This window comes from Brachyistius frenatus, unplaced genomic scaffold (assembly GCF_029030835.1).
Source record: "Brachyistius frenatus isolate BFR_SWC_R1_liver_20210118 unplaced genomic scaffold, ASM2903083v1 Contig_374, whole genome shotgun sequence".
In the NCBI taxonomy this organism is placed as follows: Eukaryota; Metazoa; Chordata; class Actinopteri; family Embiotocidae; genus Brachyistius; species Brachyistius frenatus.
In genome coordinates, this window is record NW_027210973.1 from 88,580 (window position 1) to 160,425 (window position 71,846).

Consider the following 71,846-nt stretch of genomic DNA (forward strand, 5'->3'; position numbering starts at 1 on the left):
AAACACACGGGGGATAATAATATTTCGGTGCCCGCTCGGATGGCGGAGTACAGTAATCGGAGGCGCGGTTGCTCCGAGCTGCCGGGTTGCGATTAACGCGAAGGAATGCGCATCGGAGGGGGGCATCGCTGCGGAGATGGCGCGTTTGTGGTGGGCGGCAGAATGCAGAAATCGGTGCGCAATCGACGTGCAAACAAGTGCGAGCAGGAGAAAGTTCAGATCCAAATTAGCCTCTTTGAGTGGAACGTTAAACAATCGGGATCCTCCCTACAGTACTTTACAAAATAACATTTGACTTCCCTGGAGAAAAGCCTCGGTGTGTGTTCGATGTTGTGCTCGCGTTGGTAAACAGCAGCATCATATCTGACACATCAGGTGTGTGTGTGTGTGTGTGTGTGTGTGTGTGTGTGTGGACTTCAGCAGCGCTCTTGTTTAGTCTTTGTTCCGCATTAGAGGCCTCAGCAATGCGAGATGACTCTTTATCTCCTGCAGAATTTCTTAATCCTTCAAAAACGTTGTACCCTGAATATGAAAACAGTTTTTTTTGTTTTGTTTTTTTTGGAGGGAGGGAGGGATTGTATTCTTCCATCTAGAAATCAACATGTGCGGTAGGTCTGCACGTACCGTACAGCAAATGGAGGGATAACCCTTTTCTCAAGGGAATTCGTACATATATATATATATATATATTTTCCATTTTAGCTTCTTGTTGAAGAGTCTGTGTTGATTTTACGTGAGACTGGCATTGTTTAAACTAGACGGTACCTTTTCAATTGTAGATCCATTTAAAGCAGATCTGTTCTCCTCCATCTGAAGCTCTCGGCTACGCTTAGCAGTTTTATTAGCAAGTATTAAGCAGTTTGGGATGCTACTTTTTTTTTTTTTTCTTTAAGAACCAGCTGAAAATGTAAAATATAAGTTCAAAATTCTAATACATGATAAGCTTAACGAACCCCCGCCGATGTTCAAGCGGTGTTTTTATATGCTTTGGCATATCATGAGCAAAATAAGCAGTCGACACAACGGCTGAGCATTTCCACTTGAAACGGAAAAGGCACAGATTCGTACGGCCTGGATTTCATACATCACAAACCTGAAGGACCAATCAAACTATGAAGCGGGGAGTGTGGGGGGAGGGGGGCTTCAAATATTACGGCGCTGCAGAGGCGGAGACTATTTGCATATTCATAGATCTGCATGGATCGAATGAAGGGAGAGCTCTACAGTTGCATCCAAGTCCCTTTAAGGCATTGGGGAATTTTTTTTTTTGCGCGCAAATATGAAACCAAATATTAATCTGCAAGCCAATATTTGTTCTGCAAAGTCGCTTCGCCTGTCAGTGGAGTAAACGAAACACTCCCACCTGAAACGTCCCTAACACCGTTACTTATACGGCTCTGCAGGTCGGTCTAACCGAACCGTGCGACGCGCAACAAAAAGTCCAGTAAGTTTTATGCCGGTCATTAACCTGCTTAACGTCCTCAGTCCGTCCGTCTGAGCAGCAGTTCACGCAGTTCCTTATCACTGCTGATAGGAGATGTTGTAAAGAGATGAACACAAGACTTCGGTGTCTGCGTGCGGGCATGTGAATGACTCGTATGTGCAAATGACAAAGTGTGTGTGGGTGTGTGTGTGTGTGTGTGTGTGTGGGTGTGTTTTGCACCTGCCTCCCTGGGAGGAAACATCTGCTGCAGGGTGTCCGAGGCCACCTGTCCGACTCCATCCTGCAGCTGATCCGCCGTCCGCAGGAGCTCGAGCTGCAGCAGGAAGATGCGCGTGAGGAGGAGCAGCTGTCCGATTCCGCTCTGACTTGGAATGTTGAATGCAACTTCGCAATCTGGGAAAAGCCTGAATCGCGCCAAAAAATGTCATTTTCCGTTTTTTTTTTTTAACATTCAGCTCGGTTTAAAGCCCTGCTAGCAGCCACCCGTAGCCGTGTAGATATTAGTTGACCCCTTTTGTCCAGACTATAATATCTCAACAACAGTCAAATGTATTGTCACCATTGTCATTGTAGAGATGCATCATGACTATAGGCCAAAAATATGTCTCTGTAAATGAAATCTGCATCATTTATATTTCTGTTTAAATGTTTTTTTTCTTGAATAATGGCAATAAAAAGCCGAATTTAAATCCATCAGTTTGGAAGGGAAACTTAAAACTTCAGAATAAATACATTCAGTTTCACAATATCATATTCAGTTTCCAGTTTATTCGATTAAGTTGCAAACTTAATTCATGCTCCTTAGATTCATTTTTGTAATGCAATTATCCAATTAGAGTAAGTCAAAGACAAATATACACGATTCAAATTCAGTTTCTAGTGAGACATATTTCTGCCCAAACATGGCTCCCAGAAGATGGCTCATACTAACATTGACCTTTTTCTCTCACGCTATCATCAGGTCACAATTAGTGAAATATCCCTTTATGTCTTTTGGTTGTTAGTTTAGGACGAGGCAGACATCAGGCGGGTCTACAACTTCACTTAATGTTAAAAAACAACAACAGTGGACTTGTGTGTGTGTGTGTGTTGATTATGTTTTGCTGAAACATGCTATGTCAGCTGACATGTTTGGGATTGTGATATTGTGTTAAAACAGCAGTGTTACCGCATTAAACCCAGGTGTGTAAATAAAAAAGCGAGGCTCCAGGCTGTGGGTGTACAGAGCACCATTGTGCTGAGCTGCTTTACAGGTGTCTTCCAGATTGGTTTCAAAATTTCTCTTCCACAATTTGGATTTGCCAGTGTGCTACCATTTCCAAAAATCATAACATGTATATCTTTAACCCCCCCCCCCCCCCAAACCTCGCAGACTTTGGTTTGCAGACATTTTTTACTAATAAGTTTGATACTTGTGTTTTCAGATGTAGATGGACTGAGAGCTCAGCTTTAAGGCTTCAAGGTGGGTTTTCCTGAAAGTTTAAATCTCCTCCAGTCTCTTTCATCGTTTGCTTTTCGTCGTGCACACCGACAGCTGCAAAGACGCGGAAGAATCCATGAAGACACGGAGGAGGAAAAGGCGTCCTCAGCGTGCAAGTAACACTTGGAGGGAGCAGTGAATGATTTCGGTATTCTGAATCCAACATGAAGATAGTCTGTTTTGGATTGCATTAAATCTCAAGATTAGAAAAAAAAAAGTTTCGGAGCGGTCAGTAGAGGGCGCTCACAGCCTTGTTTCCTCTGCCTGCAGGTCAGTGAGGAGCAGCTCAGGTGTCCTTCACTGAACACATGAACAACACTGCATGTACTCAGGGATTATTTATGGCCCTCGTTTATAGCCCGAACTTCTGTTTTTGTTGTTTTAATTTTGGTCTTTTTTTTTTCAGTTAAAGTGAAGAATGAAACTTGAAGCAGAATTAGATTTAGATTTATTAGGGAAAAAAAACTGAATACAGAAATACTTTTTATTTTTTTTTTTTTTTTTTAAAATAAATAAATAAATTGCCAGTTGACGTTGTGACCGTCGTAAAAACAAAAATACGAGCTCCTGTGTGAGCAAACTTCAGTAATGAATCCATCAGCCGTCCTCCCTTGTAGTGCTTCTCCCGCCCCTCTCTTGTGGTTGGCTCTTAGCCGCGAACGTTCCCGCCTTCGCGGCCCGTGATTGGTCCGCCGATTCGTCCATCGCGGGGGAGCGCCCGGCTCTGGCTTTGGGCAGCAAGAGACGCACCGCTGCTCCTCTCCTCTGCTGTTTAGTGCGTCGAGCGGCGGAGGGAAGTGGAGTTTGCACGTCTTGTTGTGCGTCCGTGGACCAAACAGCAGCAGCAGCGGTGCGCTTTTTCCTCCTCCAGAGCCGCAGGCATCCCGGGGAGACCAGCAGCAGCAGCAGCAGCAGCAGCGCCGTGCATGACTCGGACAGCATCAGCAGGAGGAGGAGGATACTGATTATTTTTCTCCTTCTTCATTATCATTTTGACTGATTGAGACAGACATATTTTGGTTCTCCCTCATGGTAGCCAACACTGAGCAGCCGGAGACATGTGGACTAATTTGGGGAAACTGCAGCGCTTCTCTCTAGTGTGTCTTCTCCTGACTCTGTGGGCTGAGGTGAGAACTTTCATTGATTCGCCTCACCAGCAGATTATTTATTTTTTAATTTTTTTTTTTTTTTAATGGTGGTTTAATTTATATATTGGAATGGAAGTCTTTTTGGGGGAGTGGGGGAGGGGGTGGTGGGTGCTGAGTTCCAGCTTTAATTGAATTGCCTGTTCCAAAATTGAATCATGTGATCTGGAATTTGTAAATTCGCGCTTCCTTGGGTAGAAAAATTAGGTTTGCAGTTTACAAATGTGCAGTCTGCCGTGTCATGAGCTGCAAGCCCATGTTGCGTATTTATAATGAGACGGTCATCAGTTGTGTTTTAGCGGTATAAAACGGAAGTTTCCAGGATTTTTAACACCAGAGGCTCGACGCTGAGTGCGTTAATAAGCGCAGATTCTTAAAAGTTTGGCGAGTCTACGCGCAGTATAGTTGAACGAAATAGCTTCGCACGTTTTCCACTGCAGCTTAACCTGCTTAGAAAATGTCAGATCGCCAAGAAGCCCTTTGATATTCGGGCGCTTTTGGGTGATTGTTTTCTGTCAGAAAAGCAGTTTGCTTGGAGAGAAATGATTCCAACTGAGACGCAGACTGCAGGGTTTGGATATCTTTTGAAGTGTACAGCTGCAGCCTGATCTGCAGAGTGAGCTGAATTGGAGTACTAGGTCTCGTTATCCAGCCCCTGAAGTTCAACTGTGCCAAAATGTACAGTAGCGTGTGGGCTGCATAGTTACTGTACGCTGCAAAAAAAAAAAAAAAAGAAAGGAGTTCAAGTCGCACTTTTCCTTCACATCTGCTCAATTCCACTGGCTTCCAACCGCAGTGTGTTTATTTGAGAGACTTTTAATTGAATAAGTGCCATTTCTTGTAAATGCGGCAATTGTCATTTGACACCCACCTGTGAAAACACTTTGAATATTCTCCAGTAGTCTCGAATAAAGCTGAATAACATCCCTTTGTGGCATGAAATGTCGCTTTTTCAGTACAATGACAATTTACTTAGGGAATCTCCCTTAAATTAAAAAAAAAAAAGGGAGACGACGACATTTGTAAGCGCACCATCTCAAGCTGCTTCAGCCTAATTCACCTTCTCGTGTCCCCCTCAAGGTGTCTCAGTCCACGGGATATTTCGAGCTGCAGTTGACTTCGGTGGACAACCCCAAAGGTCAGCTGCTGAACGGCGACTGCTGCGACGCGGAGAAGAGCGCGGCGGAGGGCCACTGCGGCGCCGACGAGTGCGACACCTACTTCCGAGTGTGTTTAAAGGAATACCAAACGGAGGTCAACACTAACGGACCGTGCACCTACGGCTCGGAAACTACTAAGGTTATCGGTGGAAATACTTTTCAGTTCAAGGGCGGCCAGAAAACCGGCCAGAACCGGAACAATGACGCCGGAAAGATCATCATTCCTTTCCAGTTCGCGTGGCCGGTGAGTAGATTCATGGCGGAGATTCGCCCGTTTTATGTGGAAATGGTGTGAAATGTCTTGTTTTCCGATTTGTGAAAGTTGGATTTCAGATGAAAGATTGCGTAAAAGTTGCAAAAAAAAAAAAAAAACACCTCTCCGGGATCAGATGTTCTGTGAGGGTGGCATTTACCAAACGCGATTCCGTTGACAATCTTTGTGTTTTAAGTGGGATTAGTTTGGATGTATTGGTGATGGTGCAGCCTTAAATCAGTAGTCCTGTAGTGCCAAGTGTAATCTGGCACAAGAAGGCGCTTGTTGTTGTCTGAGTCTCCGCGTGCCACTCGTTCTTTCCATCCGCCTGTTTGTTTGGTAACTTTTGGCATCCCCGCATCATCAATCAGCTCGTTGTGGACACCATGTCATTCTCTGGGAGCTCTTCGGTGAATACCTGTGCGTTTCTGCCTGAAGCCAAAGCCCCCTGAGCGCGCATGACGCATGCCTTTTACGCACAGCTGTGGTGCAGTTGTGTCTCGGTTTGATGAGTTACCCAACAACTCGCTGTTTTGTGTGCCTTCAGTGTTTGAGAGAAGTTGGAGGGGGTGTCATGTCAGTGTTCGGAGAAGGGGGGGGAGGGCAAGTCAGTGCTGATCAAGAAGTGGCAGGTAATTTATTGTTTAATCCAAACAGGGAGCCAATCAAAACCTGCTCCTTGCTCCTTATTTGGAGGCCCAGCGTGGGAACCTGCATCAGGGCTGGCAGTCAGAGCTTTATGAAAACTGCTGTTACACCCACAGATCTGGATCAGGGAGGTTTTTAATGGTCAGAGTGGAGCGTCACAGGCTTGATTCCCACAACAGCTGAGTGAGCTGTCAAAATATTCCTCATAGTCATAGTGCCTCAAACTGTTGTGGGAAGTGAAAGTAGATCATAGTGACAAACACATTTCATAATTTGCTCAAATCATTTATGCTGAAGATCTCTCAGCTCATCTCATTTTTAGATTTGTTTCAAGATACTGACAGGAATTTTTTTTGAAATATGTTGATTTTTTTCCCTGTGGAATTTTTTTTGGGGGGGGGATTTGTTTAAGAAAATGAGACATTTAGGATTAAATGATCATAGAAAATGATTTCATGACTTGGAAGTCTTTGCGGTTTATTTTTGTAAAAAAATTCGGAATATTTCCCAGAATCACCTTCAAACGTGAGGATTTGTTGTTTTTCGGTGTTTTATTAAACCTGAGTATGAAAAAATGGTTGGAGTATGCCGCAAATCTGTAGAGTTCATTGGAAAAAATCTTTCAGCCATTGAACTGCTCGGATCATTACAGCTATATTTACTTGAAAGCCCCGAGAGCCCGTCCGTGTGTTCATGTCACAACGTACATATCGGGTGCTTTGTGTGCTCGGCTGGCTACGTGACCTCTCCATTCATCACTCCCCATGGTCAGCTGTCAGCGGAGGGGAAGATGGAAGTAGTAAGTCGGGGCCCTGCGGGCGGATACGGTTACCACTAAGTTGTGTGTGACACAGGCGGTGGATATCGGTGTCACCAACTACTCAAACAAGTGAAGATCCCCGGTCAATCTGGGCAGGGGGATGCCTTTACCTCGCCGCCTCTCAGGTTCACGCTCTGTCCGTTATTGGGTCATTGTCTCAACTCGACTTGTGTGTGTGTGTGTGTGTGTGTGTGTGTGTGGGGGGGTCAGTATTTTCCACTATATCTGCCCGGGGAGGGGGGTGGAGGAGTGTGGGTGTGGGTGTGCGCATAAAGGAAGGAGAGTATCAGCATTCAGCAGCTTCTTCTTCTTCTTCTGAAGAAGAAGGCGAAGCAGTTGAAGGCTTTAAAATTAAAAAAAAAAAAAAGACATTACGCACGCCAGTGACGACAGAGCGGCCGTGCAAAGTACACGTCTGCCATGGGGGGGGGGTTGTCGTCTTGCCCAAGGACACTTCTGCGTGTGGAAGGAGGAACCAGGGATTGAACTGCCAACCCTGCAATTAGCAGACAGCCTGCTTGACCATCGGAGCCGTCGAACTGTTGTTGATCGTTTTTGATGAATGAATTCATCGTTCCGTCTTTAAATTGTCCAAAATGTAGTGAAAAAAGGTTTTTTTCCTGGATTCCAGATGATTTCTTTGAAAGTTTCCTTTTTTCCCCTCACCGACTACACGAATATTTCAATTTGCAACAGAGAAAAGCCAAACAAACAAACAAACAAACAAACAAACAAAAATCCTCCCATTTGAAAAGCTGTAGGCCGTGAAATGTTTTAAGCATTTTTGTTTGATGAGTGACCTCAGTTTGGAGGGATAAAACAAAAACAAAAAAACAAATAAAACTGACTTTTAATCAGCTGATCATTCCAACAGTTGCAGTCAGCTTGCGTAAGAGTGAGGTTTATAAGGTCAGCGTTTATGAGTAACCTTGCTTTTGGAGGAGAAGTGAAGTTCTTCAGTGCAGCGACGTGGCCGCATGCTCAGGTGGAACAGCCTCGTCCATCTTATTCGGAAATCTATCGTCACTCGTCGAACCACTTAACTGTGCTGCGGTGACCAGATGACATCAGTTTCAAAATGTAAATCTTTGTCCCACTTGGTTGGTTTTAATTGGAACGAACCCGAGGAGCTCGGTATTTTCTTTACAAAGCCATTGTTCCCTTTTCACCAGTGAGTTTCGGTTCATTGAGCTAAAGTCCTCCTGTTGAAAACTGTTTCTAAAACATCATTAATGGAGTCGAGGTCCAACTTATAAGCTGTTAATCAGACTTCCTCAGACAGTTTTCTCAGTTGCCGTAGAAACCGAGGAGGTCAACTTTTGAGTGCGGATGTCTTTTTGGCGCCTGCTTCCGCTATCAAAACGGGGTTTTTAAAACTCCTGAACGTGTGCCGAGTGTTTGTGAAATCCGAATTTCATTTCAACGTCGCCGTTTTATAAATCGATGACTCATTTTAAAAAAAAAAAAATTTATGAGTAAAACTCGTCCTCCTCCCACCGCACGCTGAAGTTTTGCACTCCGGCTGGGCAACAGACAGACTGTTCGCCAATCGCTAACAGAGCGTGTTTTGTCTGAGGCCGTGGCCTGCAGCCTCTGGTGCTGCTACAGTGGACTCCCTCGGTCGGCCCCGCTATCTGGGCCGCTGGTCCTGACACGAATTAGCTGCACACAAAAAAAGGACTTTGTTCTGGCCCTCTCCGATCATTTCCCCTTCATGTTAACCCCCCCCCCCCACACCCTTCTGGCTGTTTGGGTCTTTAGTGGCGTGCTTTTTCATGACAGACAAGGAGGTGGAGGGAGGGGGGGGGGTCTGGACTGGCTGATGGAACGAGGGGAAGGAGTGATGATGGGACAGAGAGAGGACACAGCCCCTCTTTCAAAATAAAAATAAATAAATAAAACAACTCCACCCAGTTTCCTTGTGAGGTTTCTGTCACGAGGAAAGTGTATTTTTAGGACTCTTAAGATACCGCTCTTTTCTTGTCTTTTTTTTTTTTTTTTTTTTTTTTTTTTACAGCAGTGCAAAAACAAGCATTTACTCCTTCTCCTCTTCCTCCTCTCTTACCCCCCCTCCCCGCCCCCCCCCCCACCCTCCACACACACCTCCCTGGCCCTCCATCTCCTTCTCCCTCTCTCCTTATGGGGGTATTTTTAGAGCTGCTGTCCTCCCCTCACCCCTCTCTGTGAGTGAATCAAGGATCAAGGGTGCGTACTCCTTCAGTTTCATAGCTCCCCCCTCCCCATCTCCCCACCCCTCCCCTCCAGCCTGGCAGAGCTGTGAGGACAGAGGTGGAACAGCTGTTGTTCGGAGACCTCCTCCTCCTCCTCCTCCTCCTCCCCCCCCTCCTGCTCCTGGAATTAATGTTTTATTGAAATAGCATTAGGGAAAACAGGCTATGATTACAGCATGCCGAGCGTAAAGATCAGCTCTCTCGGAGGGAGTATCAGTGAGCAATCGCAAAGTGCAATGTTGGATGACAGCGAGTTGCCCCCCCCCCCACCCCCACCCTCCACCCCACCCCCTCTCCCCGTCACTGCCGGTTGGCTCGTTTTTTTTTTTTTTTTTTTTTGTTTTTTTTTTGGGGCTTCATTTTGCCGAGTGCGTCCCTGGCGCGGTCGCCCGCTCCTCCCGTCAGGAGCTCCTCTCGGTTTTGGTGACGCTTTCACGGCTGATTAGTTTTAGGCTTAGGACGATGTGACGAAGGCGCAGGGGTCGGTGCGGTCGGGTGCGTGAAGGAGAGCCGAGTGACGGAGGTGGATGTCACTCGGAAAGAGATGCGAAGAAACACTCGATGCTACCAAACGCCAATGAATCTCCTCCTTCCGTTTTGGCGCTCCTGGACACGAGCCCGTTTCTCGGGGGGGGGGGGGGGGGGGGGGGGGGGGGGGGGGGGGGGGGGGGGGGGGGGGGGGGGGGGGGGGGGGGGGGGGGGGGGGGGGGGGGGGGGGGGGGGGGGGGGGGGGGGGGGGGGGGGGGGGGGGGGGGGGGGGGGGGGGGGGGGGGGGGGGGGGGGGGGGGGGGGGGGGGGGGGGGGGGGGGGGGGGGGGGGGGGGGGGGGGGGGGGGGGGGGGGGGGGGGGGGGGGGGGGGGGGGGGGGGGGGGGGGGGGGGGGGGGGGGGGGGGGGGGGGGGGGGGGGGGGGGGGGGGGGGGGGGGGGGGGGGGGGGGGGGGGGGGGGGGGGGGGGGGGGGGGGGGGGGGGGCGCATCGGTCGGCATCAACCTGCCTCACCCCGCAGCAGCGACTTGGTACCAAAGTGTCGCCCCCCCGTGACATCTTTACTCAATCCTGTAACAGATTCTAGAACCGTCTTGGCTCGAGAGGAGAAATGTACTTTTTGACCTTTTTTTTTTTTTTTTTCCCCCTCACCTTTTTTGTGCACATTTTACTTCCGTACTTTTTACAGCGTAGTCGCGAAAACATGCCTAATTTGACCAGATCATGAAGCCGCACCTGCCAAGGTGTCACCGATAAGAGGATTCATTTTGCCGGGTTATCTTGCGTCATGTGCAACGCGCGGGGGAGATACTGTACTTCGGACATATTTCTGAGCTGCAACCCCAGAAATGTGTTCGCAATCAAATTTATTGCGCAGCCAAAGATTCATCTTTCAGGAACACAAGACGGTTGAACTCTGCGACTCGACTCCAATCATCGTGCAGTGATTGAAGAGGCTTGCCGACTTCTCGGAGCCGCTGAGATCCGTCGCTCGGTGTGCGTCTGTGGCGAGAACGGCTTGAAACTGCGTTGGAGCTCCGACACGCATCGAGCATCAGGAGTCTCAACCCCGGCGTCTTTGAACAACCGCGTGACATCTTTCGTAATCGGTTGCTTCCTTTATTAGCTTCCAGAAAGTTGGAGAATTCCTCCGCAGAGCTGAACGCGGTTTTCCTTTTCTTCATGCGTGCAAGAGTTTAAAACATCAACACTCCCCCACGCGCTCTTGTGCCTCACGAAGCCGAATCTGTATTTTTAGGAAAATAGCTTCCCCTCTTCCTCCTCCTCCTCCTCCTGCACCTTCTCTCCGTGTGTCTCTAATAAGCCTGCCGCCCGACCGCGCCGAGGCTCCGCTACGTGCCGTAACCTCGGTTAGCTGCGGCCCTGCTCATCTTTCCCACGCTCGGTCCCCGTGTCAGATGACCCCGGTCTGCTCGCAAGGCGTGCAAATGTGCGATTAGCCGCTCCGCCCGCTCCGCCCTGATCGATTGTCGATGCCGCCGATGCTATGCTACGCGTGACTTGGCGTGTTCATAGAAAGGCGGCTTTGTGCCGCGCGCTGCGGTCGCGTCGGCAAAAACATCGGGGGGGGGGCCAACTCGGCTGCCGCACGGGGGGGAGGGGGACGGACGCAGAATCCAATGTCACAAAGGTGCATTCGAGCCGAGCAACTCGCCGATGTTATATCCGCCCCGTGAGATATTGTTCTACATTTTGGCGTCGTTGTTGTCTTTTCCCGATTTCAAAAGCGCCATTGCGGTAAAATAATGCAACCTTCCGAATTTACCAGCTGTTCCATCATTTGCCTTTACCTACCCAGTCATTAAAACCACATTACCGATGATTAATTTATCACAAAATCTCACTAATTATTCACCCGCGGTGCCTTTAAACCGCAGAAGAAGCCGAGGGGACGAGACGGAGGCGTTAAAAAGAGCAACGGTCTCAAACGGGTGAAAAACGACGCGAGGAAAACACAAACTATTGTGCAAAAATGATCGCGGTGAGCTGATTTAAGATATCTGACGGCGGGTTTAATTTACACGCAAAATATCCTCTTTTGCAAATTTGAAAGCTCTGAAGCTGTTTTTGTGGAGTTAAAAAAAAAAAAAAAAAAAAAAAGGGGGCAATGTTTGACTCTGTGACGTAGCGGAGTAGAAGTTAAGTGGCATAAAATGGAAATAATCCAAGTACAAGTATCTCAAAAATGTACTTGAAAATTGTGTTTAGTGACGTCCTGCTTCCGCGAGTGTGTTGTGAGCCTGCGTCTCTTGTGTGTGTGTGTGTGTGTGTGTGTGTGTGTGTGTGTGTGTGTGTGTGTGTGTGTACAGTAAATTCATAATGCGAGGCGAGGTAATGAAATGCATGTGTTGTGAGCAATGAGCTGAGCAGTGGTGATTAAAGCCTGTTCACACGCACACACACACACACACACACACACACACACACACACACACACACACACACACACACACACACACACACACACACACACATACTCTCGCACACGCAACACGCACTCACACACACACACACACACACACACACACACGCAACACACACACACACACACTCACACACACACATACTCTCGCACACGCAACACGCACTCACACACACACACACACACACACACACACACACACACACACACACACACACACACACACACACACACAGCAGCAGCTTAATTTCCCTATCGACTCCCAGCCGCTGTCCGCCCGGCTAAGAGCCCGAACGGACCCGAACCACCGAGGGGAGACGTTACGAAAGGCGGGATGGGAACGAGAGAGAAGGAGGTGGTGTTCGACCAAACCCACCATTGTTCCTGTATTTATTTATCCGCCGCACTGTCTCACGTCCATCTCGTGTTTATCTTGCCCATCTCTCCGAGCGCCGACCGACGGAGAAAACACCCCGTAGCTACATATTTTGCGCGTTAAGAGATCTTCTTTGGCTTTGGTTAGCTTGTTTTGCGAGCTTTGAGGGTGCGTTCACACCTACGGTTTGCTTGTTTTGGGTCCGAAACACCCCGGGAAGAAAAACAAAATAAAAATCTGTGTCGTATTTTGGTATTTGGCTCATTCAGGCCCACACTGTTAACCAGCAGAGCTACCAGGAGTTTTGGATCCCCATCTGGTTAGAAAGGTTTGTAGGCCACGACCTGATTTTTTTTCTTTCTTTTTTTTTAATTTTTTTTATAAAAGTTTCAAGAAATGAGAGGTTTGCTTCGAGCTAGCTTTGACGGGGTTTTTTTTGTTTGTTTGTTGGTAATTCTTCTTCTTTGGTGTTTCTAGTTAAGGGCACACGAAGACGGGCCTCGCAACATGACTGTCATTTTGTGGACAAACAACCAAGCCAATGTGAACACGAATGCACCGTGACTCATCATTTTGGCTCCCCCAAAAGTACGCTGAAGAAACCTTCTTCTTCTTGTTCTCCTTGTTCTCCTTGTTCTTCTTCTTGTTCTTCTTGTTCTTGTTCTTCTTCTTGTTCTTGTTCTTGTTCTTCTTGTTCTTGTTCTTCTTCTTCTTCTTCTTCTTGTTCTTCTTCTCCTTCTTCTTGTTCTTCTTCTCCTTCTTCTTCTTGTTCTTCTTCTTCTTGTTCTTGTTCTTCTTCTTGTTCTTGCTCTTCTTCTTCTTGTTCTTGTTCTTGTTCTTCTTCTTCTTCTTCTTCTTCTTCTTCTTCTTCTTCTTCTTCTTCTTCTTGTTGTTCTTCTTCTTCTTCTTCTTCTTCTTCTTCTTCTTCTTCTTCTTCTTGTTCTTCTTCTTCTTCTTGTTCTTGTTCTTCTTGTTCTTCTTCTTCTTCTTCTGGTTCTTGTTCTTCTTCTTGTTCTTCTCCTTCTTCTTGTTCTTGTTCTTCCTCTTCTTCTTGTTCTTCTTGTTGTTGTTGTTGTTGTTCTTCTTCTTCTTCTTCACCGCGGCCTGTCGTAACCGTCCCCTCCGGAGGGATTGGGCGAAGGTTCAGCCGGGTTTCTCAACTCGTGTGGGGCCGAAAAAAACCCTCTCAGTCAGTAATCTCTGTTACCCAACGTTCCCCGTCATGGAGAAACCCCACGTAGCACTCTCACACACTTCTGGTATTGCTGCTGCTATTTCGGTGCGCAAGAAAGTGAAAGTTCTGGACTTACACATTCAGTCTCGAAGGGATGTTTCGGGGTTTGTCACAACTTGGGTGTGTTTTGTCGAAACTGAAGTGAACTCGGTTGAGGCAAAACCACCTCTGCTCAAGCTCCACCTCTCCCGGAGCTTTCAGCAGCACGGCGAGGTCTTCATCAGCTGGCGCAGTTCGTTTTTAGTTGTCGTGTAATTGTCGATTTTAAAACTGCTCTTTTAAAAAAACAAAAAACAACAAAAAAAAAACTTTTTTTATTTGTTTTGTTATTTTACAACTTCCCGTCAAAGTTTGCTTAAAAATAGCTCATTCTTTACTTGGGAGAGAGAGCAGTTGATACAATTTCTGCCGATGAAAGCCATGTGATGGCAGTTAAAAGCTCCAGAGTAAGTGAGTAATTTAGTACGTCAACAAAACCACCCTTTACTGAAGTTTCCTTTTCCATTTTAAACTTGGTTTGCTGCGGTCTTTGTCCCCGATGCGTCTGCGCGTCCTTGTCTGTTGCGTTGACGGCGGACGCGCAGGTTTGCGCAGCGCTTCGGCTGAAACGACGGTCGGAGGTTGCGTTGCGTGCGGCCTCCTCGTCGCTCTGCTTCCCCTCCGTGAGGTGCAGGCGCGTCGTCGATGGAGTCGATTTGTTTTGTTTTGTTTTGTTTTGTTCCCACGGCATGAATATCACTTTCCCGCCGGCGCTCTGGAAACGAGGGCTGCCCTTAACCCCTTTGTCCCCCGCACCTTTCAGCGGGAACAATGACTTTTATACCTCCGCTTTTGTGCCCAGATATTGAGTTATCGGGAGGGGGAGGAGGGGGAGGAGGGGGAGGAGGAAGCGGAGACGGAGGAGGGCAGCTGCGTCGGGCAAAATGTCCGCAGCGGATTTGAGCGGCGTTTGCGTAAGGCCTCTCTCGCGCTGCTCGGAGAGGATGACCGAAAGAAGGCCGGAGAAGGATCCATCCCGGAGGTCGTTCCGGCCGTCTCGGATCTTCCGCGTCCAGAATCCGGGACTCGAGTTCCAAACCCGGTTTAGATATCTCAAATTGTTTAAAGACCGCGATTTTTAAAGTCTCCGCTCATTTAAAAAAAAAAATAATAATAATATTTGAAAAGTGCGTCCTTCAAATACAAATACAACACTTATGTGCAGAAAGAAATCATTCTTCAGTTGAAGTGTCCACACAGACACCCTGACCTTCGATTATCGGGGTTCTGAAATGGACGATGTTGCGCCGGGAGGCGGTGATGTAGGGCAACTCGTAATACATTTTCCACTGGCAGGGATTAAATCCCAGTCCACATGCTCCCTATTCAGAGCGGGGCACCGACTAATCATCTTCACTATCAAATCATTCCAGTCAGGATTACAGTTGGGTATTAAACTTATTGATTTATATCGATATCAGCACAAATCAGCATTTAAGTTCTGTAAATCCTCATGTTGGAGAAGCTCCACATTAACATTTGACATTTTCATTTTCTAAATTATGTAAAAACGGTGAATCGCTCGTAATAATATGAAGACATTTTTCTGTCTATCAACTCGTCTTTTAGACTTTAGTTCTGTGGCATTTTTGCATCAAGCAAGAAATTCTGCTGATATCAGGTGTCTGAGGTGGAGTTGAAGTTTCTGTTGTCGTCCCATTTGACTCCTTCTGTTGCCCTGAAAGCTTCCTTGCCGCCTCTTCTCACACCTCTGGAGCTGCATGGGACTCGAACAAACACCTTTTTTTTTTTTTTGACCAATGAAATGTCTCTCTGGCAACGTCTCGAAGTTGGTCGGTGGTGGAAAAACCTCCAGTGAGTCACTGCGGACTTTTACGGTCCCGGTCGGTCTGGATTTGGCTCTTCGTCCCACATTTCCAGCAAAACACTGCACATAGGTGCCTAACATAGGCACAATGATAATAAATACTTTATTTATGTTCAAAACTAAAGTGCTTCTTCACAAACAAGGACAACAGAAGAGAATCTGAGTTCAAACTCGGCGTCGACGAGTTAAATTACAAATGCCGCAGTTAAAAATAAAGATCGGATAATAAATTAAAGCAAACGCATGAAGGAACCAATAAAATATTTACAAATATTTGTTCTTTTTCATTTTTTTTACGGGTTTTTGAGGATTTCACTGCTGCTGACATCGCTATTTTGCACCAATAAAGATAATAAAACGAATTGTGGTTTTGTACCCACATTCATATACAGTGTGTGCAGCAGCTGTGTGAGTGAATGCTGCAGATTCCCAGTTGCAGCACCTCATTGCGTTTGATGAGGAGGTCATACAAAAAACAAACAAAAACAAAAACGCGATGATTGCCGCACTCGCCCTGCCTGCTGCGACGCTCGGCTTCGACGTCTTAAGGGACAAACGAAAATCACAGAAACGAGCCCGACGTTAAAAGAAAGTTGCTCCCTGAACGAGCTGAAAAATGGACCGTGGGCATATTTCAACTTGCAATATTGAGAGGAAACATTTTGCCGCAGATGAAGGATTTTCAAGAAGTCCCGCTTCTTTATCGGTTCCGTCCTCACCGATGGATTTGGAGGCGGTGTTTCCCCCCCCCCTCGTATGCCATCGATTGAACCGCGGAAGACCGATTCACAGAATTCCTGCCCCGTCGCTGGAGGAGCCTGCGTGACCCGGAGCGACAGAAATAGCTTTTCTGCGCGTTTGGTGTGGGAAAAGTGAATTGGGTCATTTCACCGTTCCGCAGCTCCGTATAAAAGACCTGATTAGATTAGCTTTGATTAGCTTTGCCGTCTGAACGAGGGCCTCCTCTGGGGAGGGGCTGGCGCAGCGAGGCCTCCTTAGAGAGACGACGGTGGTGGTGGTGGTGGGAGGGGGTTGGAGTTTGGGGAAGGGGGGGGGGGCTCCTCCTCGTTAATAACGTGCTAAATTAACCATCCGAGCAGCTCTCTGCCGGGAGCGACATGTTTTATTCATGTCAATAGACTAACAGGTGTGACGTGACAGGTGTTGTCGCCGCTTCCACCCCAATCCCTCCCCCTCCCCCTCTCATCACAACTCTGGTAAAGTTGTTAATTGGGTCTCGGGATTTTATTATTCTTTTTTTTTTCATTAAGAATTCCCTGCTGCTGCTGCTGCTGGGGCTTTTCAATTAAAGGAACATTCCACTTGATTTTTAATCCACCTTCGACTATAAAACGTATGATTACGTTTCACATGTTTGTGATGCAACGCTCTTGGATGTGGTTTTACACTGAACATCCTGTTAATTAAAAAAAAAAACAAAAAAAAAACGGCGGCTTTAATATTGAAACAACCTCTTGCAGCTAAATTCTTATTTCTTTGTCTCTTCAGACATGGAGGCTTTTGTTGCCGCCATTAGCTCGCTAATTCGGATTGTTTAAAGGACATCAGAAAGAGCTGTCAATCATCCTATCCAGATATAATAACCAAGTTTTATTTATCAATGACGACGACTCCCGAAGCTGATGAAAAATAATTGTATTTTTATACTTCTATATATATATTTTGTTGTCGGTTTAATATCATTGGCTCTGCTTCGGCTTTTATTGACGTTTGATTTGTCGGCTCGATCTAAAATCATCACACCCACTGTAATCCAGAGGTTCTCCAGATGACTGAAATCGAGACTCTGCGGTTGAAGGCGGGTTTTTTTTAGTGTTTTTTTTTTTTTTTATACAGGAAGTCATGAATACATCGAGAAATCAAGTGAAGGTGACTCTGATTATACGTGCTGCAGCCGCCGCACTTCTGTGTGGAAGAAAAGCTTCATTAGCATGTATAATCAACAACACTCGGAGGGCGTGGGGCGGCTCCAGACTGTACAGCGTATTCTCGGCAGAGCCGTGTGTCGCTGGCGGCTGTTCCTGCCGAAGCAGTAATTTATTCATTGAACAGGTGAAGGCGGCGAGAGGTGGGCTGGTTTCTCCTCGCCTAATGAAAACTCAAATCCCTCTGACTCCTGTAAATTGGTTAGGAGGTGTCAAGTGTCTCCCAACACACCCTCACGCTCCCCCTCGCTCCCACTGCGAAACCCCATATCACACGCACACGCACACACACACACACACACACACACACTTGCACACTCGTAAAGAGTCGACTCATAAGGTCGTCTGACTGCAGACAGCGGGGACGTGACACTTTGATCCTCCAGCTCCTGTCCTTCAAGGACACGTATGCTGCACGCAAAGACACACTTCATCTCGGTCACACACACACACACACACACACACACACACACACACACACACACACACACACACACACACACACACACACACACACACACACACACACACACAGAGACTTAGATATCTGTATACGCAGACACACAACCCACGGTGGTGTCGGGCTGCTCCGAGGCCGTGGGACAGCCCCCATCTGTCCGGGAGCCGGTGGCGGTGACATTTAAAATTGATTACAAAGGGGGAAGATTGATTATGATGACGTCCACTCGCGTTCACTCGTCGCAGAGTTACGGCGGCTCGCCGGGCTCATAAATCACTGCTGCGTCGTGGGGAGCTGTCGGAGGGGAGGCGGGTCGGGATCGGGGGGGGGGGGGGGCTGCGGTTGGCCTCGGGTTTGGGATTATCAGAACGTTCAAACTGCAGACTTTCTCAAATCAGATGTTTAGGACGGACTCGCTCGCGAGCGGGCAGATCGGGTTCGCCGTCCGGACATCGCCAACCTGTCCGCGTTTGGTTGCCGTGGCAACGCCGCACCCGCCGCTAACGCTTCCGACGCGGAAGCTGCCGGCACGGGAAGTGTCAGCAGACGGTTTATTTTCGGCTTCCGTCGGCGGCGCGTCGGTCGCCGTTGTCCTCCGCGGCCACACAATCTGCGCTCTCCGTCGGCGCTCCGCTCGCGGCAGCGTCGGTTCCGCTGGCTCCGTCTCTTCTGCCGTCGATGGCGTCGCAACGCGAGAAATCCGAGGTTCGAATCCAGGAGGCGACAACATTTTTCTCAAGGTGTTTATTGTTTCCAAACCTCAACCACGTGATTTTGCTAAAGGTTTCATTTTCCTGTAAGTCACACGGCTCTAAGCATGCCGTAGGTTTCAATTTCGTCCACGACAGGAAAACGTGTAACTTTCACACCTAGACGGGGCGAAGCAGAACCATCCCACGTTTTGCTGCCGTGGACCTGCGTGTCTATTTCACGTTTTGCTGTGATACCGTTTTTTTTTTTTTTTTTTTCCTGTTCAGACTTTCAAAAATCAATCTGAATATGGCAAAAATCTGATTTGGGCTGGCAGTCTGAACATTGGTGATTTACACTCGTTCAAGGTTGTCAAATGTGAGCTTTCGTTGCTCCTGTTGGTATTACATTCATGTAAATGTCATATTTTAGGGTTCTACTATTATCTGGAGATATCTTCCTGGACTGTGGCCGCTTTCCGGTGTTCTACTTTCCACATTATTGTGAAAATAATCAGCACATTCATCAAAAACGATTATTAGTTGCAGCCCCAGTTGACTAATCGGGACTGACAACCCTTTCGGAAGTGCCTGAAGAAACGCAGCTCCATCCTTGTAATTTTGGATGATGATGGCTGATCGTAAATTGTACAGCTGTAAGCCTACAGTCTGCCTGTAGTGAACCAGGTGGTTCATTTAATTGTTGCGTTTACAGTCTGAGGAGTGAAATTTGAGACCGCAGCCCGTCCCCGTGTCGTCCTCATGTCGTCTCAGCTGCGTCTCCCGCCGCATCCCGGCCCGGCTGGGCCTCGCGGTGATGCTGTAACACATCTTTACGCTCTCCTGGAGGGAGGGGGACGGGTGGGGGGGGGGGGGTGGTGGTGTTGAAATGCTGCTGTGAGTGCATCTGGCTTTCTCTCTCTCACTGTGGAAGCTCATTACAAAGACACTTCGAGGCTCAGAGAAACCTGCCCGAAGAATCTGCTGGGTTCATTTTCACACATTTGATTTCATTTTGGATTCAGTCCGAGAGCCAGAAAGTGGCTCAAAACTCGGTCTATTTCAAATTCAAGATAGTGGAAACCAGATGCATTAATTGGGTTTGGAGGAGAGGAGAAGAAAGGAATGGATGACAGGGGCTTTAAACTTTTATGTACCCATATACACATTAATTAAGTTCCTCTTCCTGGTACTTGCTCGACTCTATTCGACTCTACTCGCTTTCGGCATCAGGTTATTTTCTGGATTTCCTCTTCCACTGCAGATATACTCGTGTTCCTCCGAAACACAACTTCTGAGCAAACACCTGAGGACCAAAGAAAAAAAAAACCTAAAAAAACAGCAGATCCGTCTGAACATGAGCAGCTTTTAACCCTCGTTAGTGCTGAAATTATACCAAATTAATTCCATAGAAAAAGTATTTGCCCACACTTTTGAAATTGGCTTAATCCTGTAAGCCTATTATCGGGCAGACCTGTGAGCATGTATCGGTTTTGGATGTTTTCTTTATTCTATAATTAACTGGAAATGAAAATACCTATTAGTCGGAGCCATAATAACCGTATAACATTCAATTCGTTTGCCCTGGGGACCAACCTGCTTGAACGCACGCTACAGCAACTACAAGCATCAACAACATGGCACCACCACCAAAAAAAAGTACCCTGAAATTTCCTTTAAAGCACATAAAGCCCTTCACCTTTGTGTTTCATGTTTGCGTCTCCTCTGTGTCTCTAATCTCTCCCAGCGGCACTTTGTAACCTCCCCTGTAATCTTCCCTGCGAAGCCCCCTCCGTCACACCGAGTCACACTTGGGTCATGGGAACTCGCAGCTGCTCGTCCGGCCCCATGCAGTTGACGGACAGCGAGCTCCGTCTCCGTTTGTTTGCTGATGCCCGTGAAAAAAGAAAGGGGGGGGCAAAAAAAGGAAAGAAAGGCAAGCGCACCTGAAACAATCCGGAGTTTGAGTTTGTTGCTGTGGGACGGCGGCGTTCCTCTCCGCTGGAAAGTAGGACATAGTGTGCAGGCATGCTGGGCCTTTTTTTTTTTTTTTTTTTTTGCACACAAAACACACGTAACACCACATCTTAGGTCTCAGTGCTGTGTGACAATCAGTGTAGCTGCGAGTGTTATTGAACACAGCTCTCCAGTAATCCGGCAGTGTTAACGCCAGGAAGTGCGTGAAGGTTTTATTAGGGGTCCAACTTTAAACTACATCTGGATGCTTTATGTAGAACTTGTGTGTAGTCTGTTTTTTTTTTTTCTTGACCAACAGCTCTGCTTGTATTCAAAGTTAAGCACCGTTCATAGTTTTGTGGTTTTATTCCTCAGAAGCCTTCCCTTAATCAGGGGGCTTTGCAACTACACTGTGATTTATTCAGTCTTAACATTCACGCAATGCATCATTTGCGATATTTTCTAACTGAGGTTAAACGTGCTTATATTCCTTTCGGCGGTATTTCAGATTTAACTCTATTATCCAAAAATCTGTTGAGACGAGCTGCTACTCGGTGGTCCAGTATACAGTTTAGGCCCACTCGTTAAAACACGTGGCCTTTTCTGGAGCATCTCTGGTCGCATCATTTACATAACTAGAAGGATATTCAAGAGGAGATGGGGTCAGATCATCCCTGGACTGCCTCGAAGTCCTTCCTTGAGAGCTTGAGCTGCGAAAAGAACTGAAAAAATACATGCTGCGGATAAAAAGATGCAAACACTGGGAGGACGACTGAGAGGATGAATCCCTGCCTGAGCCGGAGATGACGCTGGAAAACTAGATTTTTTTTTTTTTTTTAATTTTTTTTACTCTAAAACCCTAATTATCATAATAAAAGTTACGTCGGGTGAAATGTGAAAAGGATGTACGTTGTCGGTGTTTTGTATTTTTTTTTTTTGCCGGGTGAATGTTTTGTTCTTGGACAGAACAGCGGCTTACACTTGTTAACCAGCCTCGGGCACACGGAGGATAATCAGTGACAGCAGTGTGGGAACGAGACGCATTTTCCCATCGTTGCAGTGTGTGTGTGTGTGTGTGTGTGTGTGTGTGTGTGTGTGTGTGTGTGTGTGTGTGCGCGTGCGCGCGCAGCACTCATGTGAGTCTGTTTATGAGTGACGGAGGCTCATAACTGTGCATGTCTACGTCTTGCAGTGTCCAAGTTTCAGCAGGAGTGTGTGTGTGTGTGTGTGTGTGTGTGTGTGTGTGTGTGTGTGTGTGTGTGTGTGTGTGTGTGTGTGTGTGTGTGTGTGTGTGTGTGTTTCTGTATTACTATGGCCCTGAGATAACCTTTGACCCCCCCCACCCTCCTCCTGTCTGTGTTTCAGCGGGCGTACACTGTGATGGTGGAGGCGTGGGACAGGGACAACGGCACGCACAGCAACGGTAAGACAAGAGTTGTGTCCTTTTCTACCTGCCCTAGCTCTACGTTTGGCCACAGTATTTTTTTTTTTTTTTTTTTTTTTTTTTTTGCCATGCAGGTTTTTCTTTGACACAAAATCCAGATCGGTTTGCTCGAGATCTCGGGTCGAGTTTATGATCTTCCACCCTCGTTGTAAATGTGTAGTAGATGAGGGGGCATGTCGCAGCACCCGAATGTGCTTGGCATCATAACTTATTCAACAGTTCGGAGCACGCCAGTTTCTCCACGAGAACACATACCTGAGAAGTCGTCAGGGTTGACCGTGTGAACCGGGAGCGATGGATCTACCTGTAAATTTGGTTCTAACCTGCCGGTTGCCTGTACACGCTCTTTTTCTTTTTTTGGGTGTACAGCTGTATCCTGTTTACACATGCTCCTCTGATCTCAGTGATTTTTTTTTTTTTTTTTTGGCTTTGTTTTCCAACACCGCTGGGAGGAAGAAAGGTTAATTGAGGAATGTTGGGAATAGCTGCTCTTCCTCCGCACGGTACGACTTGAATATATCTGCCTCACCTCACATTTTTCTTTGGTGTCGCAATGGGCCAAAATTGTGGCTAGCACTCGGTACTTTTTTTTTTTTTGTGGCTAAAACCACAATTGTTTTTTTTTTCTTTATTCGCCGGACTACTTGATAAATTCCAACCCTCAAAATCCCAATCTTGGTCAGTTGAGGAGGTTCTTCTGTTTGGTTGTTTTTGAGAGGATCCAGCAGGTGCTTGTACCACCCAGCTCCACTGAGAGAGGTGTGTCAGCAATGGAAAATAAAATCCAGAAAAGTGCCGAAAGCGAATCGAGTTGAGCCTCCAGATTTGTCTAACGTTGTATTACATGCAACATGGACAGTAAATATCTCCAAACAGCTGTTAAAGTCAGATGCTTTAAAGCTGACTTAAATCTAATCATCGGTTGGGAATCCCGTCAAGCCACGTCTATTTTTTTATATATCAATTTCCTTCTGCCGAGCCAGTCTTCAATGAAACGTCATCCAAAAGGGGTGCACCGTTATCACCGTTTCCCCCATTACTCATTGATGTCTTGCACGCGTTTATCTTGGCGGTAAATGTTTCCACAATCTAATTTCGTTTCAAACATCCCGACACCTTCGAGCGTGATCTCGAAGGAGGCCAGACGGCGAGCGCCGCTCCCGTTGCGAAAGTGGATGACTGAAATGAAAGGAATGGGAGGTGTGTGCCATTTTTTTTCGGAGGTTATCGCTGCGTCTGAGCGTGTCTGTTTCATAATGACATTATAGAAAATGAGCAGCCATCCCAAAATCAAAAAAAAAAACGTCCTGTGAGGAGATCCGAACTGTAATTGACACATAGCTTCACCGAGCTCCTCTGCCACCGCCTCGCCCTCTTCAGGTTCACTCGGGCTGCTTTTCGGGCTCTCCTCTATATTAAGCCTGTGAGAGCATTGCCTTGTTAAGCCATTAATTACAGTCCCTCATTCCCCCCCCCCCTCCTTCCCCACCACTCTGATGCCTGTCTCCTAATTAGCATCCCCGGCAGCTGTCCGGCTACCGCACATTATCCCGAAACGCACCGTGACAGGCCCGGCATTACAGGCCCGACATGCCGCAGCCTGGACGGACGGTGGCGGGACGCTTTAGTCGTTTAACCTGTAGACGTGAGGGTGGGATGGCTGGAAAGGATGCTTTATTTATCCTCGCGGGGGAGGGGGTGGGGGGGGGGGGAATCAGAGGCACTGACAGGCGGGAGGTGCTGACATCTCGATCACTACGTCCCGTCTTGAAGGCTTCTGGACGGCGCGTTTGAGCTCCGAATCTGTCAGTAGGTCTCTCAGCAGCCAAGAGAAACGCTTACCCGTCTTCATCGTGAGTCACTCTGGGCAAGCTGTAAATATACATTTCATTATTTAATAAGCAGACAGCCTCCACGAATGTATTTCCAGAGTGTCCTTTGTGTTTTTCTGCCTCACTTTGGGATTTCCAAAATGTTTTTGTTTTGGGGGAATTACTTTTGGACGCACGTCAGAGAGCAGGCAAGAACCTGTTAGCATCCAGCTGTGACTGTTACCTGCAAGGTGGAGCAAACATTAGTGATACTGTCAGATAATTAGAGAGAGAGAAAGAGAGAGTTGTCACCTATCCAGGTGTGCATCGGAAAAACAAAATCCCAAAGAAATCGAGCAATGTCCCAGTCATGTATTGTTTTGCCCGAGAGCCCGACCCGAGTCCTCTGATTGCCTGCCAACACAAGTGATTACAGTGCAGCGTAGTTTCGGTGCCTACAGTATGTCAAAGTTGCTTTTAAAGAAACAGCGTTAACAAACTACGATGCAGTTCAAGCGCAGCAAACGACAGCAGGACTTACAGAAATAGTGCAGAAACATTTAGTCAATGAATAAAAAAACAACAAAAAAAACATCTGTTTGTGGATAGAAAATGACAGATTTAGCATTATAGGTTATTTTCATGATCATTTAATCTGCTGGATTTGATTCAGATTCGGTCTTCAGAATGTCAGAAAACAGTGAAGTGGCGTAGCATCAAATCTAAAAGGAGAGAGAAACCGTTAGCCCGTCTCGGAAGACACCAACACCTCTCACGTTAATCAAGATGTCGTTCAAAGACATCAGAGTTGTTCTGTTCCCTAATTGTCAAACTCCCCCTTTAAAAATGACTTCCCGAGCAGCAATCAACACCAAACAGCGGCGTGATGTTCCAACGTGGCTCAGCATGTGGGTGAATTTTCTGAAGTGAGTTTCAGCCGGGGGTGTGTGTGTGTGTGTGTGTGTGTGTGTGTGTGTGTGTGTGTGTGTGTGTGTGTGTGTGTGTGTGTGTGTGTGTGTGTGTGTGTGTGTGTGAACAGGTCTGGGCAGCAGGTTGGAGAGGAGGCCCTCGGGAAGAAAAAAAATAAATAATAAAAAGACGGCCCTGCGAAGGCTGTTTATGCTTCAGGAAGCCCCCGGCCTGCCTTTAAAGAACAAAACAGACATGGCGGCAGAACAGAGGGCCGGAGCTGTTGGTGGAGATAAACCGATACCATCCGCACCGGAGAGCTTCACACATCACATTCCAGTTAAAAATGTGGTGATGATCCATATTTGTAGCCATTTCCCAAATTGAACACAATTTTGTGTGTCTTAAAGAACCACAGAGCTCCATTGTTCTCCAAAAACGATTATAAACACATCAGTGAGCCACACTGTTGCACTGGGGGCACATTTTCTTTCATTACAATGAAAACAAACTCTAATTTAGTTTTATTAAATCCAACATGCATCATCCTACTAGGGGAAATACTGACTAGAGCACCAAATTTGGATTAATCCGCCACTGAAAATAGTCCCTGAGAAACCCACATCTTCTTATTTAATTGTTTAAAAACTACAAGCGTTGCGAAGCCTTTTTTTTTTTTTTATAAATACAAACTATACATGGTATTTGTTAAGTGTTTTATGGATTGAGTTATCATGCAACGGGCCTGGATCTTAGAGCCCCAGACAGGTTGGAGACGTAGGAAAGTGTTGAGACGTTGTTGGTTTTGGTTGATTCGTCGAACTTGTTGACAACAACCACAAAACAAAACAAAAATGTTGGCAAGAAAACTGCAGAATATATCCACATTTCTGTCCCGGTAACACAACACTGAGAATGTAAACATGTACAGTATTGGAAAAGTAAAGTGGTATCGGAGTTGATGTCAGCAGTGAAAATGAGGTGATTTACGTTTTTACTGCTGAGAAGTGGCTGCGAGTGTGTCAAGTTATATCCTGCAGGAAAAAGATTTATGATGCGCTTTTGGCAATTGTAGGACAGAATTTGAAAGTCGATCTTTTTTTCTTTTCTTTGTTTTTTTTTTCCCGCCTTGTACCTGACTCATAGCCTTGACTCGAGGTCAGAGTTCAACGCTGTTACAAGCAACAAGCTGTAAAGAGGTCAAAGGTCAGAGTTGGCAGCCGCCATACAAAGCACTCCTGTTGCATCGCAGCTTGTTTGGCCCTTGGCTGAAAAACTAAAGCTGTTGGACAAACCGGCCGCTCTTTGTTTTCAAAATGAAGTCCTTCCTTCTTTCTGTTTTTTCAAAGCACGGCCCGTCGTGTTGCTCTCGACTCGATCAGCTGCTCGGATCTAAAAAGACCCTCGTTGTTTATATAAGCCGGTTTTAAATGGCCCCCTCTCTCCTGCTCTCCCTGGTAACAACGGCCTCTCTTAGCGTGTCTCCTCCACGACAGTAGGGAGCTCATGATTGGTCTATATTTTTATATCTAATTGCTGGAGATGAACAGCAGTGAGTGGAGTGCCTGGGTGTTTCAGGTGGTGGGTGTGGGACTGAAATCTGTGGCAGTGTGTTAACTCACACTGAGACTCTGAAAATTAGGACAGTGTGAAAATGGATTCTCGCCGTCTTATCTTTTTCAGTCTTTTTCTACCGTTTCAAACTTCAGCAATTACGCTCACGATATTAAGAAAGAGCTAAATTTCACAAACACTAAAACACTGGAGACAATTTCTTTTGTTGATGATACAGTGAAGACCATAAAAAAAAAAGACATTATTCCAATGAACATAGCGAACATATATATTTTTTAAATGTCTTATTTTAAAAGTTCGTTGTCTCATTAAGCTTAACATCCTGACAACTTGTTTCAAAAAATAACTTGGGTCAAATATGTTGAACTCCAAATGTCGAAAATGTAATATACTTGCATAATCCAGTTAATACCTGCCTGCCATCCACCTGGCTGCAGTCCAGCGGTTTAATTCACTATCAGGAGAATAGTACAGTGATTCTATACGTATACCGTCGGGGGGGGGGTAAACAAAATTGTTTGGCACATTGACAACTACTGAGGTGGGGGACACATCTGCGGGAGTTGAAACCTGAGGGAAATAAATGGAAATGTGATGGGAAATACAACAAAAACAAAGCAGAAGAAGAAAAAGATTGTCGTCAAGGCATGTTCAAGGCTAAATTCAGTGGTTGTTGCTGTCCGCCGTAAACCACGTACCTCCACATTTGGTGATTGAGCGTTTTCTAGATAATCTTAATGTATTTAGTCTCCGTTTATGGCTTCAGCTATATAAAACAAACAACCTTCAAGAACCTTTGGATTACTTGAAACCAGCTTTATCACCGAGGTTATCTCGTGATGACTTTGACATTGTTTTCACAGGACAGTGACAGTTTGTGAATTAATGCGATCTATGATACTGGTTGAGCTGCTGCAGTGTTGTCCTGTGTGGGTTTAACCCATTAACCCCGGATACGGTTGCGCTTTTCTCCACTCAAGACGACACTCAGCGAAGATGAGTCCTTCTGCAGCAAAGCCTGCTGGGTCACGGTGCTTCAGTTCCTTGAGAACAAGCTAAAGGGCCTTTCCTATGTCGCCCTTCCTCGCCTGTTCCCCGTCTCTTATTATTTCCGGCCTGGCTCCGATGGAGTCGGGGCTGGATATCCTGAGGGTGGGGGGGAGGACGGGGGGCGGCGGGGGAGGGACAGAAAAGCATTTCACCAAGCAGGAAAAGTGAAAAAGCGTTTCGGTTATCAAGACCTCGCAGACCTCGCTCCTACACCCTCTTGTTTGTGCTCGCTTAATTTTCCTATTCTTTCTCTTTACGTATTTTTTCTTCTTGCACATTCTTGGTGGAACGGGGTGATGTGTGACCGGAGGTTACACCTTCCCTCTGATGTGTGCTAACAACAGGCATTCTTAGAGGCATTCGTAGATTGTCTAATCTCACTGAACACCAGGTTGGTGGGTCAAATCCCTCAACCGGAATCAGTCCTGGTCCCTGGAATGCCATTGAGAAAACTTTTTTGTTTAGGCTCTCCATTCGAACCGATTGAAATACCAAATCTTTTGAGCTTTGTTGTGTTCTTAAATTTGTTCTATAGAGCTGAAAATGTGGTCGAATAGTCAGTTGAATGGTTGCCAAACCCCTTCTCCTGAAGGTTGTTTGCCCAGCAACCGTAACGAGAACATGCATGGCAGGTTTGTCGCTTTGGATTTCTTCCAAAGTGGTGAGCTTAGAGAGATACTGGATATTTTCATAGGAATGGTATGCTAGAAGATTTTCAGTCAAGATTTAGAGTACTCAATAGCCTAGAAACAGAAAACTTAACAGAAATCTTTGGGAATAAAGGAACCACACTGAGCTGGTTTACTTTCTATTAATCAGATAGATTACAGTTTGTTAGTATTAGCAATCACCGCGCACACAAACAATGGTCATGGAGTTCCACAGGGCTCTGTGCTCGGGCCGCTACTTTTCATCCTATATGTGCTTTCTTTTGGCAATATTATCGGGAAGCACTGCATAAATATCAATCGCTATGCAGATGACACCCCGCTCTATTTATCAAGCCAGATGAAATCTATTTTTGATTGGACACAATTTGAAGATGTTTTCATGAGTTGTGGGTTTTATCATACCAACAAACTTTCCACTGATTTCTTATTTTTATTTTGTTCTTCATTTGTTTCTGAATTATTTTTTTGTATTTTTTTTTTCTGCTCCAGATGAGGAGCTGCTGATTGAGCGCAGCATCTACAAAGGGATGATCAACCCCGGAGAGGACAAGCAGCCGGTGGAGTATAAAAGCTTGATCGCCAGCATTGAGTACACCATCCGCGTGCGTTGCGACGAACACTACTACGGCACCAAATGCAACAAAGTCTGCCGTCGCCGCGACGACTACTTCGGCCACTACGTGTGCGACCAGTTTGGCAACCGAGAATGTATGGAGGGCTGGACTGGACCGGACTGTAAGACAGGTGGGGACACGTCAGTCGTACTGTAAACACGGACAGCAATAAACAGTCCATCATAAAACATTATCAATACGAATTCTTATTTTTTACTTGTTTTCCATTTTTACAAAAAAAAATTTACTTTTTAAAACTAGTTGATCTTTTTAAATACAGTTCTACAGGCTATCATAAAAATACAAAAAGATCATTGATAACATTGATTAAAAACAACCCTTCAAATAAATGTTAAAAAAATATAGTTTGTTCTTTCCTTCCAAATAAATTTATAAAAAAAACTGCTTTTACTTTTCTCTTCAACATACCTTTCCTTCAGTTGCATTGTTAACATTTATTAAGGTAATCTAGTTTATTTTCTTTGACTCTTTTGATACTTGTAACATTTTCCGCACGTAAAAAGCTTTTAAATTAAAATCAAGATTAAAATGGCAGAAAGTGATGAAATGCAAACGAGCTGCTAATCATTTTCCTGTAATTAAGTATGAAAACAGTTTTCTGCTGCTGCCTTAGCTCCTATTTAAGTGTCAAAATAAACATCCATGAACATGGTTGTTTTTAAATGACAGAAAAAAAGTCGCCAGCCAAAAATAAACTGGACACATCATAAGTTTCTGTGATCGCACGGACGGACACAGCGTCCTCAGTCTTCACTTCCTGACTGCCCTTTTCGGAAGAACCTTGGAAGTTCATGTCAAGTGTCACTTTGCAAAAATGTGAAGAATGTTTGAAAACACTCCTGTCACTGCTGAAGGCACCTTCGACCCTCCGACGGTGACTCGGCCATCCATTGTTACCACAGAAAAGCCTTTTCGCGATCAAAGAAACACATGAAATCTGATTTTTATGATGTTCGTGTTAATTATGCTTATAAAATATTGATTTTGGTCACCATTTTGGGTTAAATTCAAACATGTGACTTTGTCTCTCTTTTTCTTCCCATAAGCCATCTGCAAACAAGGATGCAGTCCCTTGCACGGGGCTTGCAGCATGCCGGGGGACTGCAAGTAAGTGGCCTCTCGTTTTTTTTTTTTTTTTTTTTGCATGTACCACTTTGTTGACTTCGCTGCGTTGCTGTCAAGTGATGTTAAAATATGGCGTTGTTTGGATGGAAAGCCCCTCCGTCAGAGCTTAATGAGGATAACAGTGGTGACACAACAGAGTGATGAAGAGAGAGGGGGTGGGAGGGTTGTTGATAACATACCAAGCAGCCTAACCCACCAGCTTCACCCCCCCATTCCCTGTGAAGTGTCTGTGCCCCCCGCACCCCCCAATCCCTCCACCTCCATCCCTCAGCTCCACTCTGATCCAGAAGCCATTGTTCTGCTTCCTGTTCCTAAAGCTAGAGAGACAGACAGACAGACAGAGAGAGAGAGAGGCCTGTTTTTTCTGCTGCATGTTTTCCTCCCTCATCCTCCTCCAGCAGAGGAGAAAGCACTGTGCCCCCCCCCCACACACACACACACACACACACACACACACACACACACACACACACACACACACACACACACACACACACACACACACACACACACACACACACACACACACTCCAATGTCTGCAGCCCACATCACCTCCTCTTATCTTGTACCTTGTTATGGCTGGCACTCGCCTGTTGAGAAGTGAGGAGGAGCTGCAGACATCAGGCGGGGATGAAGAGAGAGGGGCGAGGTGGGGTAAAACCATAGGCCGTATACTATAAAAGTGGATGTAGCTTCCGGAAGTGCCTTAAACTGCAATACCACCGAGAGCCACTAGAGGTCGGCTCCAAAAAGCCTCCGGCTCCATAGACTCCCATTCAACTTCTTTCATTAAATGCAAAGTCAATACATTTTTCAGCAAGTTATCTCGGTGTTGTTAGGGGGGGGGGGGGCGTGTCTTTTTGATTGACAGGCCGTTTACAAACAAACAGGTGACGACACTGCTGGTGGCCGCTTGGGTAAATTCAGCTCAACTGATGAATCAACCAATAAAAGGAGAAGAAGAAGAACACTTTACTACCGACATTTAAAAAAAAAAAAAAAAAACATGCATCCCATCAGCTTTGTTGAAAGTTCGTTGGCATAGTCGACGAGTTCCTAGCAAATGCGGAATAGTATTTCTTCCTTAACAAAAAAACAAACAAAAAAAAAGGCTGAACAGGCGTTTGTTCTAGCAGCTCTGTGAACAGGAGAGGAGGCAGCAGAAAGAAATTTAGATTTGATTACATGTGGAACTAAGCTGTACATTTAGACACAGTGGAGCACGAGCTTTAAAAAGCCAAACTACACACACGCGCAGAGTGCCAAGTGTTTGGAAATGCCAGGAGAGGAGGGTTGGCAGAGGGGAGGGAAGTTAGGGTTTTATACTGAGGCAGGTTTGATTTAGTTAAGATCTCGTTAAAAAAAAAAAAAAGTGAGGCTAACATTTCTCAGTGAAAATGGCCAGAGGATTGGAAGAGAGAAGAACAACCCTGGAATGTGCCTCAACATGTGACTTCATTGCAATCAGGAATACACACACACACACACACACACACACACACACACACACACACACACACACACTGCTGAGAAAGAAAAGAGAAGAACAGCTTTTTTGTTGTTGATTTATAGCACACAGTCCACATTAATCTAAACCCACTCATTAAAATCATCAGAGTAAATGTGCGACAGTTAGCTCAGAAGCTAGTTAACAGCCACGGACGTAAAACGGACGTGCGTGATCAAAACACAACGCTACACAATAGAGAAAAATGGCCGTTTTATATGAATTCTTTTTTAATGTAATATTTTAGAAAACTCGGGTGGAGCCCGAAAGGTTCAGATATGGAGGGTTTAGAGCCTCATTCAGATCTTTTAAAGGGAACACAAGCCGTCAGGTGATCAGGTGGGTCAGCAGTCCATTGCAGAAATTCATCACAAGATACAGACCAACTTTGTGCTTCAACTTTGACCGATTAAACTTCCCATAGTTACACAGTTTTCATGAAAAAAAAACAACAACTGAATATTACCGACATTTCATGTGCACTGACCTCCAAATAAAGTGGCTTGGATAATAAACTGGACATTTTGTTTAAGGATAGAAAATGGAAATGTTTACTCAGATTCCATCGCTTTTTTTATATTGGTAATTGAATTGAACTTCTAACCTTAAAAATAGATGTTAATAATCTTAATTTAAGGGTCACGCACTGGCATTTCTGGAGCTTTCAGCTGCTCAGTTGTCATGGGGATGGCTAGGCTGTCAACACGTCATATATGGGCACAAAACTCCCAACAACTTGGCCCAGTCTCCCAGATGTCAAGTGATTGAAAGTGCTCGAAAAAGCAAGCGAGTGGACCTTTACTTAATATCAGCGTAAAACAACGAAGCTCATCACAATCCAGCCAAGCTGACTTTAGCTGATAGAAATGACGTCATAAACTGCACAAATGAGGTTAAAAAGTTGCATCAACCCGGAGTTTATCCTTCAGGGGAGCAATCCCATCAAACGGTCAAATACTGACGAAACAAATGAGAGTGAATCTGAGAGAAATATACAAGCAGGAGCAGAGACTGAAGGGTTAAAGACAGAGAGAGAGAGAAGAAGAAGAAAGAGAGAGAAACCGGGGGGGAAAAAGCATCTCAGCCTGGCAGAGGGAAACTAAAAATGTGTGTTTGGTATCTTGTTTCTTACACACAGCGCATTCACAACCTACGCTCCCTCATGTGACACTGCTAAACATGTAGCTAGGCAACAGCAGGCTAAGTCCGTCCGCTGGATTTGGGCGCCAGACTTGCCTGTAAATAATTCAGCAGCGACGCACACACATAAACACACGCACACACAAACACACACACAAACACGGCAGCAGTCCCCTGTACCTCCGCCGTTTGCCCACCGTCCCGTCCTCTGGGTGTGGTTTTTTTTTTCCCTGAGGGGGCAGCAGCGGCGGAGGAGGGTGAGGAGGTGGTGGTGGTGGTGGTGGTGGTGGGGGGGATTGTGGGCAGGCGGGATATTTTGGGCTGCGGCTGGCCCCCAAGGCCCCTTCCATTGATGGGACGGCAGCGGCGCGGCAACAGGGCTTGTGGGTAATGCCACCCTTGGCCTGCGGCTGCTTGAAACCATTTCCCTGCTATCCCACACTGCAGACAGACAGACTGTCCGCCGCTGCAGAGCTGACAGTGTGCAGGGCACCGCTGCTGACCACAGACCAGCGGGGCCGGACAACACCAACACATGGCCCCCGTCACACACACACACACACACACACACACACACACACACACAAGCTTTACACACACACACACACACACACACACACACACACACACACACACACACATATCACTAAGCTTTACACACACACAGAGTCAGATCAGATGGAAGTTGTTGTGGTCATGCGGTGCAGTTAAAGGCGTTCCAGCTTGCAAATGTTGCAAGAAACTTTGTGTCTTTGTTTTTGTTTTGCAGTTAAAAGTCAATGAGTCTGTCACTGTGTTCCCGCTCACTACAGAGCCATACATCACTGCTGTTTTGGTCGTCCATTTTGAAGTGTTTGTGAACAGGAGTCGGGGGTGGGGGTGGGGGGGGGGGGGGGGTCGCTCCCTTTTAAAAATAGCCCCAGACGGAGAAATGACAGGACAGGTGGGGCAAGGTTACCGCTGGCCTTGGAATAACAGAGTGCTGCCATAAACCAACAGATTAGCTAACCCCCCCCCCCCCATCCCGCTCCCCCCACTTCCCCCCACTTGACCATCCCATCGCTCCACACAAACCCGCGAGCTCATTCCAAGTTTGACCTCGACCGGGCTCGCGACGCAGGAAGAGGGCCGAGGGAACACACGCAGTACAAGACTGCTTTAAGTGTTTTCCTCAAAAGCTCCGGATCCAATTAGCATATTACAATTATCCCAATAATCACTTATATATAAATATATATATATTTATCTGATGTTTCTTGTTGCAAGTGATTTTTAGACTTTGTCTTGGTATTTGAGAACTTGTGATGAGACATTATGTGAACTATTTCACATAATTGTTGCATCTTTAGTCTGACTGAATGAAAATAAAACACTGATTAATAACTCTAACCCCCAATAATGAAAATAATTAACTAGCTGAAGCCTTACATCCTATAAAAAGTGAAAGTTTTACCCTTATTTGCAGTGCAATCAATTTCTAATGCATTTGATTTCTCCTGAAATCATGTTAAAATAACTGATTTTATCACTTTTTTTATTTAAAAAAAAAAAATCCCACCTGGGCTCAATTAAATACAAAAATGTAAGAAATAATTATTTTCATGAGGACTCATTGATAAAGTGTGAAAATATTTTCTAAAAGTTAACTGGAAATGAAAGTGTACATGTGGGAAAGCAGCATGACACACACACACACACACACACACACACACACACACACACACACACACACACACACACACACACACACACACACACTGCTGAGGAATGTCCCCTGGCGCTGTGTTTCCAAAGAGGGCTTCGTCAAACATGTCACCCACCTCGATGAAGACATTCTGTCCAGCAAATCACTGCTGCGAGTCCGTCAGCACTGCTCTGTGTTTCCTGACGCGCACACACACACACACACACACACACACACACACACACACACACACACACACACACACACACACACACACACACACACACACACACACACACACACACACACACACACACTCTTCTTCCCACTGTGAAATTCACCATTTTTATTTGGCACCCGCAGCATCAGTCTTTAAACTGGCATGATGCCTGACATCATGCTGTTTCCACACATTGTAAAAGTAGTAAATAACTTTTTTTGTTATTGCTACATAACTCTCGCTATTTCTCATTGCCCCCCCCCCACGTTTTTAAGTGCATCCGTGTGCCCTGATATTCCCTCTACTTCGACTTTTAAATTTTTAATTTAGCCACAAATGAACAAGTAGGAGTAAAATGTACTCTAACGTGGACTAAAAGTTAATCACACATCCCTCAAATGTGGGATTATCAGGTTTATAGAATAGTTTAAGAAAAAAAAAGCGAAAGGGTGTAAGGAAGTAAGTGGAAAAGGGCAGAAAGGAGGCAAGTAAAAAAAAAGAGAGAGAACAAAGAAAGGAAACTTAAAGGAGGGAAGGAAAACTAGAGTAGCAACGCCGACTAATAATCTGTCATAGAACTAAGAACATTTGGCGCCCGCTGTGTGTTGCAGGTGTAACTACGGCTGGCAGGGTCCTCTGTGCGACGAGTGCCTGCCGTACCCGGGCTGCGTTCACGGTACCTGCAGCGAGCCCTGGCAGTGCAGCTGTGAGAAGAACTGGGGCGGCCTGCTCTGTGACAAAGGTCAGACCCTCCGTGTGGGAAAACAACCTGTCAGATATGCATTTGTTTCCGTGTGTGTCTAGATGTTTAACGTCAGAGGAAGCCGCACTCCCGGACAGTTTTTTTCATCTCGTGCGTGAAGTCGTTGAAGTTATTTTTTGGCATAAAGACGATTTCTTCTGTTTATTTAAAACGCTATTTTTTTGTATTTTTTTTTGGCCGTTTTTGATCGACGTAACTTTTTATTTGCATTAATGTTCAAACAGCCGTTCATTTCCGTTCTTTTCAATCAATTAACAGAAACCTGCTTGAGAAAAATGTGCGTGATGTTGAACTGAAACAATAACTGCGACATAGATCTCGTATCTCGAGCCAGTTTCAGTTGCCTGACATTTGATTTCCGTGCTGCGTGGAAGTGAATGGAAAGCATTGGTTCTCTGGAAGAGCAGTGAATAAGTTGCGACACGCGTAATGACGGGCGTGGTCCTTTTTAAAGTTTGATTTGCCCGGCGCCACACAAGTCGCATGAGGACACAGCGTTATTGGTCAAGATGCAGAAAAACTAAGGTAGAAATTACATTTGCCATAAATATGTCCTTGCATTGTCCTCCTTCGAACCCACAATCAAAAGCTTTTGGGCAACAACAAGTCACCGTGGGCGGCTGCTGTAGGTCAGAAGTCAAACAGCACGGAGCTGCAGAAAGACGAGAGGTCAAAGCGTTTAACCCATTTCTTTTATAGGTTTTTATTTGACATTGTTGTTTCTTTGCCGTGCAGATCTGAACTACTGCGGAACCAACCGGCCCTGCAAGAACGGAGGAACGTGTATGAACACGGAACCAGACGAGTACAACTGCGCCTGTCCGGACGGCTACTCGGGCAAGAACTGCGAGATCGGTGAGCGTGCGAAGGAGACGCACCCGAAATCCCACCGAAGGTCTTTTGTGCGTTTTGGAGAATTGAATAATTTACCACTTTGTTTTCAGCGGAGCACGCCTGTGTGTCAAACCCCTGCGCCAACGGAGGGACGTGCCACGAGGTCCCGTCAGGGTTTGAGTGTCACTGTCCCGCTGGCTGGTCCGGACCGACCTGCGCCAAAGGTGAAACTTCAACGGATCTGAGCTGGGTCTAGAAGGACTTTTCCAAAGAGATATTTAATATCTCTATCAAGATGATAAAGTGTCTTGATTTATCAACTGTTTACTTCCCCCATTAAGTTCCAGAAAATGCTCGACTTAATGTTAAATACGAGGTGCGATCAATAAATTCTGCTCCGCGCACATCGCTGGGCTGCACTTCGTTCCTGCGGCAACGGGAGCAGTCTCCTGGGAAAATGGGAAGATGTAGCTGCCGCAAGAGCATTAAAAACCGCCCGGAGGAGCCGGTAGATTAGATGAACTTGCTGCCGGCCCTCCGGTGTGACGAGAACAAACGCGACGTACAAAACTGAAGCAAATACTAGACAGCAGAGAGACACGTCTGTTTATTTTGTCGTGATTGTGGCTCTGATACGAGTTTTATGTTTCAGACACAGATGAGTGCGCCTCCAGCCCCTGCGCTCAGGGCGGCACCTGCATCGACATGGAGAACGGCTTCGAGTGCCTCTGTCCTCCGCAGTGGACGGGAAAGACCTGCCAGATAGGTGCGACTCCCGATTCTATCGATTAGTGTGTCGGACAGAAAGACAATAATACACTGACTTATTTGCTGCTCAGCATCATGAAGTTTTTGTCGCAGATGTTGGAGGGATGCTTGTAAATGTGTATCGTCATATATTTAACACCCCCCCCCCCCACTCCGACCGGAACAACCGTTGCATGCCGGGTGACATTTGTGCCGTGACGAAGCCGACGTGTTCCCGTGTGTGTCGGTGCGTCTCAACTCCGTCCAGGAATCCCCTCCCTCCCCCCGTTTTTGCTTGCAGAGTTCCAGCGTATCTGTCCGTTTGTTTATCCCGGCGTGCCGTTTTAACCTGCAGCGTTACCCGCGGGAGGACCACTCATTTCGAATGTGAATGTTTTTGTGTGTGTTTGCACTGTGTGCCCGCCCGACGGAGACGCCTCGCCGGGTAACAGTCTGCAACTCGAGCCAGGTGACTTGAGTAAAGCTAAAAATAACCTCGGGCCTGGCAACTGCTCGCCCGGGGACCCAAATATACCCTGCCGGGGGGTTATCTTTGGCTCCAGACTGGGCGTAACGGAGGAGTATGTACGCTACGGTGCGGTCGGCGTCCCGGCATAGACGAGCCCTTGCCCCCTTCAACTGCAGCCAGGAAACGCTTTATAGCCTGTAAACATGCGCACGGAGCGAACCGAGACGCGGCGGCTTGTGTTACGGATCCCGTTATTCTCAGGGCGTCCCGTCCCCACCTCCCACCCTCCCGTCCTTGCAGGGATCGGGGTGGTACCTGTGGGAGATGTAGAGACGGGGTGGGGTGGGGGTGGTAAAGGGGTTCGGGGTGTTCGGTTTCAGCAGGCCAACAGGTGCCGCTCACCTCCCGGGAGTAGTATTAATGCACTGTGTTGGTTTGTGGTGGGCGCGGTGGCCGGGCGGGCGCGGCCAGCGCTGCCTCTGAAACTGACCACTTGGAATGCTGCAGGTCGGCCTTCGGGGAATGCAATAGAGAGACATTAACCCTGAGGGAGGCGGGAGCATAGAGCGGGAAAGCGTTTGGGGCGGGAGGGCGGATAGGGGAGAGGGTGGGGGGGGGGCAATGGAAAGACGTGGGAGAAATGAAATCCCTTCAGACATGAACTTCATGCTGTAAATGTTGGACTGAATGATACGCAGCAATGTAACTGAATCCAGTCACTTGAACCAGAGGGCCTCACTGGGATTAATATGCATATTAGAGACTCGAAATGTTCCACACTTTAACACATTTCTCATTTAACTATAGTTTATAATTTACCAGGTAATAAAATGAGCTTCATAACCCAATGAAATACGGCGAATGAGCCCATTTTAAATGGTGTGCTGAAGCAATATTATGATTGTTTTTCCACATCTAGCAAAAGAAAAGAAAGGAAGAAAAAAAATGGGAGCACCCATCAGTCCTAAATGAACTTTTAACCGTGTTTGAGCGCCGGTCAAATAAACGGCTTACTTCTCAGATTGTTGTCGGGGCTCCTGCAAATAGTGAGAGACCAGCGTGAGATCAACACGAGCGAAAACGGTTACCGAGCGGCGAAATAAGTCGTACAAAAAGTCAAATATTTCAGCACATTCTGGAACGGAGTCCCGATTTCTGCGAGGTGTCTTGCGACATGGAAGCTGCTCTTGGTGACGGGGCTTCTGATCCGCTCCCTTCGGCTCTCATTCACTCGTTCTCTCTCTCTCTTTTGTGTGCGCGTGTGTGTGTGTGTGTGTGTGTGTGTGTGTGTGTGTGTGTGTGTGTGTGTGTGTGTGTGTCTCTCTCTCTCTCTCTCTCTCGTCTCCATTTTTGCAGACGTTAATGAGTGTGCGGGGAAGCCTTGCCTCAATGCTTACTCTTGCAAAAACTTGATTGGTGGATATCACTGTGCCTGCTTTCGTGGATGGGTGGGCCAGAACTGTGACATCAGTTAGTATCAAATTCAGAAATAAATCACCGGTCTCCAGCCTCTTTTTCCTCCCACCTGCAGAGCTGAAACCTCTCCCTCCTCGACTAGCAAGCCTCGGTTCCAACACCACGGATGGCTTTTATTCTTATAAAGGAAATCTACAACATTGTGGGTTTTCCTGACTGTATTTTAGGCTAAATGAATGCTGCATTGGACCAACGCAAAAATTTGATCATGCTTTAACATACCATCCAGGACTAATTTATCCTATAATATGAACAGATATCCCAAGAGACATGTTCCAACAGTCCCATGGGTCTTTGATAGTGTCATGATGAATTCTAGCAAATTCATCTTTGTAATTTCTTGTTCAAAATGGCAAGCTGTTACATTTTTCTCATATTGTATTTTAGGAAGTGATTGTTATATGATTAGAAATAGCCAAAACATTACATTATCGTTTCTTCCTGACTTTGATGGCGTGCTAATTGCTAAAAGTCCATTGGATCTGTCTTCTTGGTCAAATATTACTTTTTTTTTTCCCGACAGTTTGAAGTACTCAATTTTGCGATAAGGACGGAAAAGCACGTGTTTTTCTTTTCCTGTCCAGCGCAGTACTTGAATTTATTCTACAACAGAGACCTAAAACACGAGAAAACTGTACAAGCAAAGAGAGAACCATCTGCCAGGAAATCCATTGAGTTATTGATGCCAGTGGAAGAGAAGCTTGTCGGTCGCGGGTGCTGTTCTTCAGCTCTCTGTTCAGTCTCTTTCATACCTCTCTGTCGGCTGTTTATCTCCTAGACTCTAAGACTACAACTAAAACTTTTTTCCCCCCCCAAACTGGTAAACTTAAATTCTTTCATGGTAGTTTTTTTTTTTTCCTTCTTCTTCTCTCTGCAGTTTAGTTTAATTGCACGTCCTCACAGCTCGTCTGCACCTCCAGGCATGGATCACTCTGCTTCGGCCCTACCGACCTTTTCCCCGTAGCGACCTGCATGTTAGGGCACCTAATGCACATTTCCCTTCCAACCCAATCCAACTCAATTTAAAGCCTGACATTTGTTTTCCTCCGTGTGATTGATTTGCACAGATATGAACAGCTGCCATGGACAGTGTCAGAACGGAGGCACCTGCAAGGTGAGACGTTTAATACAAATGTTTGTATTGCTTTCAAATGCACTTCGATGAATGTATGTATATTTCTGATGTGGGATGACTCGGCGATGGGGTTGGAACGGGATCAACGTTGATCATCAAATTGCCTTTCAAGCCAAAAGCCTTTCGAAACATCGCAGTGATCAGGATTGACGTTTTTCTGTTTGCTACTCGAACATAAACGGAAAACTGAAACGCTCAAGTAAAATATGACACTTCCTCGTCTTCGTACCAGGAACTGACCAGAGGCTACCAGTGTGTTTGCCAGCTGGGTTTTGTGGGTCGGCACTGTGAGGTTCAGAGGAACCGCTGCGCCAGCAGTCCGTGTAAGAACGGCGGCCGCTGCCACGCCCTGCTGGAAAGGTTCATGTGTGAATGTCCGCAGGGCTTTGCCGGTACAACGTGCGAGGTGAGGACCGTCTCCGTCTTCTAAAACACACCGTGTTCGATGCTTCTGCTGCAGTTTTATTTGACAGATGGCGAAAACGTGTCTGATTTTCCTTTCTAAAAGGTGCAGAACGACCCGTGTAGCCCAAACCCGTGCCACAACAAGGCCCAGTGCCACGGCCTGCAGGGCGACTTCTACTGCGGCTGCCCGGACGACTACGAGGGCAAAACCTGCTCCGAGCTGAAGGACCACTGCAAGACCAACCGTTGTCAAGGTAACACAGCAGCCGGACCTCTTCTGGAGTCAGCAGACGGGAAACCGGGTCCCCGCTGCCCTGCTGATCGTTTCTTTTTGTCTCGCCTTCTGTCAACCGAAGTGATCGACAGTTGCACCGTCGCCGTGGCAACCAACGACACCCAAAAGCGGGTCTGGCACATCTCGTCCAACGTGTGCGGACCGCACGGCCGCTGCATCAGCCTGCCCGCCGGGAACTTCAGCTGCTCATGCGAACCGGGATTCACTGGCACCTACTGCCACGAGAGTGAGTCATCATTAGACACACACACACACAGACACAGGCTATGTTTATCATCAGTTTCCATCACTGGGAACCACACGAGTCTTCCGGTAAGCCAGACTCCAGTTTCACTAATCATCGCTGTCTTAGTTCGGTTTACGGCAGAAATGAACAAACACAAGGAGGAAATCCAGAGGAAAACATGGGCAGTGAAACGCTGCCAGACAGATTATTGTCTCTGCAGAAGACAAATAATCAAGTCATAACTTGGGCTGTTTTTTGTTTTGTACTTTCACAGGATGCTTTTTAAATTTTTTATCTTTTGCTCTCCAACTCAAAACAAAATCACTTTTCCGACTCTAAAAGCTGACGTGTTCACCTCTAAAAACGGTGCTTGACGTATTCACATTTTAGCTACCAAACCGATGTGTTCTTCGGATTTTATGTCAAAAACTGCAGGTCCATAGTATTAAATGAATCACTCGTCATTTGCAAACGTCTCTGTTCTCTCTGTCCGCAGACATCAACGACTGTGCGTCATCGCCCTGTAAAAACGGAGGCACTTGCATCGATGGGATCAACTCGTTCCAGTGTTTCTGTCCAGACGGCTGGGAGGGCAGCCTGTGTGATGTCGGTGAGTGTGCGTGTGTGGGCGTGTAGCAAAAAAAAATCGGCATTTTTATCGGGGTCGGTGTATCGGCACAGGTATAAAAGCTGTAGGAAGGAGCCCTGCTTAGTCATGCTGCCGGTGAGTCACGTATCGTGCGAGAGCAGCAGCAGCAGAGGGATGACCGGCGGCCTCAGGAGACAAAACGAGGGAGGATTTCTTGAGATAGACGCAGGTGGAAAATGTGGCAAATTCACCAGACGACTGATATAACACTTTTTTTTTTTTTTTTTTTAACTGGTGCACATTTGCAGATGACGCCGTCACTTATATTCATGTGTAGAAAGAGAACTGGCACAAAAGCAGAAAAAAAAAAAAAAAAAAAATCGAACCGGTTGCATAAACATCTGACTTTTTTTTTTTTTTTTTTAAGTACCAAAGAGATATTAAAGAACTCTGTTAATTTACAAGACTTGTTTTTGTGGCCGCGAATATCATTCATGTAAGTTTCGAAATCTTATGAAACGGGATTCTTTTGTGCCACATTTTTTTTTATAAATAGTCAAGGGTTTCAACATTTTTAATTGCAGACTTTATAGCAGGTTTTCCCAACATTTTCTTTTCCCCAAATAACCATGAACTCCAGAACAAGAGAACTATGAAGTACATTTGAACGTAGCTAATGCTTTTTAAAGTGATAGCAGGAAGCTCTAAATTCAAGACTTGATACGTTTATTAAAACTGAACCAAACCTTACGTAGCATGCGGTAAAATACAATAAATATGGAATCGATAACTGGATTAACCGAGCTGCTGTCCGCCTTTGTTCCAGATGTGAATGAGTGCAGCAGAAACCCGTGTCAGAACGGAGGCCAGTGTGTCGACCTGCTCAACGACTTCTACTGCAACTGTGTGGACAACTGGAAGGGGAAGACCTGCCACTCTCGTGAGTTAATATCTATGTCCGCGATTGAAGAGACATGCACGATGTGTCTGTGAATGTCTGGGTGAATGGTAAAAAGCGCGCAAACTAGGAAACGGACAACGCTTTCAGGGCGTCGGTCGATTATTCCAATTTTCTGGCGCAAAGTCCAAATGTTTGAAATCCTTCTCTCCCCCCCCCCCCCCCCCCGCCGCCGCGGCCCAGGCGAGAGCCAGTGCGACCCCACTACCTGCAGCAACGGAGGGACGTGCTACGACCACGGGGACTCCTTCCTGTGCAGCTGCCCCTCCGGCTGGGGCGGCAGCACCTGCAACACAGGTCAGACGCACACCGGCTGTACTCGTGTGGTTAAAAAAAAAAAAACATCTAACGCTGTTGTGACCCGTCAGAATAAAACACTTTCATAAACAGAAGTCTTTGTTTTTTTGTTTGTTTTTGTTTTATATAGCAAAGAACAGCACTTGTGACTCGGGTCCGTGTGAGAACGGCGGGACGTGTGTCGGAGGAGGAGATCCGTTCACCTGCATCTGCAAGGACGGCTGGGAGGGACCCACCTGTGCACAGAGTACGTCACTGTTTTTAGTTCTAATTGAATGCCGCCCTTTCTAACCACGATAAGTGCAAATACCTGGATACGTATAAACATATCCCGAGATGGTGTGTTGTAAAGTGAAAGGCTCTTTTTTCCTCTACGGAACTGAAATCTTGCAGAAATAATGCCCTAATTGACTGAAAGGCATTCATTCTCACTCGTGAATTTAAATGATCAGGGTTCGGGTGATGGTGGGAAATTGAATTTGAAAGCGATTTTCATTCTGTCTTCCTTCTTTCTGTCTCTCTCTCTCTCTCTTGCAGATGTTGATGACTGCAATCCACATCCCTGGTAAGATCATTTACAATCATACTAAAATAAATGTCCTTTTGGTTTTCAGAAATCTTTTTAAGAAGCCGTAGAGCAGCCATTAATATCTACTTTTCTTTACTTTCTTCACATTGAAAATAGCCTAACTTTTTGTAAATTTAGAAAAACTGATGATTTCTAACTGGTGCTACAAACAGAGGAAATGAGGACTTTATCCGTCACTGTCTGTGGAAACTTGAATATGGTGTCTCTTTGTTGATGAGTTGCTTGTTGAGGTGGTCACTTACTTTGTGTTTCCAACATGACTTCAATTCTGCTATTGTTGAGTTCAACTCAATCTTGTGAAGTGGTCTTACCTAAATTCTTGCTGTTTTTAATCACAGAAACATCACCTCAGTTTACATTTCAATCTTTCCTGAGTCACTCTGGATAAACTCCAATAAATCTGAGATGCATTGTTTGAACTTCAGGGAAATATGAAAGAGCTGGAACAGCTGCAGGGCTTCTCGTACTTTGCGCTCATCCTTCAAATCAGATTCCCCCCCCCCCTCTTTAAACAGTGCGGCACATGGCGGTGTCAGCGCAAATGTTTGTACAGGAAATGTGTGTTTTTGTATACCTACGAATGGTTTATTACTCTGATTTATATCATTTAAAATTCAACACTTTTGAGTTGACATCAAAAGACATAAACAAGTTGTTTTTTTAATCTTTTTTTTTTTTTTTTTACCAGTTTATCGACAAAATTAGTAGAAAGCCGTCTTCTAACAGCTTCTTTACATCAGAGGAACCACCCTGGACAAAAGCCCCGTCCCGCCCCCCCCCCAACCCCACACACACACACACACCCTCCTCCTCTTCCCCCTCCTTTACAATGAGTGACAGGTGGATTAGCGGTGTTTTTTTTTTAATTTTTTGGGAAGAGGGTGGTGGAGGTGGAGGGGAGACCGGTGGGGAGGGGGGCATGGGGGGGTTAGGGAGAGTGTGAAGAGACGTCCCCCTCTCGCCATTCACCCATCTCGACCTGGGGGCTACTCGTGAGGAGTGGAGGTGTTGAAGGGTGGGGGGGGGGGGATGTGCTCGGTATGTGGTCTGCACGGATTTACATATGAAGTCTGGACATTGATCCGGGATCAGCTTGAGCCGCGGCCTGCTGCCGCTCACAGACTGAGAGCAGAGCGTGGGACAAATATACAGCCGCTCTCCATGGACACGAGACAAGACGCAACCCGTTTTCTTTTTTTTCATTTCCTCATCATCTAACCGGATGTTTCCCTAAGAGGAGAGTAAAACCACGATCACGTTTAGTGACTCTAGTGGGAGGAGGATGAATGATAAATAGTGACACAGAAACATGATATAATGGTATGTCACTGAATTTGGGACAGTGGTTTTGTGAAACTTCTCTGGAGGTAAAAAAAAAAAAAAAACCTGATCTAATTATCAGATTATTTCAGTAAAGACAGCATTTCCTTCGACAGAAGTTTATTTTTTTTTAATATATTTTAACTTTAAACTTTATTTCAGTTTCATTCAAATTCACATTTTTTTCCAACTGTTTTTCTATTTTTACAACCGCGTATATAAATATGTTATACTCGATGAAATAAAGTTAAAGAAAACAGCACAAAATTTCTCTCCAGCTTAAATTTTGGTACTTGGAATAGAACAAAGATACAATTGATCAATTTAGGATCCAAAGAATCCAAACGTGAAACAACAAACAAACACACCAAGAGAGAGTCGTGTGTGTGTTTAGTGACATGAACGTATAACAGAAGTCATTTTTCTCCCGTGCTGAAACGTTTTTTTTTGTGTGTGTTTTTTTTTTAACACCTTCATAGAAACAGGAAGTAGTTCTTTATTTTTAAACCCGGTGTTTCTCTCTCCGTCCCCTCCGCAGCTACAACGGCGGCCTCTGCGTCGACGGCGTCAACTGGTTCCGCTGTGAATGCGCCCCGGGATTCGCCGGGCCGGACTGCCGCATCAGTGAGTTCCATGGGAAACCACGGAGTTGGGTGGTGGTGGTGGTGGTGGTGGGAGGGGGGTCAGGTGGGCGGCGGGGGTCAGAGGTGAGAGGTCGCGGCAGGGGGAGCGTGAGCCGATTGTTTCGGGGGCGGCAGATTAGGAAGCCCTTTAGGAAGACGGTCTTAACCCCCCCTCCCCCCCCCCCACACACACACACACACATCCAACTTTTCCCGTGTGAGCTGAGCCGAGGCTCGTCAGACGGATCGGTGCGCTCTCCCGCGGCCTTCTGGGAGAAAGCCGTTCAGAAAGGCCTTTTCAGGACCAGACTGGTGTCCATTCGAAGACGTTTTAACCCAAACTGGTATTAACCCTTTGTGCAGAAAGCCGCACAATCAGAGCCCCTTTTTATTCTCACCCGTAGCTGAAATCAACAAGTTAAAACAAACAAACAAACAAACAAACAGATTCTGATCTTTAGATCCGATGCACAAGAAGCTCCCCTCTGATCAATCTATCTGAACCAGAATCAAGAAGAAGTCATCGTTGTTCGTCTGAATGACCTGGATTTGCATAAACTGCTCCAAAGTGGGCCTCGCGTGTCCTTATTTAACTTTCTCGCTTTATATTTCTCAGGTTATCGTCCCTAATCTGACAGTGAAATGGTTTCTTAATAATCTAAACAATCCAATCACAGTCCGTCTCATTGCTGTGATTACTGCCGTCGCTGCGGATTTGTCTTTGCTTTTTTTTTTTTTAACTTTTGACTCGATGTCGTTGCAAATCACCCTCAACGGTTTCTCCAGTATAAATAAAGGTTGAATAAATGGATGTTCCACCAGTTAAATGATTGTTCATACTGTGTGTGTGTGTGTGTGTGTGTGTGTGTGTGTGTGTGTGTGTGTGTGTGTGTGTGTGTGTGTGTGTGTTTTTTTTTCCTTCATCAGACATCGACGAGTGTCAGTCGTCTCCTTGTGCCGAAGGCTCGACCTGCGTGGACGAGATCAACGGCTACCGCTGCGTCTGTCCTCCGGGACACGCCGGGCCTCGCTGCCAGGAGTGTAAGTGGCGTTCATAGATTCTCATGCGGTGTTCATGCAAATCAGGAGTTTCATTACTTCAAATGGTCAACGATTGTATTCGAATCCCTCGTTGGATTGTATTTTGAACACCGGAGGTCTTGACGTCCGTGCTTTGAATTTAAGAGAACACCGATCCGAGCTAGATGGTTTCCTCTTAAACATTTTGAATGGCATATTTCTTTTTTTGGTTAAACCTCAGTTTTAGGACTGGCATCATGTTTTTAAAATTCGTTTTCAGATGTTTTAAATAACTGCATCAGTTAAAATAAAGTTCTCCTGCAAAAAAAAAAAAAGAAATCAATCCTTTTCAAGGAAACTGATATTCAAACTCAAATTGACGACTTTTAAACAGTGCGGACTAGATAAACACCTCCAGGAGCAACTCACAGCTTATTTTTCTGTCTCCTCTGCAGTCATCGGACTCGGGAAGTCGTGTCGTCACGCCGGCCTTCAGTTTCCTCACGGCAGCCGCTGGGAGGAGGAGTGCAACGCCTGCCAGTGTGTCAACGGAAATGTTCGCTGTTCGAAGGTCCGCCTCGCTTCGTGGCACTCGTTTCTCCAAAAAGTCCCGACGATAACCCGAGGACGTCGACGCCTTTATAGATAAACTGAAGTCCTTACCTGAATCCTGCGCTAAATCCCCGACTCTCCGTGCTCCTGCAGGTGAGGTGCGGCCGTCGGCCCTGCATCCTCCCGAAGGCTCTCCCGGCCGCGGACTCCAACCCCCCCCCGTCCTGCCCCGGAGGTCACGAGTGCGTGGAGCATCAGTTCCTCACCTGCTTCTCGCCGCCGTGCCACCAGTGGGGCGTGTGTTCGACGCCGGACCCGCCCACGCCCGTGCACACCCAGTGTGAGCCCAACAGCGGTTACCTGGACAACAGCTGCGCTCACATCACGCTCATCTTCAAGAAGGACAAAGTGCCACAGGTAGATGGATCATACGCGACACTCCCCGTGCGTGTTCTGGTTTTAATCTTTGTATGGTTTGTAAGCTGACGATGTTTAGTGACATGCTTTCGCTGCTATTTGACTAATATGTGCACCAAAAAAAAAAAAAAAAAAAATTGGGTTCAACCATCAAAAACAAGATCGGTTCCACTGCCAGAACATTTGTCCTGAAAAGTTCAGTTTTAACGTTTCTGTGGCCCCGAGTGGAAATCTGTGGTTTCCCTCCACGGTCAGAGTAATTAACAGTATTTTTGTAAGAAGAGGAAAAACAGTCAAATGAATATATCTCCCGGCTCTGTCCTGTAACTTCTTTATGAAGACCGAAACACTCGGAGGAAAAAGAACGTAGTTAAGTTGTAGGTTTTATGAGATCTGGACTTCAAACTGCTGAAAAGTGCTTAAAAAAAAAATACTATTTCTATCTAAAGCTGCTTCTTCCGGTCGTTTTCCGAAGACTTTACAAACCAAACGTGTCCTTAAACACCAGTAAGAACAAATCTGAATCTTCACTCATGCCGAGTCCAGATTTGTATTTGCTGTTTACTACTGTACCATCAAACCTTAACTGACCCCACGGAGCGTGTCTTCATAAAATGTAGTGAAAGGAAACTAATCTTTGAAGAAGAAACAAAGTGCTGATCTGAGATCTGAGGCGCCGTCTTCCCCCGACTGGACGACGCGTTCTGATTGGCTGCACCCGAAACGGACTTAGTAGGAATTAGATGATGTGATTGTTCCTTGCCAGCATTGCAGGTACTAATCTGTCTTCTCTCTCTCTCTGTGTGTGTGTGTGTGTGTGTGTGTGTGTGTGTGTGTGTGTGTGTGTGTGTGTGTGTGTGTGTGTGTGTGTGTCTCTCTCTCTCACAGGGCACCACTGTAGAGAACATCTGCTCGGAGCTCAGGTACCTCCCCGTGACTCGGACGCTGGCCGAGGAGCGAGCGCTGCTCATCCTCTGCGACCTGTCCTACACCACCAGCGACGCTGTGGAGGTTGCCATGGTGATTATGGCACACACACACACACACACACACACACACACACACACACACACACACACACACACACACACACACACACACACACACACACACACACACACACACACTCGCCAGCACACAAATATACGGTCGAGTCTTTTGGGTGATTTAACGTTTGGGGGAATTATCTAAAAACATGGTGGCAGACAGACTCTTAAAGACACAAACACACATCTGGCTTCAAATAATCACCGAATTTACAATTTCACATTATTTGATGTTTTCATCCGTCCCAATCTGTTTGTTTGTTGTTGTTTTTTTTCTCCATCTGTCCTATATGGACATGTTTTTGCACAAGGCTGCCGGAGACAACCTACGTCCTTACGTCCTAACCAGCGTGTCAGTGCTGACTGGATGTCTGAACACTTTTCTGCTCTTCTCTCCCTTCACGGTTACAAACTCTCCTCGTCTCCACGTCACTTTTACTTTCTTTCTCCTCCGTTTTGTTAAATCAAATTTAATCCATCACCTCTCCGGAGAAGTCCAATAAAATATGAACCTTTTTCTATTTTTTTTTTCTTCTCCATTCTTTCCTCTTTGTTTCAAAATAAAGAGAAAAGGGAAAGACCGAACAGGGAGAGGCTTTTGAAGCTTTTAACAACATCTGGATGAGATTTAGTTTTTCCTCTGGAACACCTTGTCGGTCTTCTTCTTCTTCTTCCTTTAATTCTTCTCCGTCTTCTCTCATCTCTTTCTCTTTTCCTGCTTTTACTCGCCTCCTCTTCTTTCTTCCCCCCCCCGCTCCCTCTCTCCCTCCCCTCTCTCTCTTCTTCTCCTTCTCTCTCTCGGCCACCCAGTCGTGGGGTGAATCAGTCACTTCGGGGGCTCTAAGCTCTTAATGGAGGGGGATTAGCTCTCGCTCCTCTGATGTTTGCAGGCCTTCTTTTGAGCGACGTATACAGGAAAAGGAGTGGCGAGGCCTGACATCCACCCAAACCCCACAACAAGGCTTTCATAATAATAATAATAATAATAGTAGGAAGAAAAAAAAAAACTCACTCCCACTCGCTGTGGATTCGTGATCTTCAACCTGAGCAGAACAAATATTCGGCTGTTTGTGAAGGTAGACGTTTTTACGTCGGGCAGGTGGGTGACAAACTCATTTGAAGGGGACAGATGTACTTAAAGGGAAAGCTTACGCGACTATAAATATCAAATGCAATTGGAGACACGTAAAGGATCAGTGTGTAAATATTCTGTAGTTTTCTTATGGTTGACGACACCCGTGGAAACACACAAAAAACAACAATGAACTCAATCCTACGGAACAAGTATGTGTGTGTGTGTGTGTGTGTATAAATCGCGAATTCCTGCCAGAAATAATCATTAAGGCACCAAATGTGTGTTAAACCTCTGCTGAAAATAGTCCCTAAAAAAAAAAAAAAAAATGCTCCCTTTCCTCTCGTTGAAATAATATTTAAAAACGACAAAGCGCTGAGATTTTTCTGTACGAGCCGCCTTTAAGCAGCTCACCTCTTAATTTCATGAGCTCTAGTCGGTCCAGTCGGTCAGTCTTGGAGGGGGGCGGGGCTTAGAGGTATGTGCATGAATGAATGAGCTGCTGATTTCCTCTGGAGAATAAAAAAAAAAAAGAAGGAGTGTTTGTCCCCCCCCCCCACCCTCCCCGGGGCGAGCGGGGAGCACAGCTGGCCTCTTCTCTATTGTTTTGTCCTAATTGAACTACACAGCATACAGCTAATCCCCCCCACCCCTCCCCTCCGCCTCCCCCTATCACCTCCCTGCTCTCACCCTCAGCACCTTATTAGGCAATTAACTCCACCCTCTGTGGTCTCAGCGGGAGGGGAGGGGAGGGGAGGAGGGGGAGGGGTGGGGGGGGGCTCCACAGCCTGCCAGATGTTACGATGAGAATCTCTTTTATTCTGACACATGAATGTGGTTTTTTATCTTCTCTTCTCTTCGCCTCAAACAACTCTGTGACCGTTTGCCGCGAACGGGACTTATTTTCTTTCTCTACTGTACTGAGTGCGTCCGTGTTGTCCTGTTTCTTCACTAATCTGGTGGGTTTTAGGAAGCTTTTGTGTTTCCTTTTAGTTTCTCCACGGACAATGGATTTGATCTTTGATGCAAGAAAATTTGTGTTTTTTTTTGTTTATTATCTGGTTTTGGTTTGTGAAAATCGGACTTTTTGACAACCAAACCTTCGATATCAGATGATAAACTTCTTTAAACATAAAGGAGAATTAAAAAAAACAACAACAACATAAAAAAAAACAGGTCTCTGAGCGATCTAATTGCAAACAGACCAAAGACAACATATCAAGTGTTGAAACGAAAGAAAATTGAAAGAAATTTCTATTGTTTTATGTAAAATATATCCTCTTTTTTTTTTTTTTTTTATTTGATGGCAGCAGCTTTCATTGCCTTTTATTTATTTTTTTCATGAATTGATTTACTTTTACGTTTAAATCTTCTCTGCTAAATGCAGAAGATCAGTTCGGACCGTTAAGGAGCCCGTTAATGGGAAGATCTCCTTCCTGGGAGGTTGTGCATTACAGCTCTGAACGAGCTGCAACATATTTGAGTCTCTCCTATAAAAACGAGCTGTTTTTATTCATAAATAAATCAGGGGGGAAAAAAATAAATAAATAAATAAATTGTATTCCCGTCCTCCGTCTCCGCAGTCTTTTGAGCAGGACGGCCGCTCGAAGGACGGTGACTGCGGACAGATCCAGAAGGCGGCCAGCGCCGTCACCAGCGCGCTCTCCAAACGCCACAACAGCACCGTCATCCTGGCTGTGGTGGAGGTCAAGGTGGAGATGCTGGTGGAGTGTCCCCCCGTCGGTGAGTCGCACGTTTGCGAAACGGCTCTTACGGACGCGCGAGCCTCGCGTTCCTGTGCTTGCGTTGGCACAATTCCTTTGACATTTTACAGAAATTCGCAGATTTGTTTAGCTTAGCTTAGCACGGAGACTGGAAGCGGGGGGAACTGTTAGCGTTGCCCCTCAACGTCAACACCGGTTAGCACTGGGCGTGGATTTATGTGTTGACGGAAGCAACCGTGGCTTGATTTAGTGACATCACGCAGCTCCTCTACGGTCCTGTGTTCAAAGTGAAGCTGCTGCTTTCACAGTTTTAAGCCTCAACAAAACCCGGATTACTTCCGAATGTGGTTTTAATGAACGGCGCAGTGCTGCTCGCCAGCCTTGTGTACCGAACAAACAACAACAACAAAAAAAGAGATTAATTTAATTTAACTCTGAAATGAGGCAGAAAATGAGCACATTTGTGTTCATTTAAAAAGGTTTTAAATTCAATTTGTTGCATAAACTTTCTGGTCTGGAGGCTCCGAAGAAAATTGAGCAGATCTGGTCTTCTGAAAATGTACTTTTCTTGCTCCTCCGCGGTTCATTTATCCTCCAGAGAACTGAGTAGTTTTGCATTTTACAAACTCTTACTATTGAGGTCACTTTTCCAACATCTCCTCAAACGCTCCCTCTCCTCCTCCTCCTCCTCCTCCTCCTCCTCCTCCCCCCCGCCCCCCGCCCCGCAGGTTACCTGGTCCCGGTGCTGTGCGTCGTGTTCAGCGTCCTCTGGATCTTCTGCATCATCGTCTGCGTTTGGTGGACGCGCAAGAGGAAGAAAGAGCGCGAGAGGGCGGCCCGGTCCGAGGAGACGACGGTCAACAACCAGCTGGAGCCGCTGCGGAGCAACGCCCTCAAGGACAACCGCGACAAGGACATTCAGTACGAATGCAAGAAACTGATGGGCCCCTCGGACAGGACGTGCGACGGGGCCGAGGGCGAGGAGGAAGGGGAGCCGGAGGGGGAGCGCGAGGAAGACGAGGAGCGGGCGCCGGGCGCCGGGGACAGGTGCCCGCCTCAGAAGTGCTCCGCGGTGGCGGCGCAGGACAGGGGGGCGATGGGCAAGGGCGGCGTGGTCTGCACGGCGCGCAGCGGTCCGGTGAAGGCGCCGCACCGGACGCCGTACAGCCCCAAGGACAACCGGTGTAAAAACCTGAACGCCGCCAAGCTCGGCGAGGACATTAAAGACCATTACGTTTGAACGCACGGCAGAAGGAGGGAACCCCCCTCGGAGTCCAAAAAACAACAAAAACAAACCAACAACAACAACAAACTGCGATGTCTTCAACGTCTCTTAAAAGCACCAAAAGTGAAGATTACAGATGCTTTAATTTTTTTTTTTTTTTTTTTTTTTGTATTTTCGTTCGTCACAACTTATTTAACTTCTTCGTCTGCTGCGCCGAGGCTCGTTTTACCAAAAAAACAAAACAAACAAACAAACAAAAAAACAAAACAAACAAAAACAAAAAGACACGGAAACTTCACCGCTTCTGGATTTCAGTTCAATCGTCGCACCGTTGAAGTCGAGAGGAATTTTCAGATTTTTCTTATTTTTCTGTTTACGAACTGTTTCCGTTTCGCTCCATGAACACTAACACTCACCTTCGGGTTGTTTTTTTTTTTGTTTTTTTTTCCGTTCCTCCGAGATTTTAACTGAACGTGATTGGCTGGCAGCTGTTAAACGTCGTTTCTACTGCGTGGTGCATTCGGTTCCTGTCTGCCTTAGCCCCCCCCCCCCCCCAAAAAAAAAAAACAAACAACAACAACCTGCGGGGCCTTTTCTACACTGTCTTCAAATCATGTTGTTTTTATTTTTAAGAAAAAGAAAGAAAAAAAAAAGTTTTATATGCATTCGAGTTGGCGCGGAGAACCGACCGTATGACGCCTGGCATGACAATTTTTGTTTGTTTACATTCATAAACATCTTTTCCATTTTGTGTTGAGGCTTAAAGGTTCTTGTAATACCCTTTCAAAATAATGGTCACTGCTTCCTGCGAGTCTACACGATGATTTTTTTTTTTCTTCAGTATTTGCATTTGTTAGAAAAAGTGCCTTCGGTCCCTGTTTTTTTTTTTTTTTTTTTCTCCTTTTCTCTCCTCTTGTAGACTTTATGCAGATTTTTAAACACATAAAAGGGAAAGATGTCCTGATAACAACTCTTCATATCGCAGTAAAGACTTATTTTCTTCGCGGTGTACATATGTAAATATGAACAAATGGCTGTGTATATTTGAGTTTAGTAACTTAAGTGATGCTTTGTATCATAGTTATTCTACAGATTGTTTTGTGGTCTTTTTTTTTTTCTTTCTCTCTAATGATGTCATTCCGTTTGTCGGTGTCTGTCGACAGTCTGCCAGGTTTTATACAGATTCTCGGACGGTGTCTTTGGTCACAAACAACGAGTTGAAAGAGTAAACAATCAGGATTGTTTGTCTGGATGTGGTATAATCATTTTTTTAAATTTTTTTTTTGTAATTACAGCTGTTCAGAACACAAATGCAGAGTTTGAAGAGCCGTGCGTTCGTTCTGTCAATCGTCGTGATCCGCCGAGTCACCAGGGAGCTCCTTTTCCCAACAGTCATCTTCATTTCACTGGAGAGCGAACGTTGACGTGTTTTTCGTGGGACTTTTGTCTCCTTAAAAACAGATCGAGAGGGCCTCATTCTGCAGGTTTCACCTCTCTCGGCTGTTTTATTGAAATTTTTGTTGTTTGAAAAAGCCCCAACAAATCCAAGTCTTACCTGAAGAAGTCGTACGGAGGGATATTTAACACTCCGAGTATCGTAACGTTGGCGTCGAATCAGACAAACGTGGTGTTGCAGAACTGAGAGTTGGACATTCGTCATGTCAAAAGCGAAAGTGAAGCATTGTGGGAAGTTGCGTAACTCTGCACTTCACTTTTCATTTCATTTTTTTTATGCCTGTACGGCAGCGTGTAAATATGGTCGCAGGTTGCAAAAACGAAACGGCTTCTGACTTGTTTGATGCCATTAAATATCATCCTGTTGTTCCTTTTAAACTACGCTTCTGTTCAAAAATGCTATTTTTAATTTTTTTTTTTTAAATTTTAAATTTACATTTCTGAGGAGATCCGCCTTCACGCTGCTTATTAGATTATTTTGACTTCAAATGGCATAAAGGACATTTTCTTTGTTCATCTGGTTGGAAGTCTTGAACCAACCACCACCGATGCGTCTAATTTTGAAATTTTCAACGCTTACGGGTCACAGGGTCCAAACAACTTCAAACCGCCGCTGTCGGTGTGTCTTCAACCTCCTCCTTCGGTTATAAATTTACAGTTTTTACAGTCTGTCGACAGCAGAGACGGCACGCGGGGCGGCGAGGTGTTCGGTGGAAAAACCTCGCCCGGAAATCATCCACCCGGCATGAAGTGCCCTTTAGCAAGACACTGAATCGTCAAAATCAGAAAGTGTGGTGTGAATGGGAATCTGAATGTGCATCCTGATTTTTTTTTTAAATTTTTTTATTTTTAAGCCCCGCCTCTCCCTGTGTATCTATTCTGGTCTAATGAAGGGAACAAGTTGTGTTGTTGATGTTGTGGATGTTGTCCGGTCCGTTTCTGCACAAGAACACACAGCGAGAGAGAAATGTTCAGCGTTACCTCCACAGCAGCAGTGGTGGGGAATAAATACAAAAACAAAAAATACAAAAAAAAAGAGAAAAAAAAAAGCCTGATATTACCACGATTTGTGGAAAAACATGATTTTATTTTTTTCAATATTTTTTTTTTTTGTGATTAATGCTAATGCAAGCATGGAAAACCCAAATTAAGTTTCTGTCAGTACATTTTACGTTGTGTTAGTCCCACAGGAGGGGCTGAATATGCAGAACATTGTAATTATTTTGTAAAAAATTTGGTAAAAGTCTTGGTTTGTTAGTGGAATTTTTTTTTTTTTTGTTCTTAGAACAATCCTATTATTTATTAAAGTATTTTATACCAACATTCATTTTGTTGTCTTTTTTGTTTGTCTTTTTTTTTTTGTTGGTGTTAAACATATTTAATATTTTGCCACTATGACTCGGGAGAGCTTATTATTTGTAGGCAGCTACCTTATTTTTAAAAGTTGTTTCCGGCTGAATTGAATGATTTCGATTTTACTTTTGAGTATTTTCAGACGTTTTGCATTTGTAAGAAAAACGGACTTCAGAAAAAGGACCGAAACGCGACCGCGTTCCGGTTTAAGAATGTTTGAGCTTCAAATCTTCTTGTCGTTTTTCAAAAATGATATCAACATAAATCATTGCGCATTTAACTTTTTTCCACTTGGATCAAAATGTCTAAAGTTATTAAAAAAAAAAAAAATCTCCGCACGTTTTCCTGAAACGTTACAAATCTTGGTGTTAATCTCAATCCAACAATTTCTAGGCCGATCACCGCATCTCCCGACCTCCCGCTTCATTTAGCGCCGAGCTGGCGGGGTCCGGTCCTTCGCGTGGCTCCATCTGCCCCCCCTTTCTTTTTTTAATGACGCCGTGGGAAATGATTAACGTCAGACCGCTCTGCATGAAAGCCCTCCCGGCAGCTGTGTTGGACATCCTCAGATGCTCGGTGGGACGTTACGCGCCGCGCCGCGCGTTCATTAACTCGGCGGTTGTTTTGTGGGAGAATGGGAAACGTGTCCGGCGCCCCGGGTTCCTGCGGGGGGGGGGGGCGCTCTCGTCCCGCACGGGCTTCATTTTCCCCACGCGGGCGCGTCGGGATCGCGTTGCAGAGCTGAGTATCGCAATGAAACGGATGAACTGCAAATATTGGCCGCAGATAATTTCAGCGTTTGGGCTCGATCGTCAATTCTTGACCTTTTGGAAGCGACGACGGACCTCATCTCGAGTTTACAGTGAGAGTCGCCAGCAGATAAACCTGTCGCGAAGGATTAAAGATGTTAAAACTTTCATAATTCACAAGTGCCTTCGGGTGATGTCGTCCATGTTCGGGCGTCAACAATTTGAATGACAACGATCGTAAAAGTCCAGAATAGCTTTAGGAGCTCGTGGCACGTTTTCTCACCTTTTAAACTTTTTTTTTTTTTTTTTTTAAGCCAACGTAGACGAGAAGTGTTTGTAAGGGAAATTTGATGGTTGTCAAAATCTACAGAAACAATACAACACATAGCCTATTGTTTATCTTATTTTACTTTATTAAGTTAAAGATGGGACGTCCGCCTTTTGCCGTATGTTTTTTTTTAAATTTGATTAAAATAGCCTAATTCTTTGAGGATAGGAACCACGTATACACTCGGATAACATTAACCCAAGAAGACGACCGTGTAATGGAAAATTCTGCTGCATTTTCTCAGCTGTTTTGACAGGTTTCATTTCCACACTGAAGATGGCGCCTGCCGCGACGCCCATAAATTGATTCCCTCTGTCAGGAGCCTTCAGAAACACTCAGCAGGTTAAGCGAGGTGGACCAAACGCCTTCAGGGCTGACTCTGAAAGGCTGAACCCAAAATCAAAGTTCATCAAAGTAACGCACGCTGCGCGATGACCGGTTCTCGCGATAAGACCACTTTTCTCATCAACTACGTCACTTCCCTGAATATATATATATATATATATATATATATATATATAAGTCCAATGTAGTGCAAATTTAGGGCCTGTGTGGGCAGATTAAATGTTTCAGATGCATAAACCAATGTGACGTACAGTGTATGTACAGTACTGTGCTTAATTTCAGGCACATGTTATAATGCGAGTATGAGTTTTAAAATAATGCTATAAATATCAATAAAGACATTTTTTTTTAAGCCAGTAATAAAGAAAACACCTGAATCAAATCAGCGCACGCAGTTCTCCTCGTTGCACTCGACGGGCGGGTTTTTCTGAGCCCGCTGGACTCCAGGGCGTTGAACTCGTGGCCGCGCGGTGCCGAACGGATGACTTTTCATACCTCCTGATCACGACGACCCCGACGTCAACCCCCCCCCCCCCCCCCCGTCTACGTGTTCGGACAAGGCAGTCACGAATCCGCGCTCCATTTGACGCTCGTCCTCCCGGATCACTTAAACCACCAAACACAAAGTCGTCTCCGTGGTGATGCAGCGACGCCTCCGCTGTACGTTCAACTCAAAGCCTTCCCGCGCGCGGGCGGACGACTCGCCCTGGCGGGTCGCCCGCCGAGAAGATTGACGGCCTGCGCGGCCGCCGGGCGCTCGGCGACGGCGGACCCGCTGCGTTTCAGGTCGTCCGGCTGGTTCGCTGCGCAACCACAGCGGGGGTCGGATGCTTTGGTAGAAGCAAGCGGCGTTTTGGGCCGTACGAGTCCCCCCCCCCCCCCCCCTCCCCGGCTGACTTTAAATCAAGAATGAGCCACTAAAGTGTCTCCCGCGTGTCTGGGCATGGCCGCGAGGGTGCTTGAGTAATTCACAAACTCTTAACACATTTCGTTTGACTACAGGGGAGTCTGAGGACACGTCGAAAATGTGTCATACCTCCGTGTGAATCTGAAAGTTCTCGGTAAGTTTGAGCATTTAGGGACTTTCCAGTGTTCAAGTTCCGACAAGTAAAATGAAGAAGAAACATTTCAGATTTTTGCACGATTTCAAGTCGATTCATCAAACTTAATCTGATTAGTGTTAACTCCAGATTTGAACTGAATCACCCTGCAGCCGTTGATCAGCTGTTTCCAGCAGAACATCGCTGACTAAGCTGCATTTTTAAGGTGGGAAACGCGTCATCAGAGTCAGAAGTCCGATTTTATTTTTTTTATTATTCGGAATAAAGAAGAGCTTTTATTAGAGAAGCAGCTTCACCGCAGATCCAGAATTGACCAAATAAATAAGTATAATCTGTAAAAGCCGTGTCAGAAGGAGGTGCTGTCCGCTTGTGGTCTCAAAAGGGGGACACGCCAGAGTAAAAAAAAAAAATGGTCACAACCGGACCTCAAACGTCGCGCTGAAACGGCTCTGTTGGGTAAAGTCGAGTGGCCGTCACACGGGTATCGGAGCGGTGTCGGGCTCGTCGGGGTGTCGCCGTAAAACCCGAGCTACTCCCCGACCTGCTGGTGTGGCGCCGCTCTGCTTTTAAACACAATGACCCAGATATAATGAAGCTGTGAGGCTCAGTGACTCCCCCACCACCCAGCCGCCTCCTCCTCCTCCTCCTCCTCCTCCTCCTGCTTCCCACCCACACACACTCACACACTCACTCTCCCTCCCTCCCTCCCCCACCTGTTTTCACACGAACACACACCCGACTGATGATGAAACACATCCACGGCCTCCGCTGCCGGACCCGTGAGCCTCGGGGCGGTGGTGCTACGAGGGCGTCTCTGCAAAAGCACTTCGGATACGTTCGTAAACCTTTTTGTGTAAATAAGAAGTTTAACCGGTGCGTCCGTCTCTCCTGAACCTTCGTGCGAATCAGTCACCGGTACGTCCGATTAAATCGCTGCTTCTCAACTCTTATTTCAGTGAATTCAAATCTCCGAACGTGCTGTCAGTTGTTGTCCCAGTTCTGGTTGGTATAGCCGTCTCTTTCCCTTGCGTGGGGGTTGAAAGCATTCGTTTTAAGTCACTTCGGACGTGGTGTGCGTCTGCACGACGAACTGGACCGGTCCGTGAACACAAATGCCACCGACGGAGAAGGCTGGCGGTTATTCCTGAAGAGGCTTCGGTTGTTTGGTGTCTGCGGTGAAATGCTCAGCTGTATGTTCTGCCAGGCAGTGATGGCCGGTGTCTTGTTTTATGCTTTTATGCGGCTGGTTTAAAAAAATGTTTTTAAAAAAAAAAGCTGCCGGCAGTGTGGACATTCTGGTTGCAGTGGTTGGAGATGTGAATACAGAGGAAGTTAATGGTTATAATGGTTAACACCGGCCATCCTCTGCTAAACATGCTGGCAGGTCAGTTGCAGCAGTTGGCTCATCTCGATGTGCTGCAGGACTGAAAACGGTTAGAAGATCTTTTTTTTTTTTGTTTTTTTTTTCCCTCAGCCGGGAGCTGTTGCTCATCATCTGGACTGTTGCCTCCTTCTCCTGCCTCTGCTCTTTCTCCACAGCGTGTTGGACTGTGAATCATCTGTGTCAGGCTTCCAGGATATTCAAGGACTGTGTTTTATTTAGTGCACTTTTTATTCTATCGATCTATTTATTTGCTGATGGCTTGATTCTTCTTCGGTAATCCCTTTGGGTCTCGGCTCTATTCGTCGGCCCACATTTGACTTTTTTTTTTTTTTTTTCAGTCTTTTGATATAGATTTTATGTTTTGTTCAGTTGGGCTTCAGCTTGGGACATTTTCTTTTGTTGTTGTTTTTTTTTGTGTGCGACAAACGTCTTTCGGTCTCACGCGCCGCACGGATGTGTTTTGAGGCAGATGGAGGTATCAGGGGTTTGACAGCACGTCAGGAGGAGGAGGAGGAGGAGGAGGCAAAGCCGTAGCTTGCACGCGGGTACGGAGACGGGGAGGGAGGCAGGAATGCCTCGGACAGGAGGACAGCAGGAGAGCCGGATTCCTCCTCGGAGCGGCCACGCCTCGGCCTCTCCGCTGGCGGCGAGCCCGCCGACTCCTCCCAGGGTTAGGGCCCCGAGTCCACATGTTCAAACGGAGATGAAAGGCACCCGGTAGGAAGGTTCGCGGGTGCCAATACCAACCGCCTGCCAAGTAAGCCCTGCTTAACGCGCTCCTCCAGATGTTCCCCCCCCCCGACACTGAATATTCCGCTCCCCGGAGACGAGGAAGGGAGCCTCCGCTTGACCCCTTCACATCAAAGTGCGGAGGAGGACTCAAAAACAATGAGGAGCAAAAGTTTTTTTTGTGTGTGTGTGTGCGTGTGCAGAGCGAGAGGGAGAATCGATGGTTTAGGAAGGGGTAGGAGGTGGGTTGGGCCCCTCATCGGAATAGCTGACGTTAATGCCCGTGTCCTGCGGCTACGAACGCGGGACACTCTCCAGTACGGAAGTCCGCGACGTCCTCAAATTCTTGTCCGTTTCCACCGAAACGACCGGACGGACGGCGCAATAATCTCCCCGGTAACCGCTTCTGTTTTAACCTCAACCTTTCGACCTTCATCTTTTTATATGCAGTCAGTGTTTTTTTTTTTTTTTTTTTTTTTTTTTTAAACTGCCAGCTTTTCGGGCGTTTTCATAGCCGGATATATACCGTGTATGCGGTACGGGAATGAAGCCGATGCGGCCGACAGCACAGCAAAGTTGACCATTTTCCCCCGTATTGGTAGGATTTTACCGTCACGGCTGCAGGACTTCATCAAAACGCCGAAACGACAGACTCGGAGCATTTTGTCAAGTGTCAGCAATTTAGAAAAAAACAAAAAAACAAAAAAACCCAACAAATTAAAACAGCCGAGGTGCTCTGTCAGAGCGGTGGAACGGTTTGAGTCACCGCCTTTAGAAATGTGAAGCGAGTGTGGATGCGGCACGCCTGGCTTACATGTACTCCACCCAGGGCTACGCATTTCATAGACAAGCCTAAACTCAGAAAGGAACGCTGCGACTCCCGATGTCATCCACCTATTCATCACCGCTAATGGGCTGGATCCGTTTTCAGGTCAGAGTCGCGCCGCTCGCACATCATGAAAGCCCAGGGAGTCTTCTTTTCACAGGAAGGAGAAAGTGGATGTTATTGTGTTACTGTAAAACACATGATCTTTGCGCTTACATAGACGTGCGTGCCGCACGCTGCTAATTTGTCGAATGACGCGGGTCGGCGGGTTTTTATGGAGCAACGAAAACAGCTCGGAGGTGAAAGGAAGAGTTCAGCTGCGGTTGACGGTCATAATAGTGTGTGTATATATATATATGTGTATATTTATATACACATATATATATATAAATATAAATATATATAAATAAATATATATAAATATAAATAAACTGACTTTCTGACCTTTCGGTGCACTCTGTGCAGCTCACACACATGCACACGCACACACTGTCTCTAACACACACACACACACACACACACACACACACACACACTGTCTCTAACACACACACACACACACACACACACACACACACACACACACACACACACGCACACACTGCACACACACACACACACACACACACACACACACACACACACACACACACACACACTAACACACACACACACACACACACACACACACACACACACACACACACACACACACACACACACACACACACACACTGTCTCTAACACACACACACACACACACACACACACACACACACACACACACACACACACACACACACACACACACTGTCTCTAACACACACACACACACACACACACACACACACACACACACACACACACACACACACACACACACACACACACACACACATGCACACACACACACACACCCACTGTCTCTAACACGCACACACACACACACACACACACTGTCTATAACACACACACACACACACACACACACACACACACACACACACTGTCACACACACACACACACACACACACACACACACACACACACACACACACACACACACACACACACACTGTCTCTAACACACACACTCACTCCCACACACGACACGGGGCGAGGCGGACCTTACGTCATGCCATTTGCACGCTGTGAGGTCGAGCCTCGGGGCCGGCGGTGTTGAGACAAGCGGTGTTGAGACAAGCGCGATGGACGGACCACTGTGTCATCAGTTGGCCGGAGGTGCAACAAAAAGGCTTTAATGCGTGATTAAGTCCCGAATCAGCTCTCATTATGAGTGAGCACGTCAACCGTGAGCGCAGCGTGGCTCCCTTTCAGAAAACTGAACCCTGTGTCCAACGCCACCCCCCCCCGCCCCCACCCACCACCCCCCACCACCACCCCCACCCACCCACCACCTCTGTGGCTCAACAAGCTTCTGCTGTTTTAGCCTCTCCACATCTTCGCCTCTTGTCATCACTCGCCAGCGTCTGTCTTCTGACACTTTATTCAAAGCTGCAACACGCGACCCTTTTTCATGAGTCGGCACGAAACGCTCGTGCCGCCCCCCCCTTTGTAAGTTCTCGCTCCGGCGGTGTCACTCAACATGATGAATACGTTTGGGCCGAGCCCCCACCCCACCCACCGCCCCGGGGTTTAATCGCTATCCCAGAATCCTTCACAAGCGCCGAAGATACAGAAAGTGAATCTGCCAACTGCAATTTAAAAATCAACCCTGAGGAGGTGGTGGTTTTTTTTTTTTTTTTTTTTTTAAATTGGGGGCTGCTCCGACGTTTGTGTAGCTTCACTCTGATTTGACACGACTCCCGTTTACTTTAGTGACCTCCGACCTCTCTCTGAGTGCCACTAGAAGCACTCGCGGTAAATGCTGTCAGTCGAGTCATCAGAAAAAACGGATCACTCCTGTTGAAACGTTATTTAAAGAAGTGATATAAAGGATCATATGTCTTATATTTTGCCTGCCGAGTCGTGTGTATTTGTACAAAGGTTGATTATACTGCAGGTGTTGCAAATTGACCTTCATTTTTTTTTTTTTTTTTAAATAATCCTCTTATTTCGAGTGGCTTCATCGGCACCGTTTTCCCGTATCGACCGTTGAAATACGTCTCCCGTAACGACACCACCTGCGGGAAGCGGAGATGTCCAAGAGCCGTCTTTTTGGTTTCATCGGTTCAGCGGGACATTGTGTCTTCTCCTCGTCCTCGACGGAGGACCGAGACATTCGGAAGCAGTGCGGCAGCCCCCTCTTGCAGCTACCGTTGCATGTTTTAGGGAGTGTGATCCAACTAGGAGGAGACTTATGGGGCAGACCCAGATTACCTCGGAGGGATCACGTCTCCTTTCCGGCCTGTGAAAGCTCCGGGACGCTCCGGGAAGCGCTGCCTCTGCACCCTGATTTACTTGAAAATTGATCGTGAAAGGACGACGTCTTGTTTTGCCATCACTGATTTAAATTTCTTTCTTTTCTTTTTTTTTTTTTTTTTTGGGACTACCTGACCAGGAAATCCTCAAACGGACTCGGTGACGACAAGCGACGGCCTCTGTGAACGCCGGCTCTTACCAGGAACCCGCTCGCGGTGCGTCTCTCTCTCTCTCTCTCTCTTAACTCTCTGGGAAGCCGTGCTTGTCTAAACAGTACGAAAGTTAGTTGTCAAAACCGTCGCCGACGAAACAAACAAAAAAAAAAAAAAAAAAGCTCTTGATGTTCTGCCATTTTTTTTATAATTCACGTATAATCTCAGCGGCCGCAGCTCTTAAGTGTGGAGGGTGGAAGAGTCTGCAGGCACACGTTGTTCCCATTTACGCCACCTGCGTTCTCCCACCTCTCCCCTCTCAGAGGCCGGTCTCCCTTCTCGCAACAGAATCGCGTCAATCGCCGGAGGCCCAATGTGTGCAGAGCAATTCATCTTGATGACATGGGTTAAAAAAAAAACACACACACACACACACACAAAAAAAACCTTTTACTGCTCAGGAAAAAAAAAAGTGTTTTGTTTTTTTTCACTTTGCACATCGTTAAAAAGTATTAGACGAGTCGTACGGTGCATCGGGTACATCAAAAGGCAAAACCGGCGTGGATGCTCTGCAGCGGACGCAGTGAAATTTTAATCAAAGTTTTTAAAAACGCACTCGACAGTTTCAGCGCATAAAAGTTAAATGCGTTTTTCTTTAACCGAACGTTTGTGTCCGATGCCCGGCTGACGCCTGTCGATAATTCTAATAGTGTGATTGACTTAAAGTAGAATCTAATCAAGTTATACAAAAAAAAAAAAAAAAAATCTGAAATTGAAGGACCTTTTAAAATGTGCCCGCTCTGTGAATTTTACATACGCTATATTAATATCCTTTTTTTTTTTTTTTGGGCGGGGGGTAATATTGTGGTTGACTACTTCAACAGTGCTCGCCAGCCACGTGTAAATCACTCGGTTGACAACGGATCTGCTGACAACTCCACTAATTCATCCGATTTGCTGGTGAACGAGTGTCTTCTCGGCTCCTTACACCATGTACTTGTACCGTCGATTAGTCGAGTTTTGCTTCGGGGAGGAATTCTTTAACATCCTCGTCTCTCCATCATCTTTTTTTCCTTCCACCAAAGTCCCCCCCCCCCCCTCCTCCTCCTCCTCCTCTGACATGTCCTCACTTCTAAACTTCCCTGAAGTGAAACGCTGCAGCGATCTATCCGTCTTTCGCTCCGTCTTCCTCTCCGGGGCGCTGGAGTTTTTTGTTGTTGTTGTTGTTGTTGTTGTTGTTTTTCTTTCGGAGATGTTGTCTTTGCACTCATCTCGCTTCACTTTGAGCTTTTCATCAGACTCCAACCCTTTTCCGTCTCCCTCCGTTTAAAAACCTGCCAGGTTGGGTTTTTGCGCCAGGGGACATCGCCGCACCTGCGTAACATTAAACCCGTCCCCTGTCCCCTGGCTCCCTGATGCTCGTCCTCGATGATGGAAAAAGGCGTGCCGGAGAGTCCCCCCCCCCCCCCCCTTTTGTCTCCCTGGGCACATTGCACTCATACCTCCTTGTTTTTGTTGTTGTTGTTGTTTTTTTGCTACCCGTCCATCACGGCTTACACCGCGGGCTCTGCTGGTTGCAATGTCGCAGTACAATAAGATCGGAGGCCGATTTGGAGTGATGAACCAATTTTTCCATATTTCTTTTTTTTTTTTTTTAAACTCGGTCTCATCATTAAAAAAAAAACAACCTCCTCCTTTCCCCCCTCAGGATTTTGGAGGAGCTGAATTGCCGTTTTTAAATCAAACGTGTCGAGATCGGCCCGTTCGGGAGAGCAGAGAAAGCCGCTCCGCCGGAGAGACGACGTTACCTTACAGCTGCTGGCGGCCAACGCTCATTTTTATTGATTTTTTTTAAATTTTTTATAGCGTGCTTCTGCTTGAATTTTTTTAGGAGGCGAGGAGTTTTTGTATTGATTATTTTTTTTAACGTTACATTACATTCTCATTTAGCTGACGCTTTTATCCAAAGCGACTTACGACGAGTGCATTTATTTATTTGTTTGTTTCACGACCCTTTCGGCCTGACGAAGCTCTTCCACACGCTCGGCGTTACATTTTTCGGCTGAGAAACGCCCGAGTTTGTTCCGAGCGGTGACTCGTGGGGGGGGGGGGGGTGTGTTCGACCGTTTGTTGTTTTTGTTTTACCGAGGGATTTACTAACATGCCACCCTCATTCCCCACCCCCACCCCCCCACCCCCACCCACCCCGCTCCTGCCAAACTATTACGCAATCTGTAACTCTGACCACCAGCAGCTGTCAAAGTAGAGGAAGAAAAAAAAAAAAAAAGCGCCTTGCACAAACACGGATCGACCCGGACAGGGGAGCAACGACCGGCGCAGAAATCTTCTCCTCTCAGGACCTCGGCTTTGATGTCCGACAACAAGAACCGACCCGTGTTTTTTCCCTCCCTGGCGAGTGAAACCGAAGACTTCGGCGGATTTTTTTTTTTTTTTCTTTTCGGGAAGAGCTGCTCGACGACTCTTTTTTTTGTTGTTGCTTTTTTCTGCTGACGACTCGAAAAGGAGCCTTTGAAGCGAACGCCTCCTCACGGGCCCGTTGATCTCCGCTGCCGGACGGACGGATGAATGGGCGGGATGGATGACTTCTTTCAGACAGAGGGGCTCGCTGCTCTTCAGAGGCAGCCGAGGCGAGACGGCAGCAGCAACGCTTAAGTGGCTGCCGTGAAGAGGAAGGTCAATGGGCCACTTCACCCCCCCCCCCCCCCCGACTTTCCCGGGTCAGGTCTGAAGATAGACGTCAGCCCCGTGCGACGCGGACAAACCGCCAGCCGGCCCCGACGTGGCGATGCGGCGTTTCTTAACGAAGGCGGGGTGGGGGGGGGGGGGACGTTCAAACTTCCGGCGCGGGCTGTAGCGGCGCGTTGAGAAAATGTATTTCCCCTAATTATGCGGACTTAAAAGTAGAGCGATGACAATTTTCTCAGCAACCTTTACTGAAGCGGGACGTTTGGACTTCACGACCCGAAGTCAGAACTGTTTCTGCTGTCTTAAGGAACCAATGAGGACAGTGATAGTAAGTTAATGCAACAATTGCGATGTTTAGAAGTGATGAAACGGTGGGAAAAAAAACAAAACAACAACCTTCGAGAAGCCCGCAGATGCATCACTGAAGTGCTCTGGAGGCTTTTTGCAAATTTAGGCAGTGAACGCGAGACCAGATATCTCCCCTGTTTTTTTGTTTTTTTTGTTCCTTTGTTTAGGGAGATGGAAATAGGGAGTCTGCCGTTATAAATATCATTATGTCAACAAAAGGGCACCACGTTTCTTATAATAGTTCCTGCTCTGTGTAAAAGTCTCTTCAAAAGCCCATTGAGTCTGTAGTTATAAACGATAAATGATCGTTTATAAGTGGATGTTAACCCAGATGTCCTGCAGCTCTTTTCCCACAATGCTTCAACAGTCCAGAGAAGAGATGTCATTAATGAATTTAATAGCTCACCATGAGAAAAAAAGAAAGAAAAGAAGAATAAGCTGTCTGTGTGTGTGTGTGTGTGTGTGTGTGTGTGTGTGTGTGTGTGTGTGTGTGTGTGTGTGTGTGTGTGTGTGTGTGTGTGTGTGTGTGTGTGGAGTCAGGTGAAACGATCCCTCCGTGTAGTTACATCTGCGCTTCAATCCGCCGCCGCTTCTCCACATAAATCACTTTGATGCACATCCTCTAACTGCAATGGAATTTTAATGCCTCCTGTAAATGGATCCATGCGACATAAATCATCGAACCTCGCTGCTTCAGCATGCAAACATGTGGAGGCTGAACACGACAGGAAAAAAAACAAAAAAAAACAAAACAACAACACGCAGCAGCGTATGTAAATCGGGGCATATTTCTGTACTTCCTCTGCGATCCCCCCCCCCCCCCCCCCCGGCGTGGCCATCCTACACCCTCGGCCCGGCCCGGCCCGGCCCGGCCCGGCCCGGCGCGGGCAGGTCGGCGGGTTGGCCCGCGCTTCAAAGGCCTCAACTCTCGCTTTTTAACCAAAAGTCTTGAGACAAAGCGAGTCCCAGATGCTTCTTGTTGTGGAAGTCCAGCAGCGTGGCAGGAGACGGACTGGAATAACTGACACGCAAGGAAACGGAGAGACAAAAAAAAAAAAAAAAAACTAAAGCAACAAAGTCTTCCTTTAATTTGTCCTTTTGGTTGAGTTTACGTAGACAAAAAAACACTGTTAGAATTTGGAAGCCAGCTCAGTTTCCACTGCTGACATGAGCAGCTTCCGCCATTTCGTGGTCCAGAGGATTGTCATCAATAATCCGGCCGATTAGCGCCTTTTTAATAACGCCGCCCCGAGGCCCAGTTTCACCAACATTTCTGGCAACCAAGACAACCGGTTTCACTCCGTCCGACTGCAAGCGCATTGATCAGCTGCAGCTCGGGTTTCCAGGCGGCCACCTTCCACGTGCAGCAGGACACCGGCTCCACCAGGGCTTGCTTTCTTTCTTTCTTTCTTTCTTTCTTTCTTTCTTTCTTTCTTTCTTTCTTTCTTTCTTTCTTTCTTTCTGTCTTTCTTTCTTTGTCTTTCTGTCTTTCTGTCTGTCTTTCTTAACCAGGCCAACAGGCACACCTGCTTCTGATTCACGCACACATGCGGCACCGGTGATGATCACTCGCAGGTTGGTCTGCTCATCCTCTCGGGAGTGCTGGATCCACTCACGGGGAGGGAGGTGGAGGGGGGTGGAGGGGGTGGAGGGGAAGAGGGGAAAAAAAAAAATGAAGGCTTTTATTTCAAAAGCCGGAGTCGTTTTCATCCGTCAGTACTTCAAAGATGTCGATGACCGAATCCTCCAGAAATGTTGGCATTTGGTCGGCAAATGGCAGCTAGTGACTGCGAGGTTTTAAGACGAGTATGTTTTTCATGTTGAACATTTGTTTTTTTGTTTTTAAAACATGAGGCTCGATCACAACATTATCAGGTGGTCCTCGTGTACGGAGCTTTTTGCTTTTCCAGTGAATGAGCTGCAGCCTAAGGAGAAAGGACTCTTCCTGCGTCCAAGCCAGCTGTGCCAATTGAGTGCGCAAACTTGAGGAAACTGCCGCCTCTCTCTGCATGCCATTCTTGACCGCTCTCAATGAAATGTCAACGCCCCCCCCCCCCCCCCCCCCCCCCCGTGACGCCATCACCTGGTTTGTGAGCTGCAGTTTTGAGGCCTCCAGTTTGGCATTTTTGGCTGCTGCCATCTTTGTTTTCTGAGTACGAGCTGGAAAGGAGCGGGTGGCGGATCTGTCCCGAGAACCTGAGGACACCGTACCGGAAACCTGACTGCACCCCGGGCCTGTCAATCAAACCAGGCACGCCCCCCCCCCCAAAGATAGCTCTAATATCTAATTAACGAAATAAAAAAGAAACTTGGAAAAATCACCGACCTACCTGCGTCCAAATGTGATTTGGATCCGGGTTGAAAAAAAAAAAAAAAACCCTTTTCATGTTGCTCGTTACTTTTTATACTTTCAAAAATGAATCTAAATACAATCTTTAATGACAAAAATCAGTTTTGGGCTGGCAAACTAAACATGCATCCGGAGACTCTTTCTCTCTTCATAAATTTCGATCTTTAACTTGGACTTTGGTTGTAAAAGTTGTATGTGATTCTGGTGACACGCAGACTTAAACTCGTATAGATTTTTTTTTATTGTTCCATGTGTGAACATGTTTAAAACGGGAAGTAGCCGCCAGCTTCACGCGGCAAGGAGTGAAAACATTACAAGCCGCGATGGCTGCATACCTCCTCTGATGCCGTCTGCCGTTAACAGCTGGACGCCGAGTGTCTGCATCGAGTGTCATCATCTGTCTTTTCCTTTTTACGTCATTTAATATGTTGACCTTTGACCCCTGCGAGGCGATTTTACAGCTCCGCTTACATTCCCTCACAGTGGAGAATCCCAGCTGCCGATATCAGCGGATTTACAGGGTTACTGTCTTTTTGGCGGTGTGTGTACAAGTTTGCGTTTCTTTAATGTGTCTTTTAGTAGCGAAGATTCACTTAAGTAAATACCACAATACCATCAAAAATACAGTAAGTAAAACAAAAAAAACGGTTTATAGGACGGCCCTTTTCCAACATCTGTTTTTACAAAAATGTATTTTTTATGCCAGAAAACACTTTCCGTCTCTTCCTGTTGAGAAAGTTTCCCCGAGATACCATTAATCTCAAGACGTTCATGAAATACAGTGTGTATCAGTGACAGACTCGCACTCTCTCCGGTCGGGCGTGTTGAACGGTCCGAGTCATTTTCTGACACTCGGCGTTTTTCACGCCGTCTCGTGAGCTCATCGTTTATGACTGCTGTAATTCTCTCCTTCTTTGACAGATTTTCTCAGTGGGTCATTTCTGCTGTAAAGATGTCAGTTTACTCCGTGGATTAATTATTATTTTATTTTTTTTAAGCTGTCGTGAATTTATTTCCTCTTTGACAGTAAAACGCATCACAGGAGCCTCAGAAAGAGTCACTTTAAATAGGCCGTAAAATCTGCGGGACGTCGCTGTTGAAATTACAAATGCGCACGTACCAGCGTTCAGAAGAATGGGTGGAACTCGGGTGCTGATGTCGATCAAGCAGCGTAACTTAGTTATGAGTTACTGCGTCCCGCTGCTCCGTGCACGTCGCTGAGCTGCCCTCCATCCACGTGCATCAGGAACAGTCTCTGAGCTTTTTCATTTGCACCTTCTACATGAACTGAACAGGGTTCGGATATCAAACGAGGCTGAATTGGCAACATGTTTTTCCATTTCTAATGTTTTTTTTGTGTGGTTTTTTTTAATGTGTGTCACAGTTGTGTTTCAATTTTAGTGCGAAATCAAGTGAGGTGCATCATCAGGGGATCCGATCCACAGTGATCCCAGCACGGGGAGGGATGGGGGGAACTGGGAGAGAAAACGGATAGAAACCGAAGTTAAAGTAGGACCAGACTCCAACGCTGGTTTGTGATTTACTGCACACAAATAGCCCAAAATTGTCCCTCGGTAGAGAACATTTGTAAATTGTACTTGCACTGCTGTACTGTTTGTATTTGAACTTTCTTGGCCGTTTGTATGTGTGAGAATTTCAAAAATGCACCGCTAAGAGCACCACACTGCTATGAATACCAGTCTCACACAAAGAAGAAGCTCTCTCTCTCTCTCTCTCTCTCTCTCTGTGTGTGTGTGTGTGTGTGTGTGTGTGTGTGTGTGTGTGTGTGTGTGTGTGTGTGTGTGTGTGTGTGTGTGTGTGTGTCACAGACCATGCCCGATTATTCATGCTGTTAAGACAGCGGCTGGGCTTGAGGTCTGCAGCAGCTGTTCTTTCTATGAGTATTTGTTTGTGTGTGTGAGGTGTGCGCGCAGCTGTGATGTTGAAGAACTTACCGTACTGAGCGTCTGACCTGACTCACATACGGACTAGACACCAGTCATCCGATCGTCACACGCGTCCTCCTGAAAGGTTACAGTTGTACAGTTATTCATGCGGTAAATTTCATCATAGATACAGATTACAGTGAGAGACCAAAAAAGTGAGCACGAGTGCAAATCAGCTTTTACTCTCGAATATGTTGTTACCTTGGTGTCGTGACCTCTGACCCACCGAACAGTAAACCGAGACCTTTTTAAACCCGTCACACTTCCCGGAGAACGGATTAGTCGGTTCTGTTTGGGTCGGTAACCTGGAAACATGATGGAGCTGATGTGCACGGAAATCTGGCAATCATCTTCACGGAGGTGCTTAACTGCGACGTCAGCAGAACGGTAACGTACGGTCACACATGTAGGACTGTGTAGAGTCTTTTTGTATCGTTTTCTATGAACGTGGTTTTGTTTGTGTGAATCGCTGCCTTCCAAAGTGTTATTTCTTTTTAACCTACCACAGGGGGCGCCAACGTCCAAAATATTCCAAATCTACACATAGTGGCTTCAAACTTGTGTGCTGTTTCTACCCAATGTAAATACCTTTATAAAGTATATACTGAACATATGGATATCTTTTATAATGTCAGAATGGGTTGATGTTACTGGATCTTTTGATTCCCTAATTTTGTTACTATCTAATTCAATAATTTTTATGGAAAGACATTTTGTACATTTAGATGCAGTACATGATTTAAAATAGTGGTTGCCAAAACCAAGGCAAAAAGGCACATGTTGGGAGCCACTGTTCAAGAAAGTACTATAAATTACTATTTGTATTAAGAAATTATAATTTATCATTGGAAGATTGTTTCCTTTGTTTGTTAATCCAGCCATTGCTCTCACATGTCGTCATTTATTTATTTACTATTTACCAGTCTGTCGAAGCACAGTTAGGCGATCTACCATGTGGGAACCATTTAAAAAAAAAAAAATGTATTCCGTATCCAGACAACAGTAATTTGATGTTTGCTCTGGCGAATCTGGTAAAACCATACAAAACTTTCTCAAGAAATTCACCAAAATCACATAATCGCCCTTCTTGATATATTCATTTATAAACAAGATAACAAGAGCTTTACGTCTGTGAACTGACTTTTCACATCCACCAATTATTCTTTCTTCACAAACGTCCTCAGACCGGAACATCAACAGCTCAAATACGCCGAGATGATCCTGTGCGTGGGAGACGTCGATTTGTATTTTATTATGGCTTCTCTTTCTTGATCTAATGATTATCCTCTCACGGGCTGGTGCACCACCAACACAATGCTCAGAGTTCGGTGGGATTCATCGCTGATCCCCTGGGACAACAAGAGTTGCAAGAGTTCCTGTTGTAAGAGACGCAGACTCTTGTTTGTCATGTTTCAGTTAGTCGGCAGGTCGCGATGCTGTCACTTTGCGACGAAGCAGATCCTCAAAACTATTTTTAAAGTTTGGGCTCTTAGTCTCTCATTAAAGGACTAGGCAGTCAAAGGTTTTCATTTTTTTGTT

General features: G+C 46.2%; 1 protein-coding gene across 2 annotated transcripts; it reads left to right on the top strand.

The window, feature by feature from the left end:
- Window positions 1–3,706: 3,706 nt before the first annotated feature.
- On the top strand, window positions 3,707–52,743 carry LOC138636386 (protein jagged-2-like). 2 transcript variants are annotated; one of them, XM_069724379.1, is made up of 26 exons: window positions 3,707–4,051; window positions 5,150–5,473; window positions 22,004–22,061; window positions 28,588–28,842; window positions 29,780–29,840; window positions 35,022–35,152; window positions 35,909–36,028; window positions 36,118–36,231; window positions 36,660–36,773; window positions 38,580–38,693; window positions 39,767–39,813; window positions 40,067–40,240; window positions 40,343–40,493; window positions 40,596–40,760; window positions 41,257–41,370; window positions 42,176–42,289; window positions 42,491–42,604; window positions 42,735–42,851; window positions 43,142–43,169; window positions 45,052–45,137; window positions 46,064–46,177; window positions 46,612–46,727; window positions 46,862–47,125; window positions 48,014–48,145; window positions 50,827–50,986; window positions 51,696–52,743. In XM_069724379.1, exons 1-26 carry the CDS (start codon window positions 3,983–3,985, stop codon window positions 52,205–52,207), a joined length of 3,768 nt encoding a protein of 1,255 aa, XP_069580480.1. In that variant the 5' UTR covers window positions 3,707–3,982; the 3' UTR covers window positions 52,208–52,743. The 2 variants fall into 2 exon arrangements, with proteins under 2 accessions (XP_069580480.1, XP_069580481.1); XM_069724380.1 differs by lacking the exon at window positions 38,580–38,693.
- The last annotated feature ends 19,103 nt before the right edge of the window (window positions 52,744–71,846 follow it).

Coding starts and splice junctions, on each gene's coding strand:
- LOC138636386 (XM_069724379.1), top strand. CDS start 3,983: ATGTGGACTAATTTGGGGAAACTGCAGCGCTTCTCTCTAGTGTGTCTT. Junction 5,474..22,003: donor CTTTCCAGTTCGCGTGGCCG/GTGAGTAGATTC, acceptor TCTGTGTTTCAG/CGGGCGTACACTGTGATGGT. Junction 42,290..42,490: donor GGGGAAGACCTGCCACTCTC/GTGAGTTAATAT, acceptor GCCGCGGCCCAG/GCGAGAGCCAGTGCGACCCC.